This window comes from Papaver somniferum, chromosome 1 (assembly GCF_003573695.1).
Source record: "Papaver somniferum cultivar HN1 chromosome 1, ASM357369v1, whole genome shotgun sequence".
In the NCBI taxonomy this organism is placed as follows: Eukaryota; Viridiplantae; Streptophyta; class Magnoliopsida; order Ranunculales; family Papaveraceae; genus Papaver; species Papaver somniferum.
In genome coordinates, this window is record NC_039358.1 from 2,377,842 (window position 1) to 2,449,930 (window position 72,089).

General features: G+C 36.7%; 3 protein-coding genes across 4 annotated transcripts; 1 reads left to right on the plus strand and 2 right to left on the minus strand.

The window, feature by feature from the left end:
- The first annotated feature begins 29,225 nt into the window (after positions 1 to 29,225).
- On the plus strand, positions 29,226 to 34,249 carry LOC113277292 (phosphoenolpyruvate carboxylase 2-like). Its single transcript, XM_026526424.1, has 10 exons — positions 29,226 to 29,558; positions 29,825 to 30,216; positions 30,347 to 30,431; positions 30,798 to 31,020; positions 31,238 to 31,341; positions 31,456 to 31,543; positions 31,651 to 31,805; positions 31,991 to 32,989; positions 33,158 to 33,544; positions 33,677 to 34,249. The coding sequence occupies exons 1-10, from the start codon at positions 29,394 to 29,396 to the stop codon at positions 33,986 to 33,988; spliced, it is 2,910 nt and encodes a 969-aa protein (XP_026382209.1). The 5' UTR covers positions 29,226 to 29,393; the 3' UTR covers positions 33,989 to 34,249.
- Positions 34,250 to 36,445: 2,196 nt separating this feature from the next.
- On the minus strand, positions 36,446 to 37,231 carry LOC113340727 (F-box/kelch-repeat protein At3g06240-like). The gene has a single exon (XM_026585811.1). It carries the CDS (start codon positions 37,229 to 37,231, stop codon positions 36,446 to 36,448), a length of 786 nt encoding a protein of 261 aa, XP_026441596.1.
- A 951-nt stretch (positions 37,232 to 38,182) lies between these two features.
- On the minus strand, positions 38,183 to 40,839 carry LOC113277303 (putative F-box/FBD/LRR-repeat protein At1g78760). Of its 2 annotated transcripts, none has more exons than XM_026526440.1 (4): positions 39,750 to 40,839; positions 39,323 to 39,487; positions 39,164 to 39,208; positions 38,183 to 38,558 (listed from the first exon to the last, which is right to left on the minus strand). In XM_026526440.1, the coding sequence occupies exons 1-4, from the start codon at positions 40,659 to 40,661 to the stop codon at positions 38,265 to 38,267; spliced, it is 1,416 nt and encodes a 471-aa protein (XP_026382225.1). In that variant the 5' UTR covers positions 40,662 to 40,839; the 3' UTR covers positions 38,183 to 38,264. The 2 variants fall into 2 exon arrangements, with proteins under 2 accessions (XP_026382225.1, XP_026382218.1); XM_026526433.1 differs by having other exon boundaries at positions 39,666 to 40,839.
- Between the last annotated feature and the right edge of the window lie 31,250 nt (positions 40,840 to 72,089).

Consider the following 72,089-nt stretch of genomic DNA (forward strand, 5'->3'; position numbering starts at 1 on the left):
TAAAGTAAAGGGCCAAAACATGGTTTTACGGTATGAGACCACAATCAATCAACACTTGGGACCAACTCACAGATCTATTTTTTAAAAAATTCTTTCCACATCATAGGACCATCGCTATTCGTCAAAGTATCAATTGTTTTGTCCAATTGGATGAGGAAACTGTTTTTGACTATTTTGAACGTCTTAATGATTTGTTGAGCGAATGTCCACACCATGGATTTGAGAAGTGGAGACTTGTCGCTATCCTCTATGAGGGACTAGACTTTAAATCTCGAGCCATGGTTGAGTGTATGTGTAATGGTGAATTTCTTGATAAAACTGTGGATGATGCATGGAAATTTTTAGCTGAGATTGCAGAGAAAAACCATCAATGGGAATCTGTTAGGGAAACAGGGACAACACCACATGGTATGAGTCACCCCCATGAGTTAGAGTCTTATTCTTGTGATAGCTCCGACCTTAGGATTGAAAATTATCCTAGATTGCAAAATCCCTATCATGATGATGATGATGATTATGATGTTATGTTAGAAGAACATGTCTATACTGAAAATGTTATGGAACCTTTGGGTTCAAATACATTAGGCTTCTCTGCCTCGACCTTCATGAATGATGTTTCTTCTAGTATTCCATATACATGTGATGTTGATACTGATTTTGAGCATGTGCATCTGTCCTATGAAAATGATTTAGGTAATATAGAATCTTCTGTTGACACTAATATGCATGAAAATATAATTGTTGTGTCTGATTCTCTACCTGGGTCACGTTGTGATGTTTCCACTGATTTGCCGATGCATGAGAATAATTCTTCTGATGATGTTGATGATTCTGATTTGTGTGAGCATGGTGAGCATGTTGTGACACTTGTAGAAGACTTAGGAGATGTTGATGTGATTAATAATGATGTGCCTATCGTCCTACATAAGTCACAATCTGATGGCCTTCCCAACCTAGATTTGGTTTGTACCGATATTGTCAAACTTTTCTGAGAGTCCCAATCTAGGTTTGGAACTGTGTGCTTCCCAAGTCCTTTTGGACTATTTTGCATCTAAGTATAATATCTTTGAGGAGCCACAGTTGGAATTAGCATGTTTGCCCGTCCCTAGCAAAGTTCATTTCGAGCTAGACCTTGTGCATGATGAACCCCCAAAACTGCGAGATTTTGTCCAAAATTTTATCCGTTGAAAAATCCAGGTTTGGGGGTAGCTCATTTTGTTTCACAGTTTCACTTTCATGCCTATCATATTATTATTGTGTGAAGCTGTTGAAACCTCTACACTTTGTCTTTTGGGTTGATCCTCAACTCTTTAGATTGTTAGTGTATGGTGAATTTTTGTATATAATCCAGTAGATAAAATTTCTTAAAACCTTTTTGTTCCTTTTGTATATATTTTCCTAATCCAATATGATCTCGGATGACATATGTTGGATTCTTGCCTTGAATAACGGAGTTCTAATCTTGCTTTCGCCGAAATCGGGTATTCTCTTTCCTTTTTCTCTACTCAACATGATCCTCTTCATATGTTGTATTATAATTTTGTTCATATTTTGAAACATTGAGGACAATGTTTAGTTTAGGTTTGGGGGTGAAAAGTAGATACTTTGATATATGCCATAATTGAAAACAAGAACTCCTTCTTTTTGAAAAAAATGAAAAATGAAAATAAAAAATTAAAAAATTGAAAAAAACATAAAAATGGAGCTCATTTACCTTGAAATGTTGACTCTTGTGCAAATATGTAATTATTAGGAGTCTTAGTCTAGATATTTAGGCACCCTGATTCTAGCACAATTCACATAGTGATAAGAAATTTGCACGCGCACGATCTACCAATACATGTATAGCCTCGATCTTCAAGGTGTTTGATAGGAAGTCACGATTGCCAATCACTTTTGAATACTGAACGAAACTTGACTAGCTTGTTCTTTGGTTGGTTGGGATAGAAGGTGGAGGTTACATTAAAAAAGACAACCATCGAATTTAACTGGGTGCATCAAAAAGGGCTACCTCTTGCAAAGTGTCATGTAATCTTTTGTTTCCTTTTGTATATGTATCAAATGTGTTTCTTTATTAAAAAAAAAAAACGATGTATATATTCAGAAAAAAAAAATATCAGAAAAATACAAAAAAAAAAATCAAGTATTTTCCAATTCCATCCTCTCTTGTTCCAAAAATAAAAGAGAGTATTCAATGTAAATAAGAGTCATGTAAATAGTCATTTTGTTGTTTCATTGTAATAATAAAGGAGGGTGTATGCCATTGATGTACAACGCGAGTAATTGTGAAATACCTCCAACTCATTCACAATTCTCGTGAAGTCCGGACATCTAGCTAGATTTCGACCTTGGTTCTTAGCCTGAGAAACTATCTCTTGGTGATTAGTAGTCATAACATCCGATCTTTCTTTACACATGTGTAGATACACTTTACACTCTTATCACATGTCTTTATTTGTTATCAGTGCTAGGATTGTGCCTTGGATAGCTAGATTGACATCTCCATTTTGCTGTGAGCTTAAACTGACTTGCACAAGTCACATTTGATGGAATATGAGCTTATATTTTGACCTAGAACTTTGTAGGTACGTTCTAAGAAAACCTTCACGAGACTTCACTCGTCCACTAGGGACACTTAGTGGTTTAAAAGGCTTATTGCATTCGCTAAATGCAATCGAGAGACCAGCGACAGTGGTATAGGTAGGATTTCCTTAGTTTTGTTTTACTTGAGGACAAGTAAAATTCAGGTTTGGGGGTATTTGATGAGTGCTAAAAAGTTCATATTTCTATATATTTTTCTTGGCATTTAACACATCTTTTGTGCATTAATTCTACATTTTATCCCATATTCTGTGTTTTCGTTGTTTTCAAGAATAAATACTTTTCTTAATTAATTTTGCATTTTTAGGTACTAAATAAAGCATGGTTATCTCACGGAGCGAAAAGAGCAAAGGAACGGCAAAGACTCTCGCTAGGAGGAAGCGAAGAATGATGTTTGCAAGAGCCGGATCAACTAGAAGTGGGCTTGAAGAGGAAGAATTGTTCTTAAAGAAGATATGGGCTTGGCATATCCAAGGCCCAAAACCCTTACCCAAATCCATTTCCATTATCCATACCCATTTCCATGAGAGCCGTCAGATTAGATCCATCTCATCATCCAACGGCCATCTCATCATTGTGCATCAAAATCCAAAGCTCCTGTCAAACACCATAGTACCTAACCCCATCTTGAGCCTTCAGTTTCGTTGCATCTCATTATCCAACGGTCGCTTCAAGCTTCATCCCATCGTGCCATTCAATTACATCCAAAACTGATCATCCAGCGTCGTTCGTTCGCTGTGCATCAGACTCCGATGTACCGCTCAACACCGAATCATCAAATATCTTCTACACCAGTCGAGCCAAACTCTCCCTTTCTCCCAAAACTATTTTCTCCCCGATCAGAGCTCTGCAACTCCATCTCTTCACCCCTCACCCTCTGCGCCACCATCTCCATACCCTGTCCATCACCAAAAACCCCATAAACCCATTCCCTAGTTGCCTCTCTTTATCGTCCTTAGCACCCACACACCCTAGGTGCTACAATCAAGAGAGAGATGAAACTAGGGTTTCATCACAGTTGAAGAGGAGACCCAAATCGAGGAGTTGATCGAGCATACAATAGCAGAAGAGAGATGGGTTCGACAGAGGAGACAAATTCAGGGCATGGGTAAGTTGAGTAACCCAAAAAAAATTTCTACTGCTACTTTTTGTGTAACCCTAATTTTTCTTTTGGGTATAAATTGAAGAACTGTAACAACATTGAGTTCATGCTGGACTAGCCAGTGTCAAAATTGGGAGAATTGGACTACCCAGTTCCCCAACTGTGTAGTTTTTTTTTTATGTTCAGTTCTTTGTTTCACTTTCAATTCCAAGTTCAATTACTGCCTAATTCAATGTATTGTTATATTCAAATGTTATTTATGTTCTAAATCCACCACTAGGGTGAGAGGACTCTTAAGCCATGATGGTTAGCCATTAGGTTAGTTTTTGTTGAACTCAAAATAGCTTAGGCTAGTTAGATTCCTAAAAGACCAACTGATTTGTGATTAGTGGTTCTGTAAGAAGACCACTAATGCTAGGGGTCAGTGGTGGCTCTAAGGGATTAACCATCCATATTAGTTAGAGACCTAGAAACCTAATTGACCTGTGATTGTTTATGCTTTAATCAGATAGGCAATGCTAGGGGTTAAACTAAGGATTTTAGGTTAGATAACTTGCCACATGAATTGCCCTGGCCAAGAGACTAGCTTGAACTAGACCCTCTTGTCCATTAGGGACAAGGATTTAACCTAGGTGAACTAGCTAGGTGAAAGGGAAATCTTAACCCTAGAATCACACTTCCATTCCCACTGTTTTCATTTTCTTCACTGCTTTTTCCACTGTCATTCTTAGTCACTTTCTTTGCTTCCTGCCAACATCTCACAGTTATCTTTTGTCACTGCCTTGCATATAGCATTAGCTAGGAAAACTTCATAACACCCCAAGTCCCTGTGGAATGACCCTGTTCTTGCACACAAGCTACAACTGACCCTGTGCACTTGCAGGTATCACTGTAGGCTGTCTTTGCTCTTATTTTATACACTCTTAAAAGCCTACCAACAGCTAGCTAGATTTCGACCTCGGTTCTTAGCCTGAGAAACTATCTCTTGGTGATTAGTATTCATAACATCCGATCTTTCTTTACACATGTGTAGATACACTTTACACTCTTATCACATGTCTTTATTTGTTATCAGTGCTAGGATTGTGCCTTTGATAGCTAGATTGACATCTCCATTTTGCTGTGAGCTTAAACTAACTTGCACATGTCACATTTGATGGAATCTGAGCTTATATTTTGTCCTAGAACTTTGTAGGTACGTTCTAAGCAAACCTTCACGAGACTTCACTCGTCCACTAGGGACACTTAATGGTTTAAAAGGCATAGTGCATACGCTAAATGCATTCGAGAGACCAGCGACAGTGGTATAGGTAGGATTTCCTTAGTTTTTTTTTACTTGAGGACAAGTAAAATTCATGTTTGGGGGTATCTGATGAGTGCTAAAAAGTGCATATTTCTATATATTTTTCTTGGCATTTCACTCATCTTTTGTGCATTAATTCTACATTTTATCCCATATTCTGTATTTTCATTGTTTTCAAGAATAAATATTTTTATTAATTAATTTTGCATTTTTAGGTTGTAAATAAAGTTTGGATGAATTACGGAGCAAAAAGAGCAGAAAAGTGGTGGAAGCCAAGAGGAATCACACAAGGAAGCCGCGAAGAATGTTGTGCGCAAGACCAGAAGGCTAGAACTGGGCTTGAAGAGGAAGAATTGTTCTTAAAGAAGATATAGGCTTGGCATACCCAAGGCCCAAAACCCTCACCCAAATCCATTTCCTATATCCATACCCGTTCCCCTTTCTAGCCGTCAGATTGGATCATCTCAGCATCCTATGGTCGCAGCATCGCCAGTACATCAAAGTTTGAAGATCCTGTCTAACACTACAACACCTAACTCCATCTTGAGCCGTCAGTTTCGTTGTATCAAGCATCCGACGGTCGATACCAGCCTCTTCACTTGTAGCCGTTAGATCGATCTATCATTTCCGCATCCCACGGCTCAGCTTTGTGAATCTTCTAGACTTGGTGCATCCGCTCAACACCCAAACACCTAATACCTATACCCATCAACCAAACACTACCCTAACCCCTAATCCCATTGACCTTCTCTTCGTTCTTCTCTCCCTCACCTCCTCTGCAACCACCATTCCCACCACCTTCTCCTGCTGCCTCCACCAACTCGAGCAGAGATCGAGAAATCAAATCATCACCACCCCAACCACTAAAACCCATCATCACCCTATTTCTCTAGCCATCTATTTCATCGATTTCTCACCTCACCTCTCCCTGAAACCCTAGGTGAGAAGTTGATGAAATAGGTGAGTTTATAGACGTAATTGGAAGGCATGTAGAGGAGCAGGAAGAGCAGAAGAAGAGTGGGTCGAAGAGATGGAGCAATTGTCCCATCTAATTAGGTGAGAAATCAGAAACCCTAACTGCCCTGTTTTGAATTTGGGGGAAAATTGTAAACCCTAATTTTGGGTATAAATAGAAGGCTTGTGTGTTGTGTTAAAGATATGCCTGGATTAGCCAGAGCACCCTTTGGAGGCCTGGATTAGCCAGTGCTCTCCACTGTTAGGTTTTGTAATCTTCTGTTTTAATTCCAAGTTTCAATTTCAATTACTCTTTATGTTTATCATGTTTACAATTACTGTCAATATGTTCTAATTACTCTTGCTAGGGCTTGGATGAAGCCTGAAGACCTTGTTGGGTAGCAAAATCTTAGTGAACACTCTTGTAGGTTTAACTGAATTAGGATGTTAGTGTTCTTGGTGATTGAAGTCACCTGTGATTGAGTGTGCTGTAAGAAGACACTCAATGCTAGGGGTGAACTAGAGAATTTAGGGACTTAACCATCCACATTTAACTAAAGTAGGGAAGTCATGAATCTTAGGGATCAAACATCACCTATGATTGAGTGTGCTGTAAGAAGACACTCAATGCTAGGGGTGATGCTAGTGAGCTTAGTTAATTAACTCTCTATCTATGTATGCCCTGGATTATAGGAAGGCATGAGCCTCCACCTTGGTCCATTAGGGACAAGAGCATAAACTAGATTGATGCTGCCTAGCTAGGCCATAAGGTGAATTCAAATCCCCTAGTGCATTTACTGCTTAGCTTCTCTGCCTTAGGCTCACTGCCTTTGTTTAACTCCACTGTCACTATCACTGCCACTTAGTTTACTGCTTAGGATAATCTTAGCTTAGGAAAGTAGGAAAGCTTCAACTCACTCACCTTGTCCCTGTGGAATGACCCTGTTCTTTCACATACATTGCTACAACTGACCATGTGCACTTGCAGGTATCACTGTAGGCTGTCTTTGCTCTTATTTTATACATATCCCAAAGCCTACCAATAAGTATCCACCAAAAGATACTGCAAGATAAATCATTGATGATATGGTGTTTTTACCTCCTAAGAAGAATGAGAGACCTTGGGGGTGCGCCAAGAGATCGTTCCGTCATGATTGGTTACCAGTCATTATGGGATGCTAGAGTTTGTGCAACAAAGGTAATAAATCAAACTTAATATATGTTATTTTAATTTTATTATGGATATTTAATTGTAATAACCATAATTTTATATTATTTGTAGTTTCCAATAAACAGTTCGTAAACTAAAGCACCAACAACCAAAGTTTTGGCCGTTGGAGGGTGAGCATCCAGATGTGGTAGCTTTGGTAAAAGCTTCGGGGTTATGGTCTGGAATCGAGGCGCTGCAGATTTCATATGATGTTGTGACAGTTTGTAATTTTAGAGAAAGATTCTGGCCCGAAACCATGACTTTCCTACTCCCATTCGGTGAGATGACTATGACTCCAGATGATGCAAAGGAAATCACCGGTCTTGCTTTGGAAGGAAAGGATGTGCATGGGGGTTTCAACAATTCTCTATCTTATGATGATCTTTATGTCTTGGCTAAACATTGTCTTGGATAGATCAAAGATCAAGCGAAAGAAGAGTTTGAGATAGGTTATGGAGTCGCGCCCAGAGCTAAAACGGAATTTAAAAAACCGGGTGAGCGTCATGACACAGTTAATGTGTCAAGGAATATTAACCTGGTTTGTCTGAGAGAGAAGTTTGAGGATTCTGACCGTAAGACCAAAAATGGAGAGATCGTGATGGACGTAGAATGACCTAGAGGTACGGCTATAGCTTACTTGTTGCACGCTCTTGGGACCGTCTTTTTTCCCGATTTCTCAGGAAATAGGGTAAATGCTTGTTATTTGCAGTGGTTGAAGACTCTCAGTCTCGATCTGGAAACAAACGAGGTACATACGTACTCGTAGGGAACCGCCCTCCTTGCTAGTGTGATGGACAGTCTTTGCAAAGCTTCTAGGTGGAACATAACACAAATTACGGGATATGTTGCTCTTATCCAAGTATCGTTTTGTGTTAATATAACAAATGTTGGTTTATTTACTGTTATATATTGGTTTGTATGTATGATTGATTATTTTTTGTTTCGTAGTCATGGGTTTACGACCATTTTAAATCCTTGAGGCCTACTATGGATACAAAATGGCCTCTAGAGAAACCTACAGGAGGAAGATACCCCTTTGGAGGGACCCAACACAAGGCTAAAGAGAATGAAATGGTCGAAATGAGGAGAAAATTGGATGCTTTGACAATTGATGATGTGGACTTTGATCCATACTTGAAACTTGATGAGGATGGAGATGAGGAAGTTGGTAATAAAGTATTTTCTAATGTGACGACCTATATGTGACCTTTTTTTCATTCAACCGGGTTCGTCATTTTGGATCCTCGTAGAACGCTCCGCCAAATTGGTATTGTCCAGAAAATTGTACCACTAGAATCTTGTTCCACTGAGCGTAGATAATTCCGTGTTTAAGGACAAGTTCAGCATCATCGATCGATGATTGGAATGCTCGTTCCCAACAAGCAAACCAAATGAGTAGAGGAATGCTTCAAGCTCCTCATGGGACTTCCGAAGCGGATGCTAATTACATAGGATGGTATCAAGAGTGGTCTCATCCTTACGTGGAAAATATGGATCCGGGGGAGCAGAGATATTTGAAGAAGGCGGAGAAAGAGAGTTCAAAATCAGCGGAAGAGATAAATGAAGAAAATGAATGGGATAAGATGGTGGTACGTATACAACTAATTATGTTTATAAATGTTTTTGTTTTGTTGATTAGCTATGAATAAGTGTATTTTATATGAAAAGTTAGGTTGAACGAGTTAACTGGGTGGTCAAGAACATGACCCGTATGATTAATTCAGGTGAGGAGTTAACGATCCCTGAACAAAGATTACTTCAGAATCGATTCCAAGGCATAATAATCCCTGAGAAAGCAGGTTTATATGCTTATGAAGATGACCAATCAAGGAGAAGTAATAGGGCTAGGTCTCCTTCTTCTAGCGACGACTCGGATACTCCCTCCCGTGAGCAAGCTCAATCAAAGCAAGGAAAAGGCGGTCGAGGTGAAAAAGGAGGTCGTGCGAGAACAAGTGCTCGAGGTGGAACAAGTGCTCTAGGTGGACGTGGTCGAGGTGAAAAAGGAGGTCGTGCTGGAACAATTGTTGCTCGAGGTGGAACAAGTGCTGCTCGAGGTGGAACAAGTGCTCGAGGTGGACGTGGTGGAGGTAAAAAGACTCCAACTCAAGCTGGCTAGGGAAAAGGAGGTAAAAAGGCTAGAGTTGTAGAACAAGTTGTTGAACAGGACAAAGCGTACGATTTGGATGAGTTTTTGCAAGATTCTTTGGATGAGGAATCAAGTGAATGACTATCTACTCGCTTTTTAGTATTTTACTTCATGGATTTTTTGTTATCTAAGCCTTTTACATTTTACTATTTTCGTTGTTTGGTTAAGGATTTGGATGGTTGAACTTTTATAAATTTGCATTTATGAATTAATGTTAGTCTTTCAATGTGTATAATCTAAGAAAAATGAGAAAAAAAAAAGCAACATAATTAAATTTTTGGGTCACTTTCGTCTAGGTCGAAGCTTCACAAAACCTAGCCGAAAATTCCTATAATTGTTGTAAAGCGAACAACAGTTTGGAAACCCGTCCATAGTGGGTTCACGGTTGGGAAAAACCTAGCCGTTGTTTGGTCTGAACTCCCTTGAAAATAATGAGTCATGTTTACGGCTAGATATCCAGGCCGTATAACGTGATCACGGTTAGGACTTGAAACCGTAAATGTATTTACGTCTTGGTCGACCTAACTATTTCCTAGTCGTTATCGTAGCAACGGTTTGGAAACCCATCCGTGTTTTTTTACGGTTGGGACTTTCCTATCCGTATAGTACTCTGGTAAACCCAAAAAAAAAGGCTCTTGGTTACGGCTACATATTCGGGGTATAAATGCTTCCACGGACAGGAATCCCAGCCGTTATTCTGACAGATAGTAATAAATCATATTTACGGACTGAAATCCTAACCGTAACTCTGATAGAACACAATCTATGCAGGTTATACAGAATTACGGCTTGGTCTACCTTGCTATTTCCTAGCCGTAATACCATTTGTACCGCTTCAAATCGGCTAGTTTTTAAAATTTTGAAAAATAGATCCGTTTGAAAACTGATCTATAGAAGGTTCTAGCTTTTCAACCACTTATTTAAACTTGAAATAACTCCATCTCCATATAACCACCCATTCCAAATCAAAATCACACCTTCTACACTAATAATCTCTACTAAAACTCATACAAACTCAATGCAATGTACTCAAAGGATAAACCCGACTTTACTTTGGATGAAGACTTATCTCTTTGCCAAAATTTTGTGCTATGCTATTCAAAGAAGGGAGAAGAACTAAGAAATGGTGGTGAACCAAGTCAATCTTATTGGAAAAAGATTTTTGAAAATTTGTAGTGAAACAGGAAACACTAACAACCACGATGGGATTGAATTGTATCTTCGATTCTCAAACATACGCAAAAAAGTGGAAGAGTATATGGATTTACTTCGTATGTGCAAGCAACTTCGACTTAGAGGTGAGAATGATGAAGAATTCATAGCTCAAGTTAACAAGGAATGGAGAAAATGGAAAGGTTATAATTTCAACTTCGAAGCTCAAATGACCATCATCAAAGATTTCTTGATACATCGGAAGGGATGTTATTAAAACCAACTTTGTAATGGGGATATATTAAGCATATCATGAGTTTTATTGTGGTTTAGTTAATGAATGTATTAGTAATTCTCAATCTTATTAAGAATTCATGTTGAATCAAAAAAATTCTCAACTTTCAAATCAGATTACGGACGGGAAATTTATGTATACCCAGCCTAATTCAGACTCAGGTTATATTGGGAAGAATAACGGCCAGAATTTCATAAAGTCCCATCCGTTTATGTGTTCACGGCTGGGAGTTCCTAATATCTCCACCCTTTTATCTAATTCCGGCCGCGTCGACACATTTACCCATAATTACCAAAAATTCCAGAATAACCTCTGATTTTTGACGGATTTGGATTGATTAAATTGATGTTGGGAGTTGATTATAAGGTTATCTTGAGTTTTGTGATGAAGGATTTCGTCATTTTTCTTCAAATTTTTTCAAAAAAAATTCACCAAAATCACCATTTTTGCTTCTTCAAAATTAAAAAAATCAAGTTTTTATTTGCAAAAGATTAATGTTTTGATTATTCTAATCGGTTCATTAAGAATGATTAGTTAGCTTAATCAATTTAATTAGCACTAATCAAATTAAGGTAGATTAGACATTACAAAAAATGATAGATAAGGGGTCCTATGGGTTGTTATTTCATGACACCATAAATCCCCCAAAACCCACCCTTTTTAAGCCCGAATAATAGAGTTCTTTGTGAGGCCTTTATGTCTGTTTGTTTAGATATGTAATTGGACAGATGATAGGAATCGTTTTTTACTTTCTTATATTCGTGATTGTGATTGGAATTTTTGATAATTGAAATTCAATTTTAATGTTTTATGGTTGCCATATCATCATTTAGGAATTGATCATGGAAAAGCAAGTACAATGGTGAAAAGTAAGAATGGATTTTAAAGAGACTAACGTCCCATCTTAAACTACAAAATCGACTGTCATGAAAAAGCTCGAGTTATTAAGCATTTCAAAATTATATCATTAAGCCTCAAGAGAATTATAATCAGTGTCAACCAAACTTAATCTTTAGGTCAGATTTCAAGATACCTTTCACGAAATCTTGGAAGATTACACTAGCTTGAAAAATGAGGAATCGCAAAACTTGATCTTCCATACTTATTTTAAGTTTTTACAGCTCAATATCTATCATAAGGCTAGCTTGTTATTCGGGGATACATTTTGCACAAAAAAAAACACCTCTCACGAAGTTCGAAAGATTATTGTCATAGTTCAGATTTAAGTTTATAAGATGTCACATATGCTATTAAAACAGCCAACTAAAAGACCCCAAAATAATGACACTTCAATTTTCTCGACATTTTATTTAAACGGAGAATTTCAAAATTTATTTCGTGATTTTATGAGAAAATGGTTTTAAATTAACTATGAAATCCATGTATTACAAGGTGAGTGTTTTGGCGTGGAACCATCAAGGAGATCGACAGTTAATGTTTGGGAAGTACACCTCAACATATGGACGCAATTGCATGACTAGTATCTTCAATCAAGCGCGTCAATACCTCTACCATCAAATACGCTCTTATGGACTTTGTCGTATCCATCAAAAGTACAACTTTTCTTGTGGAAAGCATTGAACGAAGGCCTTCCGACCTTCGACACCAACATCTCCTCCCGAAGCAACTTTGATCCGAAGACTGCTTCTCTGTCTTGCTACTTTATATTTATGGCATACCATTCCAAATGTAGATGAACCTCTGGGTATCATTTACCCTCGTATAATAGACCTCTAATTAATTTATAAAGTTCATGCTTCAAAATATAAAAAGTCCATGTATTACTGTGGCGCATTGTTTTCACAGTAAACTATTTACTTCTCGATGAATTTTTGCCCAACGTATTGCAAATTATTTGTATTCTCCATATGTATGTATTCTTTTAATATACTCACAGACCATCCATGACTAATTATATTTTGGAACTTTAACACCAAAAAAGATAGTTACATATTCCAGTACTCAGTACACTTCATATAATATATTTGTTAATGAGTTTGGTAACAATAATCAACTGGTTCCGGCAGTATTAGAAACCGTTCCATCAACATCTATAATGTATTACGGAGGCATACTAGCTCGAATAGATTAGGTTAATGTGATTGACATATTTTATTATGAGATAAGCGGGTCCTCATAATCAGAAGTTTGAAAACCCTAAAAAGCGTGCTAACATGTGTTTTACCGAATAAGATAATGTATCATGACCTAAACACTCATATAGTATCGTTAAATACAGTATTTTTATTATTTTCTTGACCATGGTATATAATGTTATTAAAACATTTGTGGTTGTTCGGTCAAAATCTTCGCTATCAACTTTTCTTATATAAGCTAATAAAACGACTACCTTTTCTGAGAAAAACGATAACAATTATAAGTAGTAAGTTGTATTTTAACCCTGTTATTAATACCTTGCTCTTGACTATTATTCTAAGTGTGTTTCCTTGTTAAATTTCGACAAAAATACTCGGTAAGACGACAAAAATATAAAACCCTGACAAAAAAAAAAAGGTTCGACATATAAAAGTTCGAAAAAAAAATATTGTTAATTGTCTATTTTTTTGACATTTCAAGGTGACTTTCCATAAAAAGAACATTATTGTTTTACGTCTCATTCTTTTTCTCTATTGAAAAAATACCCTTGAAGAGTGAAAGTAAATTTTCTTAGTGAAACAAAATTGGCACTCGCCGTGTGAAATTTAACTAGTTTTTTGTTTTTTCCTTTTGACGCACGAAAAATGTCAACATACCCTTTTCGGAAATTTAATTGACTCATTTACTATTATTATGAACCACTACCTAGACCAACAAATTGGGATATTTTTGAAGCTTCGTGAAAGTAAAAGATATATTTTGTATTTCCTCTTCGGCAAATTGAATAGTACTTTTCTTTGCAGTCTAAAATTTGCTTGGTAAATAAGACTTACATGTGGTTCAAGGAAATACATAAAAGTAACTAAAAATTATACAAATACTTTAAATTTAATAAAGACTAACGGATTCATTAAAGCAAGGATAAAAGCTTGGCTGGCTTTCTCAACTATTAACAAGATTAACAACTAAGATAAAGAAAAGTCAAAATATTACTTAGGGGTTTCCGTGAAAACATAAGTGTGACTTCTAAAACAAAATGTGATTGGGTTCCAGATATTGGGAATGATTAACACTAATGCTTTTCCAATTAGTTTCAGGATACCTTAACACTTGTATCGAAGTATGACGATGTTCTCGAGCATCAAAGTTTGTAATACATACATCTCAAATGAAATTTGCGCTTCATCATATCCTAATATGTATTCCGATCAACTAAAAACAATAAAGGTTTTAGATGCTTGCATTATTTATAGACGAGGTTTTGGAACCTGAGCACTCGGATGTTTCTCGAGTACTTATGTTTACAAAATATATCTCATCCCGGTGCGCAAAAAAAAAAAAAAAAAAAAAAAACCTTTCCACTTCCCCACTTACCCAAACCTTTCCACTTCCCCAATTTTCATACTTAGCTTTTAGGTCGGTGTTGACACAAACAAAACCGGATGATCCGTTTAACAAATTCATATACTTAAAAGGGACCTACTTAAAATCTAGACGAACATTCCCGATAAAAAAAACTATGAATATCAGTACCTTGAAATGGATATCTCAACCAGCTACCCACTTCCAAATTTGGACACAACGTATTTCCGTAATTTGTGATATACATATTATTCATTCATAAACCATATATTGAAAGTAAAAGTTATACAGTACCTTATGCTTAAGAAGAAATTGGTTTACGTATAATAATAATATCTAAAGTGGGTCTTGAGATCTAAAGGAAACTTCATTATATCTACCAGTAAAAACATCAAATACTTAGAAGTAAACTATCTCATATCTCCTGCCAAATCAGTTTAGAGTCATACACACAATCTCTTTTGCCAAAGCATTCAGAGAAACATCTTCTGAACCATTTCCTCTAAAAGAATCATACGGATGAAAGAAAAACATATATAGCTTTCCTATAACTTGACTCACCTCCTTCATTCTTATGGTTGATTCATCAACCACCAAAGCCTCAATGACATGGTCCTTAGCCTTTAATAAAGCTTCATGAGTCTTTTTTTTTTTTGCAAATCGGTACCATATCAATTAAGGAAGTCCTAGAAACATATGGAACCACACATTTTATATGAATACCCACAAAAACATATGATCACACTTATCTTCATAACAAGTTTGTTGACCGTTGCTCGAAGTACCCCGTGTAATATTAAATTCTTTTGCACTTTCAGACACCAACGGGTACACATATCAATGCACCCAATCCTCACGTCAAAGTATAATTCATCTTCTTTAAGAACATGTCGAAGCTAATGAAGAATGTGTGATAGTCTCTTTGTTTTTGATAACATGACAAAATTGCAAGATAACAATTTCGCAACATAATAAATATTTTCACTTTCATCACGGTCTTTCTTATTAAAAACCCGCAAAAAATGGTTGTAAGATCAATAATCTCTACTAAATGTGATTTTATTTCCTCGCTCAAGCACAAATAGTATTCTGGCACCAATAAATTTTAATGTTTGACTTGTCAAGATTTTTAACTACAAATATAGAGAATATGGTTAAAAACACTAGTTAGAATTCACATACCGAGTGCTAGCATATGGTTAAAAACATAAATTTCTACAAAGCCTTTATAGGAAGTTGAATTGACCTAAAAAAATGTGTTAATGTTTATATTAGCGACTACGGTTATGTATCGTATGTAAACACCTATATAATGTCGTTAAATATTTAATGTTGATTGTTTTTCTTGACCTTTTTTTAGTGCAATTGAAAACCGTGGTAATTGTTCATCCACAATTTCTATTCTAAACGTTTTCCATATAAACCATTAAAACAATTACTTTTTATTAAAAAACGACAACAATCATAACTAGTGGCTCGTTTTTAAACCTGTTATTAAAACCTTGTTGTAGATTACCTTTTTAAGTGTATTCTATAAAAACTTGACCAAGAAAATATATATAAAATTTTGAAGAAAAAAACTGTAGTTAATCGTTCACTTGTTTGATATTTCAAGATGACTTTTCGTAAACAAAAAAAGAAGCATCCTCCTTCATTGGATCCCTCAATCAAAAAAAGTTGGATCGGCTGAACTCCTTGTTAAACAATTATGATCTTACTCGATATATCTCCATGCTTAAAAGCTTAGGTGGGGGGTATTACTAGCTCACGAAAATAATCAAGAATTTAAAACAAAAAATGAAAAATACTATGGAAAAAGCTAAGGATTTAGTGTTATTGAGATCCCCAAATGCTCCAGGGTCAGAAAGGGATTTTATAAAGACGGAATGAGTTGTATCGTAAGAAAGAGGGACAGAGTCACCTTAAAGTAATGGTTCGATCAGCAGGGACTGAACTTAATGATTTGTGGCCTTAGAGCCAGCTTGCCCACTGGTATAGGTCTAGTCTAAAAGGAGTATCATTGTTTCACCTCTCTTTTTTTCTTAAAAAAATATCCTTGAAGAATGAAAAGTGACTTCATAATGGAACTTAATTAGCACTTAGTGCGTGGAAGTTAAGAATCTTTTTGCGGTCTTGTGTTGAATTGTTTACTGTTATTATTATATATGAACCAAAAATGAGATCTATCGGTTGAGGTTATTTTTAAAATATCATGAATTAAAAGATATATCTTCGTCTTCTGAAATCGAATAATATTCTTTTCAGTTTTCATTAGAGACTAAAATTATCTTGGTAAATACGAATTCATATGTAGTTTAATAAAGGAAATTAAAAAAAGTAAATAAAAATTATACAAATACCTCAAATTTAATAAAATAAATGGATGGATTGTTTTCTATAATATATTAGAAGATGTACATTTACCGTCCTAAGTCTAATCCAATTTTGTGCACATTATGGGCGTTAAATTAACATATGTCTTGGCTTTTTTGTTTGGATTTTTTATCGGAAAACATAATTAGATAAAAAAATATACAAGTCATATACGTGAAAAAATAATTAAAGGAATGCAAAAGACCCGACCGAGCAAAAGCAAAAAAAGAAAGAAAAAAAAACAGATAAAAAATAAATAAATAAAAATTCTAATAGCTAATAGTAAGCCATTTGCGAAGCAAAAGAGAGAATTTCTTACCAGGATTGTTGCTTCAAAATATAAGCAACTTCCAGACACGTCATCCTATATGCTTAAGCCATCATGAGTTTTCCACAAGATCGCCAACTATATCTTGATGACCTTTCTTCAGAGAAGGAAAAGTCAACCCCGAAATCCATTTCATTGAAACTTACAGTTGAAATCTTGTTTGGATCAATAAAACATTTAGGAAAAGTTTCCCTTTTTGTAGTCCAAATACCATTTTGAAAATTAGATGATGAAGGATCAATGCAGCATTATGAGTACATATTTCACAAGGCTTACTCTTATGGATCTCCAATATTCAATAATTTTCCACGCCTACACGTTATCTAAGTTCAATGTTCAATCCCTACTGGAATACAAGATTAATAAAAAAAACGCCAAACCAGAGACTGTCAGACGCCAAACCATTAGGAATCTTATGAAATATCCCTTTGACGCCAAACCAGTTGGCGTTTGACCTAGTAAATATAGTCAAAACGCCAAATGGTTTGGCATCGGACGCCTAATCAATGGTCGTCTCAGTATTAGATCAAAACTCGCAACAGAAGAACAACTCTTCATTTTTTTTTATTTCTTTTTCTTTTTCAAGCGAAAAAATGATTTTGCATGACGAGATTGGTGGGGATTGAGTGTGTTTTTCACCCAAAGTCTTAAAGGTTAATTTTAATCTTGTTGTTGTTTTTCATCCAAAGTCTTAAAGGTTAATTTTAATCTTGTTGTTGTTGAGGTTCTACTGATGGTATTTTCGTCCTTTATTATCAACAAACTTAATCACGATATGAGAAGAACTTTCGATTTAATTCAGATTTAGGTTTTGATTGATTTGATTGAGTTAAATGTGATGTTATATATATATATATATAACAGTTTAAGGTTTCAATTGAAGATGTTGATTGAATTGAAACTTTGTAACATGAATTTAGGGTTTAATTAGGAAACAAATTTGTTATGGAACTTGATTGATTATTATGTTGATGATACTTGATTTATGAACTTGATATTCATATGTAATTTGATATGATTAATAGTTGTAATTTCATATATGTAAACATGATTCATTTGGGCATTTTTGGTTAGGCGTCTCTCCGCATCTTCGAAAGAATATTCGCCTAGACGCCTAACCATCTGGCGTTTAAGAAATTTCTGCGACGCTAAACTGTTTAGCATCCCTGTGTTGATTCCATATATATATCAGACCCAAAGAAACCATTGGGCGCTTGTTGGATTTGGGGGAAAAGGCCACGTTTTCCCTTGGAATCTTAGATGTTGGACATCGATGAAGCCTAACATGAACCATGTCAAAAGATGATACCTCATTTGTTTCTTAATTTTTATTCCTTTTCCAATTTATTGCCGCACTAGTATCTTATTGGGCAACCTGTACTGCTTTTGTTGCCCTGCGTTCCGAGACTAGAAATACCCCTATCTTATAAAGACTATAAAATATAAGAATTTTAGGTATTTCAATTATATGGTAATTAAAATCCACCAAACTTTGTTTTGATACAAATTTTCTCCCCGACATATTCACCAAAATCTATTTCAATAAGGACACGTGCATAATAACCATACTAACATTTCAAAGTATCCTCATTTTCTTTAAGTGGATGACCAACGTGTTTTCCAATTGCTAGAAGTAGACCCTCTTTCATTATTTGAAAGAAAACTACGTTCCCAATTTTTTAATCGAAACAAATTGTTCCTCAATTTCCCATGATTCAGATTTTAAAAAATTCCTATCAATTTCATTACCAAGCTCAACAGTGAAAAAACCTTACTAATTAGAATAATCTTTGTAACACAGCTGAACCCTATGTCTACATTGCTTACTGTGTTGGTATTCAAATGAATTGATTAGAAAGATTAAGAAGATTATAGGAAAATGGTGAGTTTTTATGTACACGACTTCTCACAAACTGGATTCGCTCACACGGGCACTCGATACATACATAAATCCAATGACTCTCATGTCTTGCACACCAACGTTACACACACTCACAACCAAGGTAGTTAATATCGTATCGGTCGAGTCCTATATACCTATACAAATGATAATATCTATTTTATAGGCGATACATCATTAGGATTTTTTAAAATATTTATTATTTATCAAATAAAAAAGAATATTGATATAACCATAATAGAAAATAATAATTGTAGTAAACATACTTCAACCTTACAAAATAAGAGGTGGTTGATTAGAGCCTTATACTATCAACAATGAAACCAGGCACTGAATGCTTGTTATCCCATCAACATCACATTTACATTAATTACATCCACCATAGTCATATATGAAGTTACTAAAATAAGTGGAGTTACTTTCTTGAACTAAAAGTTCAAGAAATCATAACCAAAAGACAAAATACATTAGTGTACAAGAGAAACCTATATTATCAGTGTATAAGTGAAACCAATATATCGGTCTGTACAAGACGATACACGCAATTTTATCGTTTCTCCTTCGTATCGCTGATATTTTCAATATCGTAAAGGTTTTTTCCGATATCATATAAAAACCTTTAGTATCGACCTGTACAACCGATATTGACTACCTTGCTCACACCCTCTATGTTATTACCCTCCCTTAATCTCAAGTGGGCTAGACAACTTGCGATTGGACACCAACATTACACACACTCATAGTAGCAAATAAGGGTTGCAGGTCAAATCAAACAATGATAGTATTTCAGGTCGGATCATCCAAAATACATAAGAGAGGTAATAGAAGTAGAAACAGTTGCATTTGGTAGCTCATTGAGATAAAAGCAAAGCCAAAACAACCAACATATGTGATGCAAAAATAGGCATTCAACATTCCCCACTGCACCAGCTAGTCGCTCTTGCATAAACCAACATCAAATATCCCTGCAATTTTAAAATCTTATATGTCTGCAACGCCAAGCACCAAGAGCATACAAAGGAAATTAACCAAACACTCCATAAGTTGAGATATTGTTGTAAACAATAGACTTTGGACCAATTCAAACAGTATCCTATTGAATATTGAAACATTCACCAGCATACACTTGGTTAGTCACAACAACAATACAAGGAATCGTCCTACTCAGCTGGACCTATCTCTTTCAATTCACATAATAGCTGAAGAAACTTATTGAACAATCTTCCATAGGTTGTACTCTAACACGAATCCAGCACCACATATATTAGCAAAGAACTTGAGACCGAAGTATAGCATGAAGCACACACATAACACTAGTATCATCATAAGAGAACATTATTAGTAGCACTGCATCCAGCAGAAAATATTATGAAGAACCTCTTATGATGAATATCCCGCTCTCAACTGTACCAACACAACAATGTTTAAAAGCACCAACTCGAATTACCATCGTCAGCTGCAATAATCAACACATCTATCCAACAACAAGTATCAAAGAGTCACTTATTCAAGCTTTCCATTTATTCTAATGAAGTAGTCACTACATGATCTCAGTTGTACCTTGTATTATTCATTCACTCAAAATAGCAAACAAGAAAGTACAAGATAAAGGATCACATGCCGCATTCACAATTGAATGAAGATTCAATAAAAGAACTTCAACCTCTAAATCAGTACCAAACCAAATCCAAAATTCCACTCTGAACTCTCAGCTCCACTAGTGAAAACCACACAAGATTTTCAACACACTCTGCACTCTCAGCTCCACTAGTGAAACCATGCAAGATTTTCAACATGATGCAAGTGAGGACTGTCTTGAAGTAAGAATTGAGTCAGGAAATATGAATATGATGTGATTAAAGCACAAGGTAAGTTTGCAGAAAAAAATTCACCCACGCGATCACAAACTTTTACTAAATCTATTGAGTTGAACAACTCTAAGTTGTCAACGGACTCAAATAGTCCAGAAATCAAGAACAATAAATCTTTATTAAGAAATTAGATGACACTAGTTATAGTGAAGAAATAATTTATGAAGAAGTAATTGAATGTTATTGAGATATGATGTAGAAACTGAATACATGAAATCATATTTGAAGTACTCAAGAGATAAAAATGGAGATTACCAACACAGATTCGATTTACCAGTTGAGATTGAGGAAGAAGAACCAATCGAAATCCAAATTGAAGTAAACCAATTGAATTCCAGAATCGCCAAGAGCACAGACTAGAAAAACCAAATTTCAGATCTGAGAATCACGCTTGATTCAGATTGTTGACATAGCAGGTATATATCAAAGCGAAAACCCTAGTTTCTACCAAAACCTCTATGAATCTTCAGAAAAACTAGATCAGAAGCAGCAGAAGATGAGATTATTGGTGGTGGTGGTGGTGATGAAATTTCAAGAAATCGCCAAGGATCGACCCGTGAGGCTTCCCCCTCGATGATACCATATTAACACAACCCCGTGTCGACTACATTGCTTACGGTTTTGGTATTCAAATGAATTGATTAGAAAGAATAAGAAGATTACAAGACAGTGCTGAGTTTATGTACTCGACTTCTCACAAACTGGATTCGCTCACACGGGCACTTGACATATACATAACTCATAGGATTCTCATGTCTTGCAAAACAACATTTACACACACTCATAACTTCTATGTTATTAAATCTAACATGAACCTTGATTACTGAAAATTTTCTCAGTATCTAGTATCTGCAACCTTGAACTTTTAAAAATCAAGTCTTTCCATCAACACAATTTCACATTGGTCGATACTTTCATCAAACGAATTATCTAGTAATATAATAGATGAATCAATACCACGTTTTTCTCTTTCAGGTAATGAATAAAGATTTACTAAAGTTGAAGATTTTATAAGCCCATAACTTTTAATATTATGAGTAAAACTCATACCACCAGCCGTCTCTGACGAAGAAATCATCAATCTTGAAAATTAACACATGCATTTGCTTGGTTAAATAAATAACGACCGGTCATTCCCCGCCATTATGCGGCGTGGTAAAGAGATTTTACTTTTGTGCGTGTTGTGGTAGCAAAACCTCAACAAGACTAGTTTCCCTTATTTAGTTAAACTCTATTTTAGCTCAGTTAGTTTCCTTATTTAGTTGGTTTCTTAAATTTGGTATTACTTGTTAAACTAATCTTGTTAGCTATAAATACTTCAGCCCACAGCTTGTAAAATACATTCCATCAATACAAAACTCAGTTCTTTTATTGTTTCTTCACAGCAGAGGTGGCTAATCCCCATAAAAAAGGATTTTATCTTAGGGTTCTAGTTAGTTTGTGTTCTCTAACAATTGTTTTGGTTTAGAACCCTAATATCTGGTACAGAGCAGGTTTGTTCTAATCATAATTTTTTAGCAATTTTTTTCTATATCATGACGGTTTTGGAGTTAACAGAGGAAGTTAAGGGTTTGAAGGATCAGATTAAAGAGTTGGTAGAGGGTTTAGCAAAACAACGTATAGATGACATTCAGAAAGCTGAGATTAATGAAGGAGTTGTTAGGGCAAATTGTAAGGAGGATATCTCTTCTTTAACCACATATTTATCTACAGCTTTAACAACATCGTTGTCCACTGCGTTAGCTGTTGCTATGAAAGAAGCTATTGCTGATGATTTTAATACACGCAGACCTGATGATACTGGTAATCACCAACGTACTAATGGCCATAATACTGGTGATGGGGGTAATGGAGGTAATGGTGGAGCTGAAACTATACCCACTATTCGTGCTGGTACAATCAATCTCAAATTCCCAACTTTTGACGGCGTTGATCCTGATGGTTGGATTTTTCAAGCTGACCAGTATTTCAGTTTGCATGGGATAATACAAGATTTTAAAGTTCCCATAGATGCTGCTCATCTCAAGGGTGATGCCAACTCGTGGTATCGTTGGACTAAACAATCTCTACCTACATCGACTTGGGAAGAATTCTGTATTTTATTACGTAGTATATTTGCAGATCACAAATTTGTGAACCCTCATATAGCCTTAACAAATCTAACTCAAACAGGTACGGTTCGAGCATTAATTTCTGAGTTTGAAAAACTGCTTAATTTTGTCAATGATCTTCCTACTCAATATTTGGTGGATATATTTATTGCTGCCTAACGTGTTGATATTGGTACGTGTATGAGTTTATTTGAACCAAAAACTCTATCTGATGCTTTTAAGAAAGTTATACAATAAGAAGATACTATCCTTGCAGCTTTTTCTTTATCTAAGCCATCTTTTCGCTAACCTCAGTTCAAACCATCAACTAATTCAAACACACGGATTAGAAAAACTACATTGCCTCCTGGAGCCAAGAGGTTAACGTCGGAAGAACAAAAATAAAAACGAGACAAAGGTCTTTGTTTTAATTGTGATGATTACTATAACCCTAGCCATTTGTGTGTTAAACCAAGATTATTACTTCTAGATGTTGCTCCAAACATTAGTGATGATTCTGTCACTCAACTTTCTGAGGAAGAAATTATTCATGATAATCCTGAAGACACGGTTGCACAGATCGATGACAATGTTGTTATTTATTATAACGCATTGATGGGTTCTACTTTTCCCAATACGATGCGCATCTCAGGACATACAAAATCTCGACCACTTACAATCTTAGTTGATTCAGGTGCTACTCATAATTTTATTCACCTAATGATGTGATTTGTAGATAGTGGTAAAAGTGGTTCGATTCTCAGACTTGTGAAGGATATTAATTAGACTTAAATCCTAATATTAAAATAGAAAACTCACTAAAAATTATAGCAAACTCAATCAAAGATGATATCAATACTAAAAGAAACACTAAGGCTAAGATTCCACTATTTTCCAAATTCAAAGTGATTTAATCCAATATTCATATTCATGCAATTTTTTCGTTCAATTTGATTCTAAACTATTGCAACAAGTAGATTCTCAAAATAACAGGTGTAAATTTGAAGCATAGAACATCAAAAACCTAGGTCCAAGCATGCTCTATCAAAAGAAATAACAATTGCTTAACAAGAATCATTCAAACAATTTTCAATCAAGGCAAAACAATCATAAAAATAATTGCAATAAATAAATAAATAAATAAGAATATACCACTTTTTGTTGGAAAAATAGCTTCCTCTATCGCCTCAGCAATGGGGTTTAGATCCTCATATTCATCACTTGCTCAAAATACATGTTTGTTGCTCAAAAGTTGATTAAAAAGAAGAGAAGGTATAAAACAACGTGTTTGTAACAGATATAATTATTACAAACCACTGTTACAGAGTACCCTAACACAGAACTGTTGCGAACTCTGAATAATTGTTACAGAAATTGTTACAAAGTGATTGAATTTTGAAAGAAAAGGCCACGGATTCTGCGACTGTCTTCGTCTGTCCAATGTTCTTCAGCTTCGTCTTCTTCCTCCTGTTGCTGCAACTTTCTCTGCAGTGTGATTTCTTCGCACCAGAGCTTCCATTAAAATACGTAAAGGCCCCAAACTACTCGACAATCCTCCTCTGTGATATTCTCCTCTTATTTATACACCACAAGTCATATGAATCCCGAGAATATCTTCCTTTTTCTTCTCTCCCAAGTTCCGTAACTTCCTGCTGCTTTCCTCACTTTCACGCCTCTCTTATTTGGTTAAAACTCTTTAAAACAGAGAGTAAAATCTCTCGAGAATATATCCTCTCTTAACTTCACACGTACCTTCCCTTTAATGAACATGAATACCCGAAAATATGCTAACTTCCTGTTTTACCCAACTCGAAGATATTTCCTTCTATTTCTCTTCTGCACGTCTGCTGAGCTGTAAAAACTCTTACCAAACTCGTTCCTGACGGTAGAATAGGACCCTTGCCATCGATACACTCTTAATACTTCACGTAACTCCTCCACGCCACTCAACAGAACCCGACTATAGATCCTATTATTCTGTTTTCACGAGACCTAATTAAGCACTCCAATTTAATCGAATCTGAACCACATACCAGTCCTGTTTACGCCCTTAGAATCCATCCCATACGAAATACGAAATTGAATCTCCTTAAATTTCTCCAACTCCGTTCCAGCAAAGTCATGCAGATGTGAGCACGATTTTCCCGCAAAATTTAGTTTTTGAATTTGTGAAGAAAGGTGGTCTCCTCCTAACCACTGATGGGGTGCAAATAGTAGTTGCCTAGAAATGGGATGCCCCTTAGTAATTAGGTTACCCCTTATCCAAAGTGAGAGTCCGAATAGCGAATGTCCTCCCATGAACGCAAAAAAACACTTTTCGAGCCAATTTCTCCGCAAAATCTTATTTTTCCAAAAACACCTACAAAGACAAAAAAAACCAAAATAAATATAAAATCGAGCACTAACAATATATATAATTGAGATTATATCAGACACAAAAATGTGTCTATCACCCAACTCTTGCTAAGCAGTGTGGTTATTTCATTAAGTCTAAGAATTCGTCTCTCAGTGTTACAGTTGGTGATGGTGGTCAATCACAAACTAAGGGTTCTTGATTCAACATACCAGTTAAGCTGCAAAATTATATTTTTAAGGTTGATTTTCATATTTTGGATATCGGTGGTTGTGATGCGGTTTTGGGTATTCAATGCCTCTGTACTTTGGGACCTATCGTATGGGATTTCGCTAAGTTAACCATGCAGTTCAGATTTAATGAGAAATATATTACCTTATTCGGAGACAACTCATCATCGATAATCATTATGGACTCAATTCCTATGCAGCGTATGCAGAGAGACTTATGGTCTTTTTCTTCAGTTATCTACAGTCACCACAGAAGTTAATGCTACTCCAGTTTTGCCACCTGGTATTCAACAATTGCTCACAAAGTATGCTGATATTTTCAACATTCCAACTACACTTCCTCCTGAACTTATGCATGATCACCATATTCCATTAATACCTGGTTCTTCTCCTGTTAATGTTCGACCTTATCGCTACCCATATTTTCGAAAAGATGAAATTGAGAAGATTGTTTCTGAATTATAGAAAGTTGGTTTTATTCGACCTAGCTCCAGCCCTTATTCTTCTCCTATCTTAATGGTACATGAAAAAGATGGCTCATGGAGATGTGAATTGATTATCGTGCTTTGAATAAGATAACCATTAAGGATAGATTTCCAATTCCTATGGTGGATGAATTGTTGGATGAATTACATGATGCATTGATATTTTCTAAGTTGGATTTTCGCTATGGTTATCATCAACTGAGAGTACATAAAATAGACATTCCCAAGACGTCATTTTGCACTCATGATGGTCATTATGAGTTTCTTGTTATTCCTTTTGGCCTTTCAAATGCACCAGATACTTTTCAGAGTTTCATGAATCATATCTTCAGGCCCTTTTTGCGCAGGTTCGTGATTGTTTTCTTTGATGATATTTTAATTTATAGTAAAAGTTTTGAGGATCATCTCAAACAATTTATCTATAGTGTTTGAACTTTTACGTACTCGTAAACTTTTTGTCAAAAGGAATCAAAGTGTAGTTTTGCACATAAATCGATTGGATATCTCGGCCATGTGATCTCTTCTGAAGGAGTTTCGGTTGACAATCACAAAATACAAGCTATATCATCTTGGCAAATTCCTATTACAGTTAAAAGAATTAAGAGGTTTTTTATGGGCTTAGATGGATATTACCGTAAGTTTGTGAAGAATTTTGGTATTATTAGTGCTCCATTAACTCAGTTGCTTAAGAAAGATGCTTTTGTCTGGAATGACAAAGCCACAGCTGCTTTCAAGTTACTACAACAAGCTCTATCAACAACACCAGTCTTAATACTTCCAGATTTTTCAAAAGAATTTGTGTTGGAATGTGATGCCTCTAGCAATGGTTTGGGTGCTGTTCTTATGCAATCTAAAGGGTCAATTGCATATTACAGTAAACCCTTATCTGGAAAGAATTTAAATCTCTTTATCTATGATAAACAGATGCTTGCTATTGTTTCAGCTGTACAAAAATGGCGACCATATTTACTTGGAAGACATTTCAAAATATATACAGACCATCGTAGTCTGAAATATTTTCTAGATAAAAAATTATCTTCCATGGAGCAGAAAAAATGGTTATCTAAACTATTAGGATATAATTATGAGATCATTTTCCGTCAAGGTAAGGAAAATATTGTTGTTGATGCTCTGTCACGAATTTCAAGTTCTGCTTTTCTTTTTTCTGCACCAATTTTCTCTGGTATTACTGACATCATTCAAGAATGCCATAGTGACGCAGAATTGAGTAATTTGATTCAACAGCTAAGCAACAATCCCAGCTACAAATTGCATTATTCTTATACAGATGGTACACTACGTTATAAAGGACGTTTGGTGGTTCCTTCATCTTCTACTTGGTGCAATAAGTTGTTGGAGGAGTTTCATTCTAATCTGATAGGTGGTCATTCTGGTTATCTACGTACGTACAAACGATTACAACAAAGTTTCTACTGGAAAGGTATGAAGAATTCAGTCAAAACTTTTATTTCTCATTGTGATGTTTTCCAACGTAATAAATCTGAGGCAGTAGCTCCATCAGGATTGTTAAATCCCCTTCCAATACCTGCTGATGTTTGGTTGGATATTTCTATGGATTTTGTTGATGGATTTCCTCCTTCAAACCGAAAAACTTATATTCTTGTGGTTGTAGATAGATTGTCCAAATATGCACATTTTATAGCCCTTAAGCATCCATAATCAGCTAGCTCTGTTGCTGAATTATTTGTACAAGAAATTGTACGACTACATGGTATGCCAAGAAGTATTGTCAGTGATCGTGATCCAATTTTTATGAGCAATTTTTGGGAAGCTTATTTTGCCTTGCAGAGTGCTAATTTATGTCGTAGCTCTGCCTATCACCCTCAATCTGATGGGCAAACAGAGGTTACTAATAGAACCTTAGAATGCTACTTAAGATGTTTTGCTGGAAATAAGCCTAGTGAATAGTCTAAGTGGTTTCCTTGGGCGGAATGGTGGTATAACACAAGCTTTCATTCTGCAATCCATATGTCTCCATACCAAGCAGTTTATAGTCGACTACCACCAACAATATCTTCTTATTTGCCAGGGTCTACTTCTGTGAATGCTGTTGATGCTAACTTACGAGCCAGAGACCATACTCTACGGCTTTTGAAATCACATTTGCAAGCTTCTCAAGTACGAATGAAGAATTATACTGACTCACATCGTACTGAACGACATTTTGAAGTGAATGACTTGGTTTTTCTTCGTTTACAACCATACAGACAAAGCACGGTAGCTACTCAGGCTTATTCTAAGCTTTCTCCTAAATTTATGGACCATTTCGTGTTTTAGAGAAGATTGGAGATGTTGCTTATAGGTTGGACTTACCTAATACAAGCCGTATTCATCCAGTGTTTCATGTTTCTCAGTTGAAGTGGAAACTTGGTTCTTCAATCTTGGTCGATACAAATTTTCCTTTTACTATGGAATATGACAAATGGGAACCAGATACAATTTTGGAACGTCAAGTGTTCAAAAAAGGAGCTCGTGCAGGTACTAAATGGTTAATCAAATGGAAGGATCATCCAACTGAGGAGGCTACTTGGGAAGATCCTGACGAACTATTACTTCGTTTTCCAGATTTTGATGCTTGAGGACAAACAATTTTTCGAGCAAGGAGGGATGTTGCGGTGCCAACACCTCAAACAAGACTAGTTTCCCTTATTTAGTTAAACTCTATTTTAGTTCAGTTAGTTTCCTTATTTAGTTGGTTTCTTAAATTTGGTATTACTTGTTAAACGAATCTGGTTAGCTATAAGTACTTCAACCCTGAGCTTGTAAAAGACATTCAATCAATACAAAACTCAGTTTTTTTATTGTTTCTTCACAGCAGAGGTGGCTAATCCCCATAAAAAAAGATTTTATCTTAGAATTTTAGTTAGTATGTGTTCTCTAATAATTGTTTTGGTTTAGAACCCTAACAGTGAGGTTGTCACATTTATAAAGAGAAATCCGAAAAAAAAACACTGACAAACTTTATTTGAATAAGGCTAATCTCACACAAAAACCAGGATACCGTGAATACCAAATCGGAAGACCTACCCAAAAGATTTTTCACCAAATTTTTCATAATCACTGCACCAGAAAAGCATCTAGGGAGAGTAAATATGGGATATTCTTCTTGAATTACTGTAGTCTCTTGCAGTAGAGACTATGGAGTACACAGTTCGCATAAAAATAATACTTAACTGAAAAAAGATAATGAAATTATGATATTAGAAAATTTTCCCTTTCCACGCGAAGAAACTTTACAATAATAAATTAAAATAAAATAAAAATAATATAAAACCGAAATTATTTGCCCAAACTGATTTTATTATTATTTTATTTGATTGGTTCAATTATATATAGGGGTCCCAGTTACATAGCTTCTGGATCACATCGCTCTTTTCATAAAACTTCTCCTCCTCTTCTTCTTTCCGATTCAAAGACACAAAGATCATAATTAAGAAAAACAGGGTTCATAATCCAAATCCAAATCTTAATCCAGTCTCTCTAGTGAATTTTAACAGAGAGAGAGAGGGAGATTGTAACCATGGCTCGGAGTCTGGAGAAAATGGCATCAATTGATGCCCAGTTGAGATTATTAGCACCTGGAAAAGTATCAGAAGATGATAAACTTATTGAATACGATGCATTACTTTTGGATCGGTTCATGGATGTTCTTCAGGATTTGCATGGCGATGATATCAGAGAAACTGTAAGTATACTATCACTCTACCACTTACACTACATTTTATTTTTATTTTTTTCGATATTAATGATCATCAATTTTGTTTAATTTTTTTGGATCTGATTTTCTGATATCATTAATAAAAGGTCTGAATCGTCTGATGATCCTATTGTAGAGTAAAATTTCAAATGGAATTGTATACATCGATTTTGAAATTTCAAATTGGTTTGTTCGTTTTGATATCATGTTCTGTGTATAAACAACGAAAATTGGACTGGATTCATGTTTTTCAGGTTATGGAGTGTTATGAGTTATCAGCTGAGTACGAGGGAAACCGAGATCCTAAAAAGCTTGAAGAGCTTGGTAATGTGTTAACAAGTTTGGATCCTGGGGATTCTATTGTTATTGCTAAATCGTTCTCTCACATGCTTAACTTGGCCAATTTGGCTGAGGAGGTTCAGATTGCTTACCGGAGACGGAACAAGCTCAAGAAAGGAGTTTTTGCTGATGAGAACTCTGCAACTACTGAATCTGACTTTGAAGAGACTATTAAGAGACTTGTAGTTGATCTCAAAAAGTCTCCTGAAGAGGTTTTTGATGCTTTAAAGAATCAGACCATAGATCTTGTCTTTACTGCTCATCCTACTCAGTCCGTCCGAAGATCATTGCTTCAGAAGCATGGAAGGTTAACTTCCCTATCTAGTTGTTATTTGTCTCATTTTGTTATGTCAAAGATTCTTTTCCCTTTGAAAGCATGGTGAAGCTCACTTGTTTTATTGGTTTACTTACTAGTTCTCTCATTTCCACTTCTGCAGAATTCGCAATTGTTTGGCCCAGTTGTACGCTAAGGACATCACTCCTGATGACAAGCAAGAGCTTGATGAAGCTCTTCAGAGAGAGGTGTGTATGTATTTATTATATATACTTTTAGGACGGCTTAGTTAAATTTGGCATATGAATGAAGCAGCCTAGTGCGACTCTTGATTTATTAAAGCACCACTTCACTTGAGCACTTTCACGTGGTACTTGGATCTGATTGTTTGAGATTAATCATTTGACGTTTTCTTTCTCACCAAAATCTAAATACAATAAGGACAATGTTTGATGCCATGTAAAATTCACGAATCAACAAACATGAGCAAGAGAATAGATTTGAAAAGGCAACTCCTGAACAAAAGAGTGACAAAATGTGATGATAGTACATAACAGACCAGAATGTTACCTTAACCTGCAGATTTTGAAGTGAGCTTTTTGTTTCCTGTGCAGATTCAAGCTGCATTTCGCACAGACGAAATCCGCAGAACTCCACCAACTCCACAAGATGAGATGAGAGCTGGGATGAGCTACTTCCATGAGACTATCTGGAAGGGAGTCCCCAAATTTCTACGAAGAATCGATACAGCTTTGAAGAATATTGGAATAAATGAGCGTGTTCCTTACAATGCCCCTCTAATTCAGTTTTCTTCCTGGATGGGTGGAGACCGTGATGGTACGTCACCTCCTTGTTAGATAGTTCTCTTTGTAGCATTTTTCTTCCACTACTTCAATTTCTTTCCCACACTTCCTGCCACCTAGTATCTCCTTATTTCATGATAATGAAATATTTATATTGGTCTTCTTCAAATAGAGCCCTTATCTGGCTTTATAGTAGAAATATGTTCGCTAAACTGTACACCAGATATCTTAATGTTTGATGTTGAATGCAGGAAATCCAAGGGTTACCCCAGAGGTTACTAGAGATGTATGCTTACTGGCTAGATTGATGGCTGCAAACTTGTATTACTCTCAGATAGAGGAGCTTATGTTTGAGGTAGACCGAATCTCTCCAACCTATTTTCCATTTGCTTCCTCTATTTTTACCAGTGAGGAAGGCTTCATTAAGTCAGCTACAGTTTGCTTAATCGCTTTTCCTTTTTCTTTACAGTTGTCCATGTGGCGTTGCACTGATGAACTTCGTTCACGAGCGGAGGAACTTCACAGGAACTCAAGGAGAGATGCAAAACACTACATTGGTATCTCTCTCATGCTGGCTTCTTTGATATTGTTCCTTTACTTTGAATGTAAACTTTCAGCCGGGTCTGACAAAGCTTTACGGATCCTTGACCTTTTCTGGTTGCAGAATTCTGGAAACAAGTTCCTCCAACTGAACCTTATCGTGTTGTTCTTGGAGATGTGAGGGATAAGCTATATCAGACACGTGAGCGTTCTCGCCATTTATTGACAAATACAATCTCTGACATTCCTGAGGAAGCAACCTACACTAACATCGAACAGGTGTGTTTTTGATCCCTATTCTTTATATTGTCTGAACAGAATAGCGTATGAACTCCGAACTTGTGTTTATCTGTATGCAACACTAGTCTGCGTATAAGTTCCACCAGCATATAATATTTTGATATTTTATCCTTTTGTTGGAAATTCTTTGTGTCTTCTGATTTTCTCTGTGCTTTGTTTTGTAGTTCTTGGAGCCTCTTGAGCTTTGTTACAGATCCCTTTGCGCTTGTGGAGATAGACCAGTGGCTGATGGAAGCCTTCTCGATTTCTTGCGTCAGGTTTCTACCTTTGGTCTATCCCTTGTTAGAGTGGACATAAGGCAAGAATCAGATAGGCACACTGATGTTCTTGATGCCATCACGAATCATCTAGGTATTGGATCTTATCGTGACTGGTCTGAGGAACGCCGACAAGAATGGCTATTATCGGAGCTCAGTGGCAAGCGCCCCCTATTCGGTCCTGATCTTCCTCAATCTGAAGAAGTTGCCGATGTTTTGAACACTTTCCATGTCCTTGCAGAACTTCCTGCAGATAACTTTGGTGCCTATGTTATCTCAATGGCAACTTCACCGTCAGATGTTCTTGCTGTCGAACTCCTTCAACGTGAATGCCACGTGAAGCAACCATTGAGGGTTGTGCCATTGTTTGAGAAGCTTGCAGATTTAGAGTCTGCTCCAGCTGCTTTGGCCCGTCTTTTCTCAATTGACTGGTACAGGAACAGAATTGATGGGAAACAAGAAGTTATGATTGGTTACTCAGATTCCGGAAAGGATGCTGGTCGTTTCTCTGCAGCTTGGCAATTATATAAGGCTCAAGAAGACCTTATAAAGGTTGCCAAAGAATATGGAATTAAGTTAACAATGTTCCACGGTCGTGGTGGGACTGTTGGAAGAGGTGGTGGGCCCACCCATCTTGCTATTTTGTCACAACCACCAGAAACAGTCCATGGTTCACTTCGTGTTACGGTTCAGGGAGAAGTCATTGAACAGTCATTTGGGGAAGAGCATTTGTGTTTCAGAACACTTCAGCGTTTCACAGCTGCTACACTTGAGCATGGGATGAAACCTCCTATCTCTCCAAAGCCCGAATGGAGAACTCTTATGGACGAGATGGCTGTTGTTGCAACAGAAGAATACCGTTCCATCGTTTTCCAGGAACCTCGATTTGTTGAATACTTCCGTCGCGTAAGTATCTATTGGTGAACGGTTACATGTTTCAGTATGAGCACAAATTATTTGAAAAAGGCTTTTAAAAAAGTGTTCTACAACCTCTGAGACAGTTAATTTCTGAGCTTAGGAGGCATTCTGAATGACACTGACGAATCCTTCTTATTTTTCCTTTCTTGAATACAGGCAACTCCAGAGTTGGAGTACGGTCGGATGAACATTGGTAGTCGCCCATCCAAGCGAAAGCCGAGTGGAGGTATTGAATCGCTCCGTGCAATCCCATGGATCTTTGCATGGACCCAGACAAGGTTCCATCTTCCAGTGTGGCTAGGTTTTGGGGCAGCATTTAAACATATTATTCAGAAAGATGTGAGGAACCTTAATATGCTACAAGAGATGTACAATGAGTGGCCTTTCTTCAGAGTCACCATCGATTTGGTCGAAATGGTGTTCGCTAAGGGAGACCCAGGTATTGCTGCTTTGTATGACAAGCTTCTAGTGTCAGAAGATCTTTGGTCTTTTGGAGAAAAATTGAGAAACAACTACGAAGAAACCAAGAGTCTTCTCCTGCAGGTAAAAATCCAAATTGAACTCAAAACTGTAACTATCTGCAACTGTCAAACGATTCAGACCAACAACTGATTGACACTCAAAATTACTACATTATATGTATAGAAGATGATCTTTAATTTGCCATTTTTGTAGATTGCCAACCACAAGGATCTTCTCGAAGGGGACCCACACTTGAAGCAGAGACTAAGACTTCGTGATTCATACATCACAGCCCTAAATGTATGTCAAGCCTACACACTGAAGCGAATCAGAGACCCAAGCTTCCATGTGAAATTGAGGCCTCATCTTTCCAAGGAGATTATGTTGAAGGATATATTGGAGTCCAACAAGCCTGCGGCGGAGCTGGTGCAGCTGAACCCGGCAAGTGACTACGCTCCTGGTCTTGAAGACACCCTCATCCTGACCATGAAAGGTTTAGCTGCAGGAATGCAGAACACTGGTTAGAAAGGGTTACTTCGTAGTTTTCTTGATAAGTTATATCCAGGCGATATAATCTTATACAGTTGCATTGTTGTAGGATAAGTTTTCTGCTTATTTATGTTCCGAATGTGGAATAACTTGAACTATATCTGCACTGGAACTTTGTTTCCAGATTTACGCTTAGTTTTTATCATCTCAATGCCGTAAGTTGGAAAAACTACGAGCAGTTTCAAATGTTTTTCATAAAGAATGAATGGAAGTGATTTATCTGTGTTATTGCGAGTACATTTGGATTTTCTATTCAGGCTTTTATTTTCCTTCTGCCTTTTTGGTCGTGTTTCTTTGTCACTTCAGAGATCAGACTGGACTGTTAGGTTAACCAACAACTTCAACTTCAATGGCACATATTAAATAGGTCATGCTTTCTATTCTCATCCACTTCTATTCGAGAATACTAGTGCTAGTGTTATTTCCGTACCTTGGGTACCAAAACTTGGCACACCTTTTGGGCTATTGCAGACGGAACGGAGAACTGCTTTTGGGGTATGCTAATGGAAGTCTAGACAAGTTAATATTTCACAACTACAATTCCGCCTCAGCACCACCGATTCTCGATTAAAACCAAAGATTTTCATTAAAGGTGTAGCATGTGGATTAACGACCAATACAAACACTGTAATTGTGGAATTTGTTGCTTTCAATTCCTTGATAAAATTGTTATCAAGGAATTAGTAAAACTTTTTCATTTCTTACTTTGTTGCCTGGAAGGATTGAGCAAACTTAAATTTGTTAAGATATCCAACTTAGATATCCAACTTCATAGGTTTCAAAATATAAACACTGTTAAGATACAAACGACAACAGGTAGTACAGCAAACAACATGAATCTTCTCAACCGGAATCCTCTGATTAGACCATAGGAAAAAAAATCCCAGCACAAAAAGCTAAACATTCTGAATCTACATTTTTGCTGCCAAGTTGGAATGCTACAAGTTACTAAAAGAGGACGGAGATAATTGGGGAGTGCTGATACTAACCGAATCAACACAATATTATTTAGCAGAGTATTCAGTGTTAGAAAATGCACCTGTGAAAAGTACCAAAATAACCTATCTCGCAATTATTAGGCATCTGAATGACAAAACCCAGGGACGCAAAGGATGTTGCAAACAATAACACACTATCAAAAAGATAAGTCATAAAACCTATGCACTTGCAGGCATCTCATTTGGACGCATTGCCACTAATAACGAATAATTTTGTCAGAGATTCAAAATGGACACCAAGTTGACATTACCTGGACAAGAAAACTTACAACAAATTACCCAAAAGGAAGGAATCCCGAAGAACACGGTATAAGGATATTCAAAATCAGAACGGGCATGCTTATCAATCAGTATTCTCAAAATGCACTTGTGAAATACATAACTTAATGATACCTTGGTTGCTGTTTATCACTGTGCTGAAGGGATCTCTTCCGGAAGAAGAGAATGTAGTTTGGAAAAGGAAGTGCTTTTCTGGTAACATTGTTGAATATTGCAAATTTATGGAAATGGGGACAAGACATGATGAGAAGAAGCTGATGCTGTCACTCTCAACACAGCATAAAACATAGAGATATTGACACACCACAGAGCACTAAGCATAGAAAAAGGTTCTTATGTTGCGAGAAAGCTTCTAAATCTCAGGCTCTCTAAGAACGTTCCTAACACTAAACACTATGTAGATTTCAAGGGTGGTCATAACAACTATACGAGTCTGTTTTAGGATGGAAGAGAGCTAAGGCGCATAGAATAAAAGATCTGGCACAGCTGTTATTTGCAGCCTCACAACTACAATAAACAAGATTTATACATAAGCAAATATAATCCTGCATGGTTGCAAGGCTGGCATTTGGTCAGCACAGTACATATAATGGCAAACAAGACAAAATAAAAAATGGTGTTGAGCGCTGTGCTAGAAGTCTGAAAGCCGTGGTCTAATTACTAGCTGTTGAAATTGTGAACCGCAATACTGATTTACCAGACCCAAGTCAGTAGCAAACAGGAAAAACTGTATGATAATGGATTCCTTGTTAGTTGGTAACAACACAGGAGCATGCATATAGCAAGATTGTATACATTACAAGAATAATCTTGGATTGCGTAAATTACAAGAATAATCTTGGATCACACGCAGACACATAGTTATGTTAGAACTTCAAAAGTGATTGACAAAAATCTAACAAATCTTTTATTTAGGAAGATGTGCTGGACTAAGACTGGATACAGAACACATTTGTCATTCAATTACATGCTATATACCAAAAGGAAAACACAGGAAATGTCAAGTGCTATGATGTGAACCAACCACTTCTTTGAACAAAATTAGCTTCCTAAAGATGCATCACATTAAAATATAATCCAAGTAAACAATGATATAAGAGATGCGGAAATAGTCAAACACGATTGCTAAACGACATGCATAATTACAATATAAGAATTACCAGATAGTATGTAGTCCAGAACCAGAGGATCCCAGTGTTCGGCTGTTTTCTTCTCCAAATGCTTTCAATGAAACTAAGGTGTTTATATGAGGAATTGCTTCTGATATAGAGATACTTCTACCAAAATCCTCGAGTATTTTAGAAGAAGAAGATTTCATGTCATAAAGATGCAGCTTCGATTCCGAGTAGCATAAAACTGTACCACCAGTCGTAAGGGCAAGTGACTTAGTGAATGGATCCATACTGATTAAACTGAACTCTTTATTCCAACCGAGTGACTCATCTTCTTTTTTCTTTAGTAACCATACATCAGAACTTCTGCGGTCTTGACTGTAGAGGGTACCAGAGAAATAACCTCCCAAAACCCCACCCCAGAGGTGCCCATTCGCAAATTCAGAAGAATACCGTACAAAAGTTTCATCAGCCAAATCAAAGGCTCCAGTTATACCATTTCCAAGATCCCAATAAACAAATCCATTAACAAATACAGCATTTCTTGTAGCAATATAACCTGAATCATTGTTTATCTTTCCTGCATTTCTCCATCCCTTACCACTGCCTAGAGTGTAAACCTCAATCTGTGCAAATTCACGTTCTCCCCATAACGTATAAATCCTAACAACTTTGTATTCATTAGTCGAAGCAACATAACCGAATCCACCCGACATGGAATCAACCAGACGATAATATATCCATCTATCGAGTTCCGGAAGAGTGATACATTCTCTAGTGATGGGATTACATACATAAGCAACAAAAGAAGCAGGAGTAGACCCACTCATGGTGTGACAATTCGGTAACCCATTTATACAAATCAAACCGTTACTCGAACCGAGGAAGCAATAATATTCAAATCAAATTCAGTTTCTTAACTCTAAGAGAAGAGACCTCATCATCATATTCTAAATAATATAATGATTCAGAGAACTGTTCACCAGAAAGATCATTCAACCTGACAATAAAGCTAAACTTACCAAAATTAGCAGCAGAATCAAAAGATTACTAAGGAGGAAATTCGAGTGCATTTGAGAGAACGAAGGACGTTGCTCCAGGTTTTGGAAACTGATTTATAATCCAACACTAATTCAGCTGGTAACCTAGTGAAGATGTCTAACATTATCTCAGCTGGAAGATCACTGAAATTCCCCATCAAAACTCTTTTGCTGATGAAGAATCACTGAGGATATAAATTGGGGGTTTAAGAAAGAACGACAGGAAATCAGTTTAGGGTTTTGTAAAGTGAAAAGGTTTTGTTTTAAATCGAAACCCCCAATGTTTGATTATAAATGGAGAGAGCACATTTGAGTTGTTACTTATGGAAGAGAAAAATCGGTTGACTCACCGAGTCATGACCTTGTTCGGTACTTTTTTAATGTGGACAAGGTAACTGCAATAGTATGTTTATTTTGTGAAGAGTAGAATGGATCCGGATCCCAAGCTGTGAAGATGAAATTTAGAAATCCGAGCCAAATAAAGGGTTGGACTGAGGGAGGATGGGGTAATCTGTTGGGCTTGAATTGGGCTTTAGAGGATGTGGCTATTTTTAATGTCTTAAATCAGAATTTGTGATAGGTAGGGATAAGAATGTTTGTAGTTAATGTTGAGCGACTACTTTTGATGTCTGGAATCAGAAGATAAATGTGATTCTTGCGTCTGCGTGAGGCAAGATGTTATAACTGAATAAGCAGAAGCAGTCAGAATTAAAAATCAGCTGGAAGAAGCAGTTAGAGAAGTAATGGTATAAAATATTTCTATTACTTGATTCATAAATATTTTGCAATAAATTTGTTGAAATTTTACGTAGTTGTCCTGAATCTAGAAGCACATGAATGTGACATATGGAGATGCTCTTGGAGATTCGATAAGTTTCTCAGAGAATTTCTTCATTCGTCTTGTCATTGCCATATTACCTGGGTCTTTATCCCAGTAACCGTAAAGGACCAATTTCTCTAAACCCATGGCATTCTTCAGCAAAATCTCTAGAAACTTGAGTTCATTTATGCGCCCCTTGACATTATGAACCGTAACAGTTTTTAGATCATATAAAAAGCATGGCAATGACAATCCTGTTTCCCAATCATCACTTATATCTGGCGAATCCTCATTTATCTAGACAAGGCCAACAGAAAGGTATTTAGAACATTAAATTATGAACTTCATCTGAAACCTTGCAATATCTAGACAAGGTCAAAAGAAAGATATCTAGAACATTAAATTAAGAACTTCATCTGAAACCTTGCAATAAAAAAGAAACGACTGGCAAGGGGGAAAAAAGAAGGCATACACAGGCTATTTTCTATCAACCGTTCAAATAAGAATCTCTAGGGATGGTTTAGCCAACTTTAAAATTAATACACACACGTTCTATTATCTTTTAGGATGTGATGTACAAGGGTTTAAAGACTATCCAAACTCCTGTTATATGGTTTACGTCTGAACTCCTGACACCTAATTGTCTGTTCATACAGTTTGAGATTAGGACGAACTTGTGTCCACAGAGTCGCCAACTGAGCAGCAGATCATTCGCCTAGGTGGAAACTTTCATTGGCTCGTAATTATGCAAAGGTTTTGCTAGGAGGACTTGAAAACCAGTGTATTTTAAGTAATACAACCATGTGTATGCATTTTTAGTTTGGATAAGGTTGGGGTCTCTATAATTCCCTCATTGAATGATAGAAATGAAAAAGAAACAAGGAGTAGTTCACGAGAGTTACCTCATCACATAATGGATACTTCGGCGGCCCGTCATCAAAGGGACTCTTGATTATGAAAAACAACAGTGTCAAAAGATGGCAAATTCATCTTGAAAGCAGAACGTATATATTAAATAGTTATACAATGATGTTACCTAATATCAAGTAGTAGATTATTACCTCATTTATAACCACGCAAAGAGATTCTATATTAGGAGAGATCTTCAATAAGTATGTTATTGTGGGTAAGCATTCTTTAGAAAGAAACGGTCGTAGCGTCAAACTCCGCAGATTCGAATATTCAAAGGTGTGACGATCCAGTAATTCAGGGACATCAGACATAACCTTCCCACATGAAAAGGCAAGTGACAATAACTTAGTAAAGTCGAGATAGCAATCAGGCAAGTGAGGAATCCACTTTTCACAAAATAAATATACATCTAGAGCCATTATAAAAAAATAACAGATGCGATAAGGGAAAAAAAAAAGACAACTTTCCAGAAGAGAAAGTAATGGATCATACCCTAATGAGCCAACGTGATAACGTTAGATTTTTGACACTACAAACAGCCCTCAGCAATTTCATCATATTTTGAGCATATTGTACCTTATCCTCTGCAGTAAACTTCTCAAATGCCCCTGGCTCTTCTTCTTTGTCGATCCAGTCTACCGCCATTGTAATATCACAAGTAACTAGAGAAGAAATGTTCTCCAGAGCATAGTCAAATTCATGCTTCATGTCACTTTCGCAAATGAATGATTTGAGAAGTGGAGCATAAAACCTGACATTCTGCCCTCCTATTGCGGTATATTCATTGTGCTTTAATGTCAAGTACTTAAGTTTAGGACTGTTAATATCAGTTAGATTCACAAATGATCTTGTAATTGCCAACGATTCTAGAACAGGACAGCTTGACAAGAACTTATTAGTTAAGTCTGTATCACAAATTGCAACCCATTTAAGCTTCAGACTTCTGAGGTTAGGTAAATCAAACGAGTTAGGTAAAGTAACCATTGTCTGTTTATAACTATCGCAATACAACACCAACTTCGTTAACGTCTTACAAGTAAAGATGCACGGAGGTAAATTAGATTCCTGAGGCAGAGGAAGATCAAGTAAAAGATCTTGAATTTTGCGTCTTATGACACCGAGCATCCAAGTCTCAAGCGGAAAGTTTATTTCAGTAAAATCCTCCACATCTTCGTGACAAATAAGATGAAAATTTTGGATATCACAAGTATTATCACGAAGCATGAGTACTCTTTCTACGAAATACATATAGTCATCGACATCACTATGTAACTTTCTGTGTGTAGAATAATCATAATGCATAGATAGGGTTCGGAGAAGAGTCCAGATATATCTCCATCTCTTTGACAAAACGCTAGTTTGGACTGAATATTTCATGTCAATGAAAGATAGAATATGGTGAATCAAAGATTCTGGTAAATTGCTAAGCCTATCTACTTCTTCTCCATTGTAATCTGAAATTGGAGAAATTTCTGTTTCTTCTTCCATGGATTTTGTTTTACCCTAACAAATTAAATTACAGAGAGAGACTGTGTGAGAAATACCTGAAATGAGTAAATCCAGAACCATCAATGTCAGATTATTGGAGTTTTGAATTAGAGTTTTGAATTAGAGTTTTGATTAGAGATGGAGAAGGATGGACGGGAACTGCAACGAAGCAGTTATTTGAAGTATAAACCCTAGATAAATGTTTCATTTTATTTTCATTTGCCGGAAGGAAATACGGTTACTTTGCATTCGGGTTTGGGTTCTTTAACTTATGGGCATCTGACCCAAGAGCTCAACTTATGGTCCAGAATTATTTTCTGGTCTGAAAATAGAAAATTTGAAAATCTTGTAAATGAATGTTGTCAGAGGAGAGCAAAAGGTAATTCGAGGAGGATCAAAATCGGGTTCGACTAGCTAACCAGGCCGATTCATATATTAAGTGCTTACTAAGACAATAATACCTTTACTTGCTTGCGAATTAGGGCTGTTAACATGTGCTCATCACCAGGGATTGAAACCGGATCTGATGGATTCGAATCCATTTTCGGGTCCTAAATTTTGAATCGTTAGCAAATTAGCACCCACTGGATATTACCCGAATTCTTTATGGATCCAAACGGATAATACCCGTCGAATACCCAACTGATATCGAGTGATTCATTTTTCAATTTATTCTAAGTTTATTTTTTTCCTTATATTTAGCAACAAAAAAATGTAATCAAATTATTTTTACTCGAGTTTATTATTTTTTACTTAGAACATTAGTAATGAAATAATAAACTTGTATAAAGATAATTTGGATTCAAGCAAAAAAAGAAAAAAAATATCAACACTATAAAAAAAAAGGATCTTATTATTGGGGTTGTAAAAGGATGGGAAATTTGGGGCTTTATAGGATCATGAACTAGTTTGTTTATGCTTCAGAATCTTCTTTTCTGAGTTGGTTTAAAATATTGTCGATTGAACATTTTTCTGTGCGAATGGATCGATACTATTTTATTATTTGCCCTTGGCTACAATTTGCGCGTGATTTTCAGTCGTGGGCCAAATTGGTCATTGTGCATCTAACTATACTTAAACTAAATGTTTTATATTTATTAGGTATATCAAATAAATTTTAAATCTCTTAGTGTTGAGACGTTCAAATTCCTCAACACTCACCAGTGTGTTGCCAGACAAACTGCCTCAACACATTTTTTTCCTCTTAGTGTTGAGACGTGAAAATTCCTCAACACTCACTATTGTATTGCCAGGCAAACTGCCTCAACACATTTTTCCTCTTAGTATTGAGACGTGAAAATTCCTCAACACTCACCACTGTGTTTCCATGCAAACTGCTTCAACACATTTTTCCTCTTAGTTGAGACGTGAAAATTCCTCGACACTCACTACTGTGTTGCTAGGAAAACTGCCTCAATACATTTTTCCTCTTAGTGTTGAGACGTTCAAATTCCTCAACACTCACCACTGTGTTGCCAGACAAACTTCCTCAACACATTTTTTTCCTCTTAGTGTTGAGACGTCAAAATTCCTCAACACTCACTACTGTGTTTCCAGGAAAACTGCCTCAACACATTTTTCCTCTTAGTGTTGAGACGTGAAAATTCCTCAACACTCACTATTGTGTTGCCAGGCAAACTTCCTCAACACATTTTTCCTCTTAGTGTTGAGACGTGAAAATTCCTCAACACTCACCACTGTGTTTCCAGGCAAACTGCCTCAACACATTTTTCCTCTTAGTTGAGACGTGAAAATTCCTCAACACTCACCACGGTTTTGCCAGGAAAACTGCTTCAACACATTTTTCCTCTTAGTGTTGAGACGTGAAAATTCCTCAACACTCACTATTGTGTTGCCAGGAAAACTGCCTCAACGCATCTCTCCTCCTAGTGTTGAAACGTGAAAATTCCTCAACACTCACTACTGTGTTGCCAGGCAAACTGCCTCAAAACATACTTCTTCTTAGTGTTGAGACGTTCAAATTCCTCAACACTCATCACTGTGTTTCCAGGCAAACTGCCTCAACACGTCTCTCCTCTTAGTGTTGAGACGTTCAAATTCCTCAACACTCACCATTGTGTTGCCAGGAAAACTGCCTCAACACATTTTTCTTCTTAGTGTTGAGACGTGAAAATTCCTCAATACTCATCATTGTGTTGCAAGGCAAACTGCCTTAACACATACTTCCTCTTAGTGTTGAGACGTTCAAATTCCTCAACACTCACCACTGTGTTGCCAGGAAAACTTCCTCATCACATCTCTCCTCTTAGTGTTGAGACGTGAAAATTCCTCAACACTCACCACTGTGTTGCCAGGGAAACTGCCTCAACATATTTTCCTCTTAGTGTTGAGACGTTCAAATTCCTCAACACTCACCACTGTGTTGCTAGGCAAACTTCCTCAACACATCTCTCCTCTTAGTATTAAGACGTGAAAATTCCTCAACACTCACTACTGTGTTGCCAGGCAAACTGCCTCAACACATACTTCCTCTTAGCGTTGAGACGTTCAAATTCCTCAATACTCATCATTGTGTTTCCAGAAAAACTGCCTCAACACATCTCTCCTCTTAGTGTTGAGACGTTCAAATTCCTCAACACTCACCACTGTGTTGCCATGCAAAATGCCTCAACACATTTTTCCTCTTGGTGTTGAGACATTCAAAATTCCTCAACACTCACCACTGTGTTGCAAGGCATACTTCCTTAACACATCCTTCCTCTTAGTGTTGATATGTGCAAATTCCTCAACACTCACTACTCTGTTGACATGCATACTGCCTCAACACATCTTCCTTTTAGTGTTGAGACGTACAAATTCCTCAACACTCAGTATTGTGTTGTCATGCATACTTCCCCAGTACATTATAGTGCTGACGTCTCCACCACCTCAACACTCGTCTTTGTATTCAAGGCTCGCTGAACCAACACTATGTGGCACCAGTACTCTGTGTCCAAGCCAGAAGCGCGGCAACACAAAGATTGAAGACTGCTCAGTCCTCTTTCCAAAGTTGGATCGAATTTTCCTGGTAATCTTTTCATGTCTTGCCCTTTCGATTTTTTATCCTTATCTGTTACCATATCATGCTTACCCCGTAACAAAGACACTGGTACGTGATAAACTGGGGACTTAATGTTGATGGTGGTTTTTAGTTCAGGGCTAATGTTGTAAATTTCCCGCATTTAATATGTTTTCACTCTGCAAAGAAACAGAGCCATGTAATAGTGATGAGTGTTCAACCTCTTCATTAGCGTATTTATTAAGAAATTCAATATATTCACATGAAATTTACCCACAATGGTGCATGTAGCAACAATCCCAGATGTTCTGTAAATTTCGGCTCCCTGCCTATATTATTCATTAATATAAGACTCACTGAATACTTTTATATGCTATGTTCCCCGGCTGAACCCTTAATATTGATATGACATGACAATTAATGTTCACTCGCAGCAGAGTACGTGGCATGAATTTCCTGAAGTATCAAGGTTAAGGTCTTTGCATAAAAGAACTCAACAGGAAAGTATACTTAATATTCACTCGCAGTAGAGTAGCATGAATTTCCCGAAGTATCAAAGTTAAGGTCTTTGCATAAAAGAACTCAACAGGAAAGCATACTGCTCTCCGGAAATAAATTTAAAGAACTTTATGCATAGTTCAATCAATTTTGTGATAACTCACGAAAATATCCTAACCCAATTAATTTGCAAAATTAGGGTTTCGTGCCTCGTGCAGTATATCATACCTTGCTGGTCGAGACTAAACCTAGGCAAGCTAGGCAATTGATCCTCCATGGATTAGTAGGTTCAAAATCCTACCCAAAATCAGAAAACAAGGAATAAAAAAGAGGATCCTCGGAAAAAAGGAGAAGCAACAAAGGGAGGTTTGGCCATGCCATAAGCCAGCCGGTGCCACTTGCCAATGGCCACGCCCCATGCTGCTTGACCGAACCTATTCTTTCCCATCGACCAATCAGGTCGCTTTAAATCCGCCACACGTACACTAGAAGTGTGGCCACGCCCATGATTGGCCAGCCTCTTCTATATTAACCAATCAGGTTTCTCTAAACTTACCACGGTGTTGAAAGAGGCAAATTACATCAGATGGTCACAAAGCCAATTGGCTTTCCAAAACCGCGCCAACATGCCAAACGTTCCATGTTGCGCCAATGAGCTGAACGGCATGCCAACATGCCACTCTGCCTCGCCAAACGTGCCACTTTGTGGCAGCATGCCAAAGAGGCCAACGTGTCGTAAATAGCGCGTCTACGTGCTAACCTACCTCCTGTACGTGGACAACGCCATGACGTGCTTAAATTAGGGTTTTCTAGTCAAAAGCACGACTTTGCTTTAGGCGCATTAACCAAAACCCTAATTTCCAGTTGTGGCACAAATTACGTCGTTTTGGGCCCCACGACATGTCACGAGCCATGTGGAACCCAGGAAACCCTAAAAGTGGCTCCATGCTATGGCCACTCATAGCCGCCCTTGTTCCTGTGGCCATCCCCGTGTTATGGCTCTGTCATGATTCCTTTGGCATGGCCATGGCTCCGTTTGCACAAAAAACGACATTGCTCCACGACCACATGCCACACGCGCTAATTAGGGTTTCGATATGCCGAACCATAATTTAGCCAAGGTTGTCATGCCAACCAAGCCAAGTAATGCTCCTTAAGGCATTAAGTTTGATATGGCAACTGGAGCCAATGTTGTCGAATCCATATTTGGGTCTAACACCAATATGCCAAATTCTAGCCTTGGCCATGCTGCCAAGCCCTAATTTTGGCCATGACCTCAAATCCTAGCTTTGGCCATGCCACCATGTCACTGGCATGTGCCAATGGCTCTACCATGCTATTAAAAGATGCCAACGGAATGCGGACACAATCAATGGCCACCCTCTCACATGAATTACAATCTCACCGTCCAAATTCATCACAGAATTGATAGACCTATGGCAGGTTTTAGGCGACCAGCAAGCCTAATAGCATCACACGATATTCTCTTACGGCAAGTCTACTGACTTTGACTCGCCACACATGGCTATCTGCTACTTAGTTGGCGTACAATTAATCAGAGTAAACAGGTCTTGTACACAAGACCCACTCAGCAATCTGCTACACTTTTCCATACTCGAGACATCAAACATGTCACAAACTGGGGGATGCTCATCAGGGTATTGGTCTGGCGGTTTACAGCGTGCGGCGTGCAACACGTCCATCATAAGAAAGTGTCAGGAAAATAGGGAAGTTAGTGGCGGCAAGAAGTAGTGGGTGTAAACAAACCCGTTTCCTTCATAGTGGGAACGTGTCTTCTGGCATTTACGCATTACCCCACTTCTCCATCACTTAATGACTCCACTTCCTACAAGGTGCGTTCAGTTATGACTTGTATAAATAGGTTTCACCTATTTCGACCAAGTAAGAAGTTTTTGGTTAACAATAACATAGTATCCAGAAAACACCAAAGAACTGATAGCTTACATTCTGCAAGACAGTTCCACATTCTGATACAAGTCATAAAATAGCCACACCTTCAGAATTAACCATTCTGGTCTCAACACCTTCTTCGCTTCTCTCCCTAAGACCAACCCTTCTCCTTCACCTTGTGACCGAAGCAAGCCTGGAACGACCATTTATTGGTTTAGGCCAGGATTGTACAGACTGATCTCTCGAATCTAAAGTACTACCATGCAGTGCATTTTTTTAAGGTTTAGGCTCGTTTCTCATCCACACACTTAAATTGACCTAAACCAGCAGAAACAGTTTTTACCCACAAATACCTTTCTATAGTTTTCAAATCAGGGTTTGCAATCTAAGTTACCTTGGTAACAAAGCATTCATTATTCACCGTTAAATGAAAAACCTGATTCCACCAAGCTAATATCTTTCAACCGTTAGATCGAACTTATCTTGTACGCACAAATAAAATGTACCCTCATTTAGGTTTATGTAACCGTAACCAAACGTGTACACCAGGTTGGCTTATCAATATTTAACCGAAGTTAGCCATATGATTAACTCTCACATCAACCATATTCATCTTAACCATAACTAGTTCAAATGACTCAAATGAAACTAGTTAAAGAGTCGTTCAATTGTTATATTCTCATAGAAGTATACAAGAATACAATTGAAACAAAATCGGTTTGATTCACTCGAATCAATTTATGAACATTATAGCCACGGTTTGCAAAGATTGCATTCCTTATTTTATAAATTTTTATGTTCATGTACACAACCGATTTTACAAAGTAACCCACTCAAGTACGCAAACGGGTACGCATACTTAAGTAGCCAGAACGAGTTTGGTTACGCCAGTACGCGTACGTGTGCCCATACTTCAATACTGTTCCAAACTCCAGCAGAATTTCACGGAGGTGAACTTCTGCTAGTATCCGTACGGGTACGCATACTTGCCCAGACATCAGCAACCGCCAGTATGCGTACGGATACGCATACTTGAGGCTCCCGGTTTTGGACTTTCACACTAATGTGATTAACACGCTATGTTTATATCCAAACATGGTTACTTGATTCTAAACTCTTAATTTCAATCATTGAAACTTTCTTAGAGGATGACAATAGTCGTTTTCACAATACTATTAGAATCAAAGCAATTTTCGAGTTATTGAAATTATCATAATGAAACATTCCAAGTCTTCACCAAATGATTGTATCACACAAACCATGTAAGATGTTACTCGACAATTTTCATATGATCATATTCTGACTTTCGTCAAGAATGTAAGATGAACTTGGTCGAAGCGAAAGCTTGCCAACACATATTCCGAGAAATATATAAGAGAGTTAAACTCAGCTCAAAATCTCAAATGTGTATAGTAGAAAACTATATCGTAACACGACTTATGTCTCAATATAGGAGATAAAGTAGAAATAGACTTTCCAAGTGATAGATGAGTTTCAGTCTCCACATACCTTTTGTTGTTGAAGTTCCGCAATCTCCCCTTAGTAGTTCTTCGTCTTCAAATGATGAACGCCGTGAAATCTAAAGCTCAACTACACAATCTATGTCCTAGTCCGAGACATCTAAATAGGCTAGAAATCATGACTTATAATTTTGATCACTAACATTGACAAACATGCTTGAGATAGCAACGCATGCGAGTTCGACCGAGCAATGCTCTAACATGTCTTCAAGGTGCAGTTTAAATTATCAGGATCATGCAAGTTTGCACAAAATTGGGTTGTCAGTTCCATATAGGCAGTACCCATGGGACGGTGAATAATTCCACATTCATGATTCTCGAAGAACCTAGGGAGGCCCTCTACTCTAAGTTCAACGGGATTATAAATTTTTTCAATAATAGGCTTCATACTCCTCATAATAATCACGAGCTTTAGTGTTCACGAACCTAATTCTCAAGCTCGGATCATAAAAGGTTCCATTATGAGTTTGAGCAATCGAACATTCACCACGACTATGTCTCTTCCTATAATTCATTTTTGGTAAAGATTGTAAATGAGAAAAATTGAAGAACTTACTTGGCTCGTGAACTGATAACAATGGTGCAGTTCCGGAACTGCAAGGAAAAAGAAAAAGGACACCAACCCCTTGGATAGTTTTTTGTTGCGATCCCAAATAGCCCAAGAACACTCAAAGTGGTTGAGAAACAAGGTTGATGGGAATCGAAGAAGAATGAACTCTTGCGTTTTTCTCTTTCATACACGAACTGAAGAGGAATAATAATACGTGGTGAACGAAGAGAACACTTTCTCTTTTTAAGTGACAGCGGTGGAACCTGAACCGGTTAAACACGTTCTGGAACACGGTTTCAAAATGGACAGGATAGGCTTAGGGTATGTGAATCACACGTGTGCTGACAAGGGCATGTTTGTTTTTGTGGACAATAAAGAACCCATATTCGGAGTAGAACTCAACAAATATACTTACAAACATCCATCATAGTCAAGCAACAATGAAACATACAACACTGTGGCACCAAGAGAGAGTTTCATTCCAACAACTCTCACACCTTAAAAGGATGAGAGACTCCCAAGAAAATGATTTCGTAAAATATCCAATGTTCTAAAAACTGGCCCGGTCATTAAACCGGAAAAATTATTAGGTCAAGGATCAGTGGACTAACCAGTGGTTTAACCCGGATTCACTGGGTGATGTTAAAACATATGTTTCTTCCTCCACTCCGGTTTCCTCTTTCATTTTTTATACGTGTGAAGGGTAGTGTTTTGTTTTATTTTTTACGAACATATGCATGTCTAGTGTTCTAAGACATATATATGTGTCTAGTGTTCTAACCTAGCACGTCCTATCCTCAAATCTAACTGCCACACGTGCTTTGTGAAGTCAAAATTAAAAAGAGAGAAAGAATACTGGGGTTATCAATCTCCCCGTCTCCTTCGGAACAAAAAAAAGACAGCTGTGGTACACACAACCGTTTTACACCGTGAAATGAAGAACGAAGGTAATGGGCGGTCCTGATACGCGTGTTTAATATTGGGATAGCTGCGGGTAGAAGTGGTCCCAACCAGCCCCTCTCACATGTAATGCTTCGACGCGCCCTGCGGTGTAAAATCACGGTGTGTTAATCATTACTGATTAAAAAAAAACTATCTCCCCGTCTGCTTCTCCATCATCTATGTCTCTCACTGTTCATAATTGTTCATAGTTTGTCTATCTTCTTCTTTTCTTCTACCCATTCTTGTAACCAAATTCACTTTTTTTTTTTTGTTGGTAAAGTCTTCTAATATAGATGTTAGACTTAGTTATATCAATTTTATAATTTTTGATGTGGGTGTGTTTGATTTTGGATTTGAAGAAATCTCTTTGTACTTTGAATGCTATGCTGTAATGGCAAAGATTCACAATAATATATCAGCTTGATGGATTTTAGATTTTTGAAAGTAATGATGCAAGGTCGAATCGGCTATTGGACGGTGCTGGGTCGTACGGGTCGGCGGTTGGATCGGTCGGGTCGTCCGGTTTTTAATTTAGAGAACGGTTTTTCTAAAATTACTGGGTCAGTGTTGATTCGGACCGGAAAGGTAACTGGTTCACGGGTTTTCCGGTCCGACCGGACGGCCGGGCCGGTTTTCAGAACATTGATTCACACACATGATAACCACATATATACACACCACATAATCTATTCCCCCTCCAAGGCCGAACTTTTGCACTCCATTAGTGCATGATACTGCAAATATGTTCTCAAAAATAATTAGAAATGGGTAAAACCAAATCATAATAGTTTCAATTTGCCTTTTACAAATGCCCAATTTATTTGAATTTAATAAATGAAGTAAACCATTCATCGACCAAGAGGGGGACGTTTAATTATCCTGCAAGACAAAAACACACATTAATTGCCAAGCATACCTCAACATTACAGTAGCCTAAAATACCATCCGGAGTATCTAACCTATGGAGAAAACTACTAAGAATCTTCTATAGGTATGGAAGAAGAAGAAGAAGGATACAACTCCTAGAGCAGAAAATATCAGGAAGGAAAATGTTATACCGCTCTTGGAAACAAAACACCTTAAGCTTAAGAGTATTGACTAAGCCAGCCTTTAATACTTGTTCACATATAATAAACTATAACAATGATATATTTCCATGACTTATCATTGCATAATCATAATGATGAGTTATATTTCCATAACTTGTGCACTTCGTATTTTGTTCTAGTGGTTTATTACTAACGCATTACTAGTTTTAGCATAAACTTCTTCTATAAATAGGGACCTAACGAGCATGCTAGGGAATTACGGGTATTCTACAATCAAGAGGAAGAATCAACATCTAGGGCTCCTATTACATTTGAATATTACATTAACACTCAACAATCTCCTCCTTAATGTGATGTTCTACAACTCCAAGTAATTCCCTAAAGTTTTGGAACTTGCCTTTGGGAAGTGCCTTGGTGAATATGTCCGCCAATTGGTCTTCCATCTTGCAATACTTGGGTTCTATCTCACCATCTTCAACCTCTTCTCGAATGAAGTGATACTTGAGTTTGATGTGCCTTGCTCTACAATGCTCAAACGAATTTTTGGACATAGCAATTTCGAATTTGTTATCACAAAAAATTTTGGTGCACCCTTCTTGCTTCTCTTGAATATCTTCTATGATTATTCTTAGCCATACAACATGATATGTAGCTATTGATGCCGAAATGTACTCCGCTTCCGCCGTGTATAGAGCTACAGTTTCTTGCTTCTTCGATGCCCAAGTAAATATGCCCGAACCAAGAGAAAAAGCATACCCCGACGTACTCTTCATGTCATCAATACACCTTCCCAAGTCGCTATCACAATAGCCAACTAATTTGACATCCAAATTTCTTGAATACATGATTCCAAAATTCATTGTTCCTTGTATGTACCTCAACAACCTCTTTGCCGCGCCAAGATCTAAATGACTAGGTGAACTCATGAACCTAGAAAGCATACTTGAAGCAAACATGATGTCGGGTCTTGTATGTGTAAGATACAAAAAGTTTCCAATAAGACCTCTATAGTAAGTCTCATCAACTTTTCTTCCTCCATCATCTTTCTTGAGTTTCTCATTCACTACAAGTGGTGTAGATGTGGGGTTACAACCAAGCATACCAAATTTCTTCAACACCTTTTCGGCATACTTGCTTTGAGAAATGAACACACCATCTTCACTTTGGTAAACTTCAATACCAAGGAAGTACTTGAGAAAACCCATCTCACTCATCTCATATTTCATCATCATTTCTCTCTTGAATTTCTCAATCATATGAGCATCATTACCCGTAAAGATAAGATCATCAACATACAAGGCAACGATGAGAATAGACGTACCTTTTGTCTTCACATATAGTGTAGGCTCAATCTTTCTTTTTTTGAAGTTTTGCCTTTTGAAGTATCCATCTATCTCACTATACCAAGCTCTTGGTTCTTGCTTTAGGCCATACAAAGCTTTATTCTCATTCCACCACAAAACCTTGTGGTTGTTCTACATATACCTTTTCATGGAGTTCTCCATTCAAAAATGCCGATTTGACATCAAGTTGATAAAGTAACCAACCTTTTTTGGAAGCCATAGCAATCACGGCTCTAATGGTGTCAAGACGAGCAACCGGTGCAAATGTTTCATTGTAGTCGATACCGGATTGTTGTGATTAGCCCTTTGCCACCAACCTTGCTTTGTATCTTTGAATCGTTCCATCTGCATTGTACTTCACCTTGTAGATCCACTTCACACCAATAAATTCTTTGTCACTTGGCCTTTCTACCTTCTCCCATGTATCGTTCTCGTCAATGACAAAAACTTCTTCTTCCATAGCTTTTATCCAAACCAGTTCTTTTGATGCTTCTTCAAAATTTTCCGGTTCAACCACACAATAGTTGCATCTTTCATACACTTCACTCAACCTTCGCAACTTCTTTGGTGCCGACGGTGGTGGTTTTGATGCATTAGTACTTGGAGACATACTTGGAGATGCTCTAAACCTTGCATTTGGGGGTGTTTGAGGTAGTTGTTCACCTTCTTCTTCACCTTATCCAACTTCATTTGTTGCTGAATTTTCTTGTTCATCATCAACAATAATGGTTCTCTTCTCAATTTTACCTTCTTCCCAATTCCATGAAGCTCCTTCATCAAATAACACATCACGGCTTGTAATCATGGTGTTGTTCTTCAAGCTATACAACCTATAACCTTTTGATTGTAGGCTATAGCCAAGAAATATACACTTCTCACTTGATTCATCAAGCTTTGTTCTATTCACCTTTGGAATTTGAGAATAACACACAAACTTTTAGATGTCTTACCGATGGCTTTCTCCCACTCCATGGTTCAAACGGAGTTTGTTGGACACATATTCATCAAGTAGACGGCGGTGTCAATTTTTTCACTGTTTATAAGTTTTTTGTACAAAAAATCCTATAGAGGAGGGATCCATTGACATGCTCATTTTTTACAAGATTTGGCAGGCTTACATTAGTTGTTGGATGAAGAAACAAAAGGTATCTAAGATATCTACTTCAAAATTCGGGTAATCCGGGCTGCCCGATACCCAATATGAAATTTGAGGCAGGTACTGATGGTTTTATGATAGTTTTCTGATATTATCTTGTTTCTCTCCCGCAGATCTTCTTTTATTCTTCATCCTCTTAACACTTGAAAAATTGATATTAGATAATTTATTATTCAATTAGATATAAGAATCAAGATGAAAGTGAATCAATTTTGTTTTCATGTTCACATTATGGTTCCAAAAAATTAATTACAGAATATAAGAACTAGATTTTATAGGTTATATTTTGATTAATAAAAGAACCAAAATAACTACACCACCATTGATTAATAAATGACTTATAAACCTCAAAATCAGTTGGATTTGTTTTCTTCAGTTTCTCGACCTACCAAAGAATCCAAAAATCATATTGATTGAATGTGAAGCATTATTTACAAGAGATAATAATTTTTATCTAAGGAAAATAAATTAGAATCAAGGTACCAATATGTCTGTGATTTACTTTTTCCAAAAAATATATAGTCTTTTCAGTTTCTGAATGAAATAATTTATAGACCATCTTTGACATAATCATTTTGATAAATTGTTGAAGAAGAAGAAACTCAAACAAAACCCAATTTGCATAGATGATAATCACTTCATTGAATCATTCTCTGCATGTCATTCTGAAGTTTAACGATTTTATTTTTGAATTCCAACATTTTTCTTGAACATGGTTCTCACCTCCGCAAAACAAGCAATGCAGAGAGGGCTCATCTTTAAAAGATTTGGCTACATGTTTATCACAATGAACTGTTTCCACTTTACATGAACCGGCAGGGATGAAACATTTGTTGGTGATTGAGGTCTTGCTGGTGAACCCAATACCATTAGTGTTACCAAATGACTTTTTCCCAAACAACATAGGTGAGATTTTATCTGAGCTTCCCGAGAGCCTTTGTAAATCACATTTGAGGGTATCAATCTCATTATCTTTTACAGACATTTTTCTAATGAAATTTTCATTAAGTTTCCCCATCTCTAGATTTTCACATGAAGAGATTCGAGATTTTCCAAAATTTTCTTCAAACGAAGGTTTTCTCGCTGAATTTCTTCACTTTTATTCAAGAATTATAAAATCTTCTTTTCTGACTCGGAATCAGAGTCCAAATCAGAATCAACAAATATTTTTACACATGGGGCTGAATTTTCTATATGATTTCCAGAAGTAATCTCATCAGGGTTATCAAGTGAAACTATGAGAGCATTATTTATTTAAAGAGAACTTCCGTCTTGAATAATTAAATCATCTTAGGTCTTGGTTCAGGGGAGAGCCGCTTCCCAAACCATCTGTTCCTCCTTAGGATATTTTAGACTTGTTGTGTGATCATAGATATATTTTCTTCATCGTAATCAAACAAAACTCGCCAGCCCCAGACAAGATTTCCTTCGAAGAAGTTACGTCTGCTTTGGTTATGGCCTCAAGTGCAAAATCACTGTGTTTAGCCATGCTGTGATGGTGAAAAATATCTTCAACTTCCCAACGAGACTATTTCTGGAAACAATTGCAAGGTTATTTCCTTCCATGATGGCATGTTTCTTAGACTCGTATCTTGCTAGTAAGGATCAGATAATTTTCATCATAATATCCTTTTTGGGAAATAGTCTTCCCTAATGCATAACATGTATTTAAAATTTCAGACACTTTTTGAGTAAACTCATCAAACGAACCTTCATCATACATACAAATATTTTCCCAGTCAGAAGTTAGGTTTTAAAGCCTAACTTCTTTTTCAGAGGTATGTCCTTCAAATACGGTTTCTAAAATATCCTAAGCATTTTTAGACTTAGTGAACGAACTCACATGGTGCTGAAGATCTTGTCTTATGTCATGAATAATAGCATTTAATCCGTGAAAATTATGCTTTGCAACACTTATCTCGGCTTCACAATATTTTACTAAATCTTTCTCAATAGTGTTTACGTCTCTAACAACTATCAGAGAATTGTATCCCATAACCATAAGTTTTCATGTCTGAAAGTCACGCATTTGTAGAAAGGAACGCATAACAATTTTCCACCATAATTAATTTGTTCCATCAAAGGCTGGCGGTATGTTTATCGACATTGCACTCATATCCATATAGTCAGATTGCTTCAAACACAGACTTATTAGGTATTTCGCGTTTTTGCCTGCTCTGATACCAACTAAAAATATGGAGGTACCAAAATACACCACCAACTTTTTCTTAGGCAACCAATATGGACTAAACTCAATACAATTCCGAGATTACAGCTCAATGATTTCCAATCAGGAATTATATGAAGAGCTTATATATCTTTCTATCACAATCAGATTGTAAACAGAAACAAGTCTGTGAACCTGATTATTCTGTGAGAGTACTTGGACGATACCAAAGATCAATCAAGTCAAATCCAACAATTGTGGTGGACTTATCTACTTTGATTGATTTTACGTACAACTTGTGATATTTTAATTATAAAGATAAACAATATAACGCGGAAAATAAATAACACAAATAACAGAACTTCTGTTAACGAGGAAACCGCAAATGCAAAAAAACCTCGTAACCTAGTCCATATTTGAACACCAAACTGTATTAAGCCTCTACACACATTATCCTACTATCAGAAAATTCGGCCTGGAATGTAGTTGAGGCAGAATCTACCATCACATCGATTCAGTTACAGTCACGCTCCTTACGCCTCTTGAATATCGCACGACTCTGTGCAATTGATTCTCTTAGCAGACGTCTTTTACAGCTTAAGAGTTGCCTCAACTCAATTGAAGAATTTAAACCAATATGCCTCCCACAGATAAGTCTATATGTGATTTTCATTCTAATCAAAGATCAAGGCGAGGTAAGAAATCGTTTACAATAGAAATTTTTTAGCAAGCCTCAACATACGATCTTATGACTCCCGAAGAGAATCCTAGATTATTATTCACCTCACAAGTCAAAACTTTTGGAATCATAAAGTCTGAGACGAAGGAACTTTGTAATTTCCATCTATTTTTGTTTGTTGGAGCTAAAGGCTCGACTATCAAAATAAGATCATGATATACGAACTATCAAGATAAAGATAGTTGGACATGGCTTCACGAATCCCCAGGTGAAGTCTTTGTAGTCTCTAAACCTAAAAAGGTTTAAAATAGAGGACGACTCTAGTTTACAACTAGGACACACAAGAATAATGTAACGGATTCAAAAATCTCAGTTGCTTGAGGTTCTCCTTATATAGACTTTCAAAATCAAGGTTGCTTTGGATCAAGCAATCAATAATCACTGTTATATAAAAAACTTTACTTGTGATTAGCATAGCATAATATACACTCTGTTTAGGATGAACCATAACCAAACTGTTTACAATGACTTGTTCATGAAAGGTCAGGAATTCACAGATCTTTTCCGGTTTGCATACTGGGTATGCGTACCTTTACGATTTAGAAACCAACAAATCTTTTCCGGTTTGCATACTAGGTATGCGCACCTTCCTGGTTCACGAGTCAACAAACTTTTTATGGTATGGATACCGGATATGCGTACCAAAAAGTCGTTGTCGAACTATAGCTACACCAGTACGTGTACTGGGTACATGTACTGCAGCTCTGGACTTATAACAGTTTTCCCAGTATGTGAACTGGTATGCATATTGTCCCCTATCCAGATTTACAATAGTTCTATATCTCCCTAATAATCGATTTGAAAGATTCCCTAATAACATCAATGACACATATCACTATTCCAGGCTATTTTCAAATGATCAAATCTTGAATTGTAATTTAGTTTATGAACAATAAATTGATCTTAACCAAATTCTTCAAGTATGAACAAATGTTCTTAAGCTTAGCATATTTCGAGAACGATTAATCAAGATAAACTTGACTCAAAATTTCTTTTATGCATGTGATGTATAAATTAGTCATGAGAGAAAGTCTCATAGATATAAAGGTGAAAACTTGAGTAATAGGTGGTTCAATCTTCATTTACCTTTTGTTGATGATGTTCTCCAAAAGCTTCGGTTTATCTTCGCCTTCAAACGGTCGAACGCAGTGATGTCTGTTACTTAAGTACACACTTATCCTAGTCCGAGACTTGAATAAATGTATACTAGAAATCAAGATATAGTTTTGATCAACTAAATTGGACAACAAGCTTGATATAGCAACACTTGTGAGTTCGACCGAGCAATGATCTAAGACCGCCTTTGCCAAGATATTTTATGGGGAAACAAATATTTTTCATCTTCCGTTTGGCGACATGAACTTACTAGGCTAAGCTAGTAGGAAAAGACGTGAGGGGGCCCGAGTACGTGAACGAGCTTGATTGGTCCAAGATTTAAGAATTCATTAAGAAGGTGTTCAGTTGGGATGAGGCGAAGATGTTAGTGCATAACCCAGTTGAACTCACCAAGCGTTGGTATGTCAAGTTTGGTTGTCATATTTTAGTATCAAAACTCATCTAGAGTCGCTTGATTAAATACTAGAGTCAACTTCGTTTAGGTTAAACTAGCAAGTCTAGGAATGTTGAGACATACAAGTATTACTCCGAAGACCTTAAGAATGTGAAGAAGGAGTGAACTACAACGACGACGACATTCTTCCACTTGAGGTTAGTAATATTGACTTGAACTGTTTCATTCCTAACGTATCTTTCAAGTCGTGTTATATTGAAAACATAACAACGAAGCTGTATATACTGTACATATTGTATAATACTATAGTGATGTGATATGATCATAATAGTATGGTCATTGTATTAAGGAAATAAACTACGAAGTATAATGCCTATTTTTTGAACTTCGTAGATATGACATCGAAATAATCTTGTATATATTATTATGATTATGTGTATGGGTTATGGTGAATAATTCATCCTAGGAAACAATGTTTTACATTTGTTTAAAGGAAGTACATTCATGAACTTGTTTTATGAATCAAAAGGGAAATCAATAGGCTCATTGGTCCGGTTATTCATTACAAATCTTTGGATGACTAATATATGTGAAATGGTAGAACCGATCTTAACTTAGGTTATGTATCTTGGTATAACTAATCCTAATGCCTGAGTTATGATTTGGTATGACTTATTTTGATAATTGGTATAACCGATCCTAAGTAATCACCATGTGATGGTATGATCGATCCTTGTAATTGGTGTGACCGATCCTAGTAATTGGTATGACCGATCATGAGTGTATGTGACGGATCCTTGTAATTGGTGTAACCGGTTGTTGTTGGGGAAAAACGATTTGCTGGTTTTTTAGGAAAGTAAAGAGATGACCGTGTGGGCGGAGACTCCTCGACCGAGCAAATTTCTTAAACCTTTTTCAAACAGATGCAACGCACGGGAGTGCTTTGAGTTCGAGAGATGAATTTGTAGGACTCCCGCTTAAACCAAGACAATGGCCGTTCTAGAGTCAACTCGGTCACAAAGAGGGAAGAGTGTCGATATCTAGGATGAAAGCTGATAAGTGTGTATGAGATCAATGATGATCAAGGATTGTGAATGTGTGATGATTTCTGCAAGTTGGTGAACTGTTGAGTTCAGATGAGATAAGTTTTGATCGATTGAGCGATAATTTCTTGTTTGTCGAAATTGTTGTTGTTCAATCGTGGATTCAGAAACTTATTTATATTGGATGAATAGTAGACACATTGATCCCAGTAAGTGTGACAATTGCTCGAGTGAAAGAGTTGGAAAGTGGAAAATCATGGTTAAACCAGTTCCATATCGTGTGTCCACCCACTACTTTTCTAACTTCCTCAACTACTTGCACGAATTACACACATTTCTCATCGTGGGTTGATAGACACATTTTTGTGTTTAATTTGATCTTAATACTATATATTGTTGGCACTCGAGTTTGTACTAATTTTGGTGTTTTATGTGTTTGTAGGCACCTTTGGAAAATAAACATTTTTTTTGGAAATTCGGCTCAAAAAGTTGGTAAAAGCCCCGGAGGACACGTGTTATTCGGACTCTCACCGTTGGATAAGGGGCACCTCAATTACTAAGGGGCACCTCAGGTCACCCCAAAAGGCATCCGCTATTCTCACCCCAGCAACGGATAAGGGGCGACCACTGGATAAGGGGTGTCCTTCTTTTAAAATTCAAATTTCATTTTTGGCGGGAAAATTTCCTTCTTCACTGGCAGATTTTTGATCGAAGTTTTGAACGTGTTCTAGGGAGATTCAATGGCTGATTTTTGGTAGGAAGTTGTGATATGGCCTAGCAAACACGTTGTGGGCTTTTGGTTAGATCAGAATTATCTAGAATCGTCTAGGCAATCCACGAGTTTTAAACAGGGAAAACACGTACAGGGAGAAGATATCCACGGGTTCTGGAAGAATTTGTACGTGTTCTGATGATGTGTAATGACTTGAACGACTTGTTGGAGCGTGACAAAGATAAACAGGGATAGTTTTCACGTAATTGACAGCTGCAGATACGTGATCGAGATAAAAAAAAAAAAGAAAAATATATCGTTTACTGCCGAGTAATGGGAGAATATTTGGAGTGATTGAGCAAGATTTTATGAGGTTGTTGGGTATAAAAAGGATTCTCGAGAGTCATAGAAGGGGGATGGAGAATTAGGGGTGAGAACAGAGTATAGAAATTAGAGTTGCAGAGAGTTGTTGCTGCTGCCAATAGAGAAGAACACGAAGAACAATAGACTGCAAGTAGCAGTCGTTTTCTAGTGTCTTAAAACCATTTCGTTTTCTTCCAGAAAAAGACTGTTGCTTCTGCGACTGTTTTGTGCTATAATTTTGTAACAGCTTCTTTGCAACATTTGTAACACCCCTAGACCATTGCAAATCTCTGTTTTATCTTATTTCTCCAATAAAAACACCATTTGAGCTATGAGTTATCTTTTTGAGTGTGTTTTCACCATGTGGAGCTAGAACCCTTCACTGGGACGACGGAGGAAGCTGTATTTCATCCTTGGGGTAGTTTAATAAATTCTTTATTTACTTTTTGCATAAATTTTAAATGATTTATGATTTCTATTCATCATTTGTTATCTTGTTAGATAGTGTATGCTTACTCTTAGACGCTTTAGATACACTATGCTTGTAATTTAAAATTGATGTTTTACGAAATCTACTTTGGAAAAGAATAGAGTTATTGTTTCTTTTGCTTTGAGCTATAAATGTCTAGGATTAATTTATGAACCCCATGAACATGAAAACCAGTGGAATCCCGAGTCCCGGTCTCTCTTCATCCTGTGACAAATTTTGTATATATATTTTTCCTTATTTTCTTTATTAAATCTTAAAACAAATTCTCAACAAATCTGAGTAAATGAATCATCTTACTACAACATCATTTAAAAATCATTATCAATTTTTGGCGCCGCCGACGCGGATTTGTTTATAAATTTGTTTTTAGGTTTTCTTTTTATTCTTTTTGTTCTTTTTTATGCGTTTTGGTATTTCTTATTTTCTTTCAGGTTTGGAGCTAAGCTAAAGAAAAAGAAAAAGTGTTGAAAAGAAAAGCGAAGCTAAAGAAGGAAACAAAGAAGGGATCCAAAAGAAGTAAAGAAGAAGATTTTCTATATAGTTAATTTATTTTTATTTTATTTTTAGAAACTGTATATAAGATTATTTTTTTTTGTAATTCTTATTTTTATTTTTGGACTTTTTAATTTTTGGACATTTTTATTTTTTGGACATTGGGACATTATTTTTTTTAAACCCTACGGAAGGGTAGTTATAAATAAACTGCACAGAGAAGGACGGCGATTACGATATCGCCTCGTCCCCTCGGGTTCGTACATGACATAGGAGTCGTGGCCCGAGTCGACTTCAACGGTTCATCCCCCGTCTGGAACGGGAGGTAAGAATTCTAAACACCCGCGAATCTCCTGTCAGCGGGTTTAATGGATGATTTTGTATGCATATATGTTGAGGAATCGAATACGGCTGTTTTAATTTCCTAGTAAAGGGCAAGGTCTGGCCATACAAGATAAGGGTTCGGATTTCATCATCGTTCTCTTCTTTCCCGCCTTAGGAAAATGAAACCAAACGCGAACCTAAGCTTTAAAATTTGGAATAGAACGAGACCTATAGGGTAACGAGCTTAGTAGGAAAGTCATTCGAGAAATGTTGGTTACTCTTTTAAGCATACTTCGAAGTTCATGATGGTTTCTGTGAGTTGAATGCGTGACTGCGCCGCCTTGTAATGCGGTGAGGCCTTGGGTATCAAAGCTCCACGCCGCTTCCCTCGCCTCTATTCAGCTTACTTTGACTCGGATTGATTCCAGAGGGGTTTTCTTAGATTGTAACGAATTCCTTTTCGAAAGAATAGAAGCTGGTCTAGAAACAATCTAAGTGGAACCATCATGATTTTTTTTGCTAGATAAAATAGGATTGTTGTGGTCGAGTCAGCCTTTTTTGTGTTTGTTTAGAATTCCCTTGCAGTTAGGATGTCGAACTGGTATTATAACATCCAATACAATGAGTATCCGACTGAGCAGCTTGGACATTATCCTTTTTATGACCATAGTGTGAATAATGATTGGGAACGCGAAACTTTTGAAGGTTATGGGTTATACAATGGTGAGCCCAATTACTATCCACATGCGCACCGGTCATACGAGCAAGAAGACTATAGCACTAGTTCCTCGTCTTTGGAGGATGCAATGAAACTATTGAAAAGTAGTCATTTTTATGATCCTTCTGATAATTCCTCTTTACTAGAGTCAACACGTAAATTAGCTGAGTCGACACGTAAGTTAGCAGAAATGAATAACTTAGTTTTTGACGAAAGAGAACTTTCTATAGAGGAATCCCTCAAGCTGATGGCTGAGACGAATGAAAGACTTGCTCGAAATAATCTTACTTTCCAATATAGTGTTTCCAATAATACCCTTAAAAATGAGGATAGTTATTTTCATAATAAAGATGACGAGGTTAGAATTGGTAACACTACTTGTTTTGATGAGGTTCGATCATTTTCATGTTATTATAATGATGATTATGATGAGGATAATATCGATGAAGAACATGAAATATGTAGGCATAGTGATCAGGAATTTGTTACTCCAATTAAGCTTTACGATGATAATATTATTTCTAGTTCAAATCCAAATAATTTTTGTAATTATTCACCTATTCAAAAGGATGAGGATTTTACTAGAGATACCCCCGTTTTAGATGATGTAGTATTTCCTGTCTACGAAGCCGATGATAGTTTTGAGGAACGAGTTTATTCTCAGAATATTGTTTTAGAGTCTAAAAATTTAGAAACATTAGACTTAGAAAAAGAAAATGAACTCGTAGAAATGAGTGAGGGTGAACCCAACTTAGAAGAATCAATTGACCATTTTCGGGAATCTGATGACCTGGAAATTAGGGAAGTTGTGACTAGTCTTTCTAGAGACACAGAAAACTCTAAGTTTGGGGGTGATTATCATTCTCCGTGTGCTTTAACTCTTAAAAAGTGCCCTCGTGTAGGACTTGACATTTGTGCCTCAACCATCTTACAAGATTATCTTAGTATACTTTTTCCTGAACCTAATGATGTCCAAAAAGAAGTTCAGTCGTTAGAAACCCATCCTCTGATTGATGTGGTTTTCCCAGGCTATGATACCCAGATTAACTTTGTTTTCCCACCAAATAGTTTTCTTCCAAATGTGGGAACGTTTATATTTCAAATGTGTCGAATATTAAGTTGTGAGAATAAACCTAAATGCTTTAGGAAATTAGAATCGACACATTTGCTTAAGAATGACCACTACTCTCATTGTGGTCAATTTTGTAAGTCAAATCTTATTGACTTAGAGGATCCTCAGTTATTTAGGTTATTATTATGCGCTTCTAAGATCATATTTGAGTTTTTCCAGACTCTAGGACCTAATGATTCAGATTCCACCTATGAAGAAACGCAACCAATGAAAATATTTTATTTAGACCCTTTCTTAGAACCTAAACCTGAACCACAATTAGATATAAATATCTTAATCAGGAAACTAGATAAGGGCATGCTATCCTTGTTCATTTTCTTGGGTTATTGTAGTTTCCTTTGGTCAACTCTTTTTGGTTTTGAAGACCCACAATTATTTTGGCTGTTACTTTTTGATTCTATGAGGTGACTAATTCCTTCCGATGTCTGGCTGAAGACTTTAAACTTAGCACTTCTTGGGAGGTAACCCAATCTCATGCGACACGGTAATATCTTTCTTTAACTCTTTTGCTTCAAATGGTAACAGTTTCTCCTTGTTCATATGCTTTTAATTTTATCTTTAGAACATTGAGGACAATGTTAGATTTAAGTTTGGGGGTACGGGAGAAACTTTTTAGTTTCACTTTTGAAACTTCTAGCGTCACATGGTATCTGGTTAGCTAAGTTTACATACTGTTTCTCACCGAAAAGATAGAAATTGGAATGCCAGAGATAACATTGAGACATTAGAGAAAAAGACATTGAGATCCTTGAAATTCAGGATAGAACTTGTTCCTTTTAGAGGGTAACCGTGATGTACCTAACCATCCATGATGGAAAGGCGAGTAGGTCAGGAGGAAATGCCAGAAAGACAAAACAACCTCACAATGTAGTCTTAGTTATTGGATTATTACGACTCTCTCTCAGTAGAAACTTATCATCATCAACAAGCGGAGCGACATCAAAATCTATGAAGAAAGTTGAAGACATTTTAGGTTTAGAAGCAACAATAGAAAAGAATAATTCAAAAATCAAAGTTGAAGTTATAAGAGCAAATGATATAAGTTGTTAGAATCCATAATACCAAGACATCACAAGTTGCGAAGATCCAAGTTTTGAAAGTCCTTCTCTCATGGTCATGTAAATTGTTGTCTTGTAATTTTTGTTTCCAAAAAAAAAAAAAAAATGAAAAAAATGAAAAAAAAAAAATCATCGTTATGTTTTGTTCAATAAGGCCCAAGGGAAGTAGAAATTTATAAGTCAAGGAAGAAATCGAAGAGAAGAGTTAATTTTCAAGGTTCTATGAGGTTCGATAGTTTATCATCAACAGTTGAAGACCGAAGAAGACGTTGTTTCTACTGAGCACTATGAGAGAGTCGAAGAAAGATACATTTGGTTGCTTTGTTAGTCTTCTTTCAATCTGGAACAAGATCTTTCTAGCACTGGTTTAACTCATCACACGTAATTAGTCCAGCTGTGTAGCAGATGTCCCTATCATTTTTATCTCTCTCCTAATCTTATCCAGCTGTAAAGCAGCGGATGCATCTTACAATGTTTATCTAGCTGTGTAGCGGATATCTCTTTATCTAGCAGTGGTGCAGATGTGTATCCCCTTTTCTTCAGTCAGCTTTAGAGTTGACACCTTTAATTTCTCTGGCATTCTAGTTACTAGGAGATAGGTTGAGAATATGTATGTCCTCATAGCTCTTTGGATACTTGTGACCAATTAGGAGTAAAGGTTTTGTGGGTACACCTCTGGCAAACCCTCCGGAGACAACACTCCGCCGCTAGGGCCACCTAGCGGTTTAACGGCCTGCTGCACGTGCTAAGTGTAGTCGTTTTATCTTTTCAAAAATAAATTTTGCTCGAGGACTAGCAAATAATAAGTTTGGGGGTATTTGATAGACACATTTTTGTGTTTAATTTGATCTCAATACTATATACTGTTGGCACTCGAGTTTGTATTAATTTTGGTGTTCTATGTGTTTGTAGGCACCTTTGGAAAATAAACATTTTTTGGAAAATTCGGCTCGAAAAGTTGGTAAAAGCCCAGGAGGACACGTGTTATTCGGACTCTCACCGTTGGATAAGGGGCACCCCAGGTCACCCCAAAAGGCATCTTCTATTCGCACTCCAGCAACGGATAAGGGGAGACCACTGGATAAGGGGTGTCCTTCTTCTAAAATTCAAATTTCATTTTTGGCGGGAAAATTTCCTTCTTCACAGGCAGATTTTTGATCGAAGTTTTGAACGTGTTCTAGGGAGATTCAATGGCTGATTTTTGGTAGGAAGTTGTGATATGGCCTAGCAAACACGTTGTGGGCTTTTGGTTCGATCAGAATTAGCTAGAATCGGCTAGGCAATCCACGAGTTGCAAACAGGGAAAACACGTACAGGGAGAAGATATCCACGGGTTCTGGAAGAATTTGTACGTGTTCTGATGATGTGTAATGACTTGAAAGACTTGTTGGAGCGTGACAAAGATAAACAGGGATAGTTTTCACGTAATTGACAGCTGCAGATACGTGATCGAGATAAAAAAAAGGAAAGAAAAATATTTCGTTTACTGCCGAGTAATGGGAGAATATTTGGAGTGATTGAGCAAGATTTTATGAGGTTGTTGGGTATAAAAAGGATTCTCGAGAGTCATAGAAGGGGGATGGAGAGTTAGGGGTGAGAACAGAGTATATAAATTAGAGTTGCAGAGAGTTGTTGTTGCTTCCATTAGAGAAGAACACGAAAAACAATAGACTGCAAGTAGCAGTCATTTTCTAGTGTCTTAAAACCGTTTCGTTTTCTTCCAGAAAAAGACTGTTGCTTCTGCGACTGTTTTGTGCTATAATTTTGTAACATCTTCTTTGCAACATTTGTAACACCCGTAGACCATTGCAAATCTCTGTTTTATCTTATTTCTCCAATAAAAACACCATTTGAGCTATGAGTTATCTTTTTGAGTGTGTTTTCACCATGTGGAGAACCCTTCACTGGGACGACGGAGGAAGCTGTATTTCATCCTTGGGGTAATTTAATAAATTCTTTATTTACTTTTTGCATAAATTTTAAATGATTTATGATTTCTATTCATCATTTGTTATCTTGTTAGATAGTGTATGCTTACTCTTAGACGCTTTAGATACACTATGCTTGTAATTTACAATTGATGTTTTACGAAATCTACTTTGGAAAAGAATAGAGTTATTGTTTCTTTTGCTTTGAGCTATAAATGTCTAGGATTAATTTATGAACCCCATGAACATGAAAACCAGTGGAATCCCGAGTCCCGGTCTCTCTTCATCCTGTGACAAATTTTGTATATATATTTTTTCTTATTTTATTTATTAAATCTTAAAACAAATTCTCAACAAATCTGAGTAAACGAATCATCTTACTACAACATCATTCAAAAATCATTATCAATTTTTAGCGCCGCCGACGCGGATTTGTTTATAAATTTGTTTTTAGGTTTTCTTTTTATTCTTTTTGTTCTTTTTTATGCGTTTTGGTATTTCTTATTTTCTTTCAGGTTTGGAGCTAAGCTAAAGAAAAAGAAAAAGTGTTGAAAGAAAAGCGAAGCTAAAGAAGGAAACAAAGAAGGGATCCAAAAGAAGTAAAGAAAAAGATTTTGTATATAGTTAATTTATTTTTATTTTATTTTTAGAAACTGTATATAAGATTATTATTTTTTTAATTCTTATTTTTATTTTTGGACTTTTTAATTTTGGACATTTTTATTTTTTGGACATTTGGACATTATTTTTTTTAAACCCTACGGAAGCGTAGTTATAAATAAACTGCACAGAGAAGGACGGCGATTACGATATCGCCTCGGCCCCTCGGATTCGTACATGACATAGGAGTCGTGGCCCGAGTCGACTTCAAAGGTTCATCCCCCGTCTGGAACGGGAGGTAAGAATTCTAAACACCCGCGAATCTCCTGTCAGCGGGTTTACTGGATGATTTTGTATGCATATATGTTGAGGAATCGAATACGGCTGTTTTAATTTCCTAGTAAAGGGCAAGGTCTGGACATATAAGATAAGGGTTAGGATTTCATCATCGTTCTCTTCTTTCCTGCCTTAGGAAAACGAAACCAAACGTGAACCTAAGGTTTAAAATTTGGAATAGAACGAGACCTATAGGGTAACGAGATTAGTAGGAAAGTCATTCGAGAAATATTGGTTACTCTTTTAAGCATACTTCGAAGTTCATGATGGTTTCTGTGAGTTGAATGCGTGACTGCGCCGCCTTGTAATGCGGTGAGGCCTTGGGTATCAAAGCTCCACGCCGCTTCCCTCGCCTCTATTCATCTTAGTTTGACTCGGATTGATTCCAGAGGGGTTTGCTTAGATTGTAACGGATTCCTTTTCGAAAGAATAGAAGCTGGTCTAGAAACAATCTAAGTGGAATCATCATGCTTTTTGTTTGCTAGATAAAATAGGCTTGTTGTGGTCGAGTCAGCCTTCTTTGTGTTTGTTTAGAATTCCCTTGCAGTTAGGATGTCGAACTGGTATTATAACAGCCAATACAATGAGTATCCGACTGAGCAGCTTGGACATTATCCTTTTTATGACCATAGTGTGAATAGTGATTGGGAACGCGAAACTTTTGAAGGTTATGGGTTATACAATGGTGAGCCCAATTACTATCCACATGCGCACCGGTCATAGAGCAAGAAGACTATAGCACTATTTCCTCGTCTTTGGAGGATGCAATGAAACTATTGAAAAGTAGTCCTTTTTATGATCCTTCTGATAATTCCTCTTTACTAGAGTCAACACGTAAATTAGCTGAGTCGACACGTAAGTTAGCAGAAATGAATAACTTAGTTTTTGACGAAAAAGAACTTTCTATAGAGGAATCCCTCAAGCTGATGGCTGAGACGAATGAAAGACTTGCTCGAAATAATCTTACTTTCCAATATAGTGTTTCCAATAATACCCTTAAAAATGAGGATAGTTATTTTCATAATCAAGATGACGAGGTTAGAATTGGTAACACTACTTGTTTTGATGAGGTTCGATCATTTTCATGTTATTATAATGATGATTATGATGAGGATAATATCGATGAAGAACATGAAATATGTAGGCATAGTGATCAGGAATTTGTTACTCCAATTAAGCTTTACGATGATAATATTATTTCTAGTTCAAATCCAAATAATTTATATAATTATTCACCTATTCAAAAGGATGAGGATTTGACTAGAGATACCCCCGTTTTAGATGATGTAGTATTTCCTGTCTACGAAGCCGATGATAGTTTTGAGGAACGAGTTTATTCTCAGAATATTGTTTTAGAGTCTAAAAATTTAGAAACATTAGACTTAGAAAAAGAAAATGAACTCGTAGAAATGAGTGAGGATGAACCCGACTTAGAAGAATCAATTGACCATTTTCGGGGATCTGATGACCTGGAAATTAGGGAAGTTGTGACTAGTCTTTCTAGAAACACAGAAAACTCTAAGTTTGGGGGTGATTATCATTCTCCGTGTGCTTTAACTCTTAAAAAGTGCCCTCGTGTAGGACTTGACATTTGTGCCTCAACCATCTTACAAGATTATCTTAGTATACTTTTTCCTGAACCTAATGATGTCCAAAAAGAAGTTCAGTCGTTAGAAACCCATCCTCTGATTGATGTAGTTTTTCCAGGCTATGATACCCAGATTGACTTTGTTTTCCAACCAAATAGTTTTCTTCCAAATGTGGGAACGTTTATATTTCAAATGTCTCGAATATTAAGTTGTGAGACTAAACCTAAATGCTTTAGGAAATTAGAGTCGACACATTTGCTTAAGAGTGATCACTACTCTCATTGTGGTCAATTTTGTAAGTCAAATCTTATTGACTTAGAGGATCCTCAGTTATTTAGGTTATTATTATGAGCTTCTAAGATCATATTTGAGTCTTTCCAGACTCTAGGACCTAATGATTCAGATTCCACCTATGAAGAAACGCAACCAATGAAAATATTTTATTTAGACCCTTTCTTAGAACCTAAACCTGAACCACAATTAGATATAAATATCTTAATCAGGAAACTAGATAAGGGCATGTTATCCTTGTTCATTTTCTTGGGTTATTGTAGTTTCCTTTGGTAAGCTCTTTTTGGTTTTGAAGACCCACAATTATTTTGGCTGTTACTTTTTGATTCGATGAGGTGACTAATTCCTTCCGATGTCTGGCTGAAGACTTTAAACTTAGTACTTCTTGGGAGGTAACCCGATCTCATGCGACACGGTAATATCTTTCCTTAACTCTTTTGCTTCAAATGGTAACAGTTTCTCCTTGTTCATATGCTTTTAATTTTATCTTTAGAACATTGAGGACAATGTTAGATTTAAGTTTGGGGGTATGGGAGAAACTTTTTAGTTGTACTTTTGAAACTTCTAGCGTCACATGGTATCCGGTTAGCTAAGTTTACATACTGTTTCTCACCGAAAAGATAGAAATTGGAATGCCAGAGATAACATTGAGACATTAGAGAAAAAGACATTGAGATCCTTGAAATTCAGGATAGAAATTGTTCCTTTTAGAGGGTAACCGTGATGTACCTAACCATCCATGATGGAAAGGCGAGTAGGTCAGGAGGAAATGCCAGAAAGACAAAACAACCTCACAATGTAGTCTTAGTTACTGGATTATTACGACTCTCTCTCAGTAGAAACTTATCATCATCAACAAGCGGAGCGACATCAAAATCTATGAAGAAAGTTGAAGACATTTTAGGTTTAGAAGCAACAATAGAAAAGAATAATTCAAAAATCAAAGTTGAAGTTATAAGAGCAAATGATATAAGTTGTTAGAATCCATAATACCAAGACATCACAAGTTGCGAAGATCCAAGTTTTGAAAGTCCTTCTCTCATGGTCATGTAAATTGTTGTCTTGTAATTTTTGTTTCCAAAAAAAAAAAAAAATGAAAAAAATGAAAAAAAAAAAAATCATCGTTACGTTTTGTTCAATAAGGCCCAAGGGAAGTAGAAATTTATAAGTCATGGAAGAAATCGAAGAGAAGAGTTAATTGTCAAGGTTCTATGAGGTTCGATAGTTTATCATCAACAGTTGAAGACCGAAGAAGACGTTGTTCCTACTGAGCACTATGAGAGAGTCGAAGAAAGATACATTTGGTTGCTTTGTTAGTCTTCTTTCAATCTGGCACAATATCTTTCTAGCACTGGTTTAACTCATCACACGTAATTAGTCCAGCTGTGTAGCAGATGTCCCTCTCATTTTTATCTCTCTCCTAATCTTATCCAGCTGTAAAGCAGCGGACGCATCTTACAATGTTTATCTAGCTGCGTAGCGGATATCTCTTTATCTAGCAGTGGTGCGGATGTGTCTCCCCTTTTTTTCAGTCAGCTTTAGAGTTGACACCTTTAATTTCTCTGGCATTCTAGTTACTTGGATATAGGTTGAGAATACGTATGTCCTCATAACTCTTTGGATACTTGAGACCAATTAGGAGTAAAGGTTTTGTGGGTACACCTCTGGCAAACCCTCCGGAGACAACACTCCGCCGCTAGGGCCACCTAGCGGTTTAACGGCCTGCTGCACGTGCTAAGTGTATTCTTTTTATCTTTTCAAAAATAAATTTTGCTCGAGGACTAGCAAATAATAAGTTTGGGGGTATTTGATAGACACATTTTTGTATTTAATTTGATCTCAATACTATATACTGTTGGCACTCGAGTTTTTACTAATTTTGGTGTTTTATGTGTTTGTAGGCACCTTTGGATAAGAAACATTTTTTGGAAAATTCGGCTCGAAAAGTTGGTAAAAGCCCCGGAGGACACGTGTTATTCGGACTCTCACCGTTGGATAAGGGGCACCCCAATTACTAAGGGGCACCCCATGTCACCCCAAAAGGCATCTTCTATTCGCACTCCAGCAACGGATAAGGGGCGACCACTGGATAAGGGGTGTCCTTCTTCTAAAATTCAAATTTCATTTTTGGCGGGAAAATTTCCTTCTTCACTGGCAGATTTTTGATCGAAGTTTTGAACGTGTTCTAGGGAGATTCAATGGCTGATTTTTGGTAGGAAGTTGTGATATGGCCTAGCAAACACGTTGTGGGATTTTGGTTCGATCAGAATTAGCTAGAATCGGCTAGGCAATCCACGAGTTGCAAACAGGGAAAACACGTACAGGGAGAAGATATCCACGGGTTCTGGAAGAATTTGTACGTGTTCTGATGATGTGTAATGACTTGAACAACTTGTTGGAGCATGACAAAGATAAACAGGGATAGTTTTCACGTAATTGACAGTTGCAGATACGTGATCGAGATAAAAAAAAAGGAAAGAAAAATATAGCGTTTACTGCCGAGTAATGGGAGAATATTTGGAGTGATTGAGCAAGATTTTATGAGGCTGTTGGGTATAAAAAGGATTCTCGAGAGTCATAGAAGGGGGATGGAGAGTTAGGGGTGAGAACAGAGTATAGAAATTAGAGTTGCAGAGAGTTTCTGCTGCTGCCATTAGAGAAGAACACGAAGAACAATAGTCTGCAAGTAGCAGTCGTTTTCTAGTGTCTTAAAACCGTTTCGTTTTCTTCCAGAAAAAGACTGTTGCTTCTGCGACTGTTTTGTGCTATAATTTTGTAACAGCTTCTTTGCAACATTTGTAACACCCGTAGACCATTGCAAATCTCTGTTTTATCTTATTTCTCTAATAAAAACACCATTTGAGCTATGAGTTATCTTTTTGAGTGTGTTTTCACCATGTGGAGCTAGAACCCTTCACTGGGACGACGGAGGAAGCTGTATCTCATCCTTGGGGTAATTTAATAAATTCCTTATTTACTTTTTGCATAAATTTTAAAATTGAAATATGATTTGAATTAATTGGTTGTTATTTAATTTGATGATGTATGCTTAGCTTAGGTGTTTTGATACATCATGCTTAGGACTTACAATCGATGTTTTGAGAATTTATCTTGGAAAAATCAGAGTCCATGTTAATTTTATTGAGTTTTAAATTTTCAAAGAATATATGAATGAACCCTGTTTAGTGAATTCGGCCAAATCCTTAGTCCCAGTACCTCTCGCCCATTGTTAATATTTTTTGTATATATATATATATATTTTTTAATCTAAAAATTCCATTTCCTTCACAAGTCTGAAACGAATCCTATTTACTACAACCCCATCAAAAATCATAATCATGGGTGTACGCACGTGCCGTTGGCCGCCAGATCAAAACCCTAGTGATTATCCCTCCATCTGACGTGATTGGTGTCTCATGAATATGGAGTATGCAAGGAGAACGTGTATTTAATTAGTTAGTTATTGACTTGACTAGACAATGAGTATTAGTCTTTATTAGTCGAGCATGAATGTGATATGCTTTGAGACTCATGGATTGAAGATAAGATGTCTGCTAGGACAGTAATGATGTTCAGACGTTGAGTCTTGATATCATTTTACCAGTCGAGATAATAATGATATTTTGATAATTTGAATCGATCGTCCAATGAAGTTGCGATCAATGACTTATTTTGATATGTTGAGGCAGGAAATCAAAGATATTGGATGGTCGTCCGTTCGAACCATGTTGCTCAGTCGAGCAAAAATGTTGGCGTCAAAATCAAACATTAAATATAAATTATAATATTTATTGCTGGATTAATAAAATCCTCGAATGCTGACAGTTGAATTAACATGAGAAATATTGCTCGGTCGAGCAACTGATAACTGAATCAATAAGTTCTGAACCCAGCTGATCGTGCTAGCTTAAACAATTTAGTGTTGATGTATGAGCAAAATAGATATTG

What these genes read in the sequence shown, in the direction of transcription:
- LOC113277292 (XM_026526424.1), top strand. Translation starts at nt 29,394, where the DNA reads ATGGCTCGGAGTCTGGAGAAAATGGCATCAATTGATGCCCAGTTGAGA. An exon ending in GCGATGATATCAGAGAAACT is followed by an intron (nt 29,559 to 29,824) that starts GTAAGTATACTA and finishes CATGTTTTTCAG; the next exon opens with GTTATGGAGTGTTATGAGTT. An exon ending in GATGGGTGGAGACCGTGATG is followed by an intron (nt 31,021 to 31,237) that starts GTACGTCACCTC and finishes TGTTGAATGCAG; the next exon opens with GAAATCCAAGGGTTACCCCA.
- LOC113340727 (XM_026585811.1), bottom strand. Translation starts at nt 37,231, where the DNA reads ATGAGTGGGTCTACTCCTGCTTCTTTTGTTGCTTATGTATGTAATCCC.
- LOC113277303 (XM_026526433.1), bottom strand. Translation starts at nt 40,661, where the DNA reads ATGGAAGAAGAAACAGAAATTTCTCCAATTTCAGATTACAATGGAGAA. An exon ending in TATCACGTTGGCTCATTAGG is followed by an intron (nt 39,488 to 39,665) that starts GTATGATCCATT and finishes TCATGTGGGAAG; the next exon opens with GTTATGTCTGATGTCCCTGA. An exon ending in AGTATCCATTATGTGATGAG is followed by an intron (nt 38,559 to 39,163) that starts GTAACTCTCGTG and finishes GGCCTTGTCTAG; the next exon opens with ATAAATGAGGATTCGCCAGA.